Source organism: Leptosomus discolor, chromosome 1 (assembly GCF_034619465.1).
Source record: "Leptosomus discolor isolate bLepDis1 chromosome 1, bLepDis1.hap2, whole genome shotgun sequence".
Lineage (NCBI taxonomy): Eukaryota > Metazoa > Chordata > Aves > Leptosomiformes > Leptosomidae > Leptosomus > Leptosomus discolor.
Window position 1 is genome coordinate 121958933 of NC_141391.1, and position 71105 is coordinate 122030037.

The 71105-nt window shown below is 41.2% G+C and overlaps 3 protein-coding genes across 3 annotated transcripts in view; 2 read left to right on the plus strand and 1 right to left on the minus strand.

Moving 5' to 3' along the window:
- Positions 1-2928: 2928 nt before the first annotated feature.
- On the plus strand, positions 2929-47552 carry MYH15 (myosin heavy chain 15). Its single transcript, XM_086463528.1, has 42 exons — positions 2929-3019; positions 4080-4183; positions 4694-4837; positions 6554-6710; positions 8146-8173; positions 9047-9140; positions 10540-10560; positions 11192-11284; positions 12611-12674; positions 12769-12867; positions 14882-14985; positions 15396-15534; positions 16115-16233; positions 16892-17041; positions 18017-18187; positions 19257-19436; positions 20731-20863; positions 22676-22743; positions 24168-24255; positions 24486-24603; positions 24895-25018; positions 25721-25857; positions 26231-26486; positions 26935-27177; positions 27783-27959; positions 28488-28633; positions 29233-29323; positions 30321-30710; positions 31692-31818; positions 32666-32784; positions 33271-33467; positions 34497-34846; positions 35423-35547; positions 37808-37923; positions 39651-39843; positions 40542-40745; positions 41756-41881; positions 43294-43464; positions 43967-44071; positions 45183-45278; positions 45790-45927; positions 47535-47552. Exons 1-42 carry the CDS (start codon positions 2929-2931, stop codon positions 47550-47552), a joined length of 5814 nt encoding a protein of 1937 aa, XP_086319654.1.
- A 1293-nt stretch (positions 47553-48845) lies between these two features.
- Positions 48846-56778, minus strand: HHLA2 (HHLA2 member of B7 family). The gene is made up of 6 exons (XM_086463540.1): positions 56715-56778; positions 55818-56138; positions 55087-55347; positions 52989-53279; positions 50286-50371; positions 48846-48964 (listed from the first exon to the last, which is right to left on the minus strand). Exons 1-6 carry the CDS (start codon positions 56776-56778, stop codon positions 48938-48940), a joined length of 1050 nt encoding a protein of 349 aa, XP_086319666.1. The 3' UTR covers positions 48846-48937.
- A 4269-nt stretch (positions 56779-61047) lies between these two features.
- Positions 61048-71105, plus strand: part of IFT57 (intraflagellar transport 57) — a 19794-nt gene continuing 9736 nt past the window's right edge. Inside the window, exons 1-5 of the mRNA XM_086463553.1 lie at positions 61048-61253; positions 63603-63765; positions 65180-65298; positions 66261-66351; positions 70627-70695. Of these exons, the coding sequence (XP_086319679.1) occupies positions 61048-61253; positions 63603-63765; positions 65180-65298; positions 66261-66351; positions 70627-70695 (648 nt within the window). The remainder of the gene's footprint in view (positions 61254-63602; positions 63766-65179; positions 65299-66260; positions 66352-70626; positions 70696-71105) is intronic.

Consider the following 71105-nt stretch of genomic DNA (forward strand, 5'->3'; position numbering starts at 1 on the left):
GTGACACTTTCTGTGTGCTCTCCAGGGTGAGTACCAACCTCTCTCACTTCTAAATGTGGGTAACCAGCTGTGTTTTAACACCGTGCCGTGGTTTTGCTGTGACTAAGGTTTTCATGTGGCTTAAGGTTTTAGTAGTAACATCACTAAACGTGTAGCCTATGTTAGTCATCCTAGGATGCTGCCTGACTGCTAGGATGGCATATTCATGTTTCTTCTCTAGCATCAGTGCACGCATTTAGCCAGCTAGAATAACCGCTTAGGAAAGTGTCAGGTCCCTTGCAATTATGCGTCTGAGCGAACTGATTAGCCAGTATCTGCAAGTCATATTTCCTCTCTATCATCTGCCAAAGGTGATAGCTTATGCAGTTTGCAGTTTGAAGCAGCTCATTGGTCCAAGGAGTTCTTTAATCCAACCTGAGTTACAACCCTTGGAGAATTACTGGGTTCCCTTTCAAAGACAGGAAGCCTGCTGTCGTTGCCATTGCAGACGAGCTTTTAACACTACAGAAGCTCTTCCAACAGCCCCAGCACAGAAGGACAAGGTCGCTCCTTTCCAAGTTTGAATGTACCACCGAATTGTCAGTGGTCCCAGGCATGCCACTTAACTTTGTGTTGTAACAATATTGGCTTTCTACACGATGTGGTGTTTTCAAGGATCTTCCAAAGTTCATATATAAGGGCCAGCTCTTTTTGTTCTTAGCTAGAACAGATTGAAAGGAAAGTGAATGTCTTTAGCTCTGCCTTGTCTATCCTGACTATACTGCCTTTTAAAAATAAACCTATGACCACAAACCAAACAACATTTTGAGTTTCTCATATCTGGCAGTGGATTCGCCTCACTGAGTCATCTGCATCTGCAAGGTGTGTGCTGTCTGGGCTCTGACCTCTGTTGTAACTCCAAGCACATCAGACTGCTGAAGAAAAAGGGATTCTCTCCCAGCTGCTGTAGTGCTTCTTTACACCATAACATGTTTGCCATAATAATTGGCCCTGAATATATGGGGGCAGGGGGGCAAAATAATAATGTGATAGCTGAGTAACTGTCCCTAAGCGGTTTGCAAATGGAGCTAGGTTGCGCAGAAGTGGCTTAGAGTACTTCAGTGTATATTAGGACTTGTGAGAACCTGTCCTGAGTCCTAGAGATTAACACTTGAGCGGCTCCTCTGGCATTTGCACGTTTAATGTGAAATGACACTTACATGCTCTAACACTGTTCTGTTCAGCTGTATGAACTGATGTAATTTCATTGCTCCACCAAAGCTAAGACACTGCCCATGGGAGAGAGACTTTGCCATGCTAGTTTTGAGTGGTGTCTCCAGCTGGGAATTTTGGTCAGCTCAGATGATGTTAAAATAATTGGCGATAGTTGTGCTGATGTAGGCCCCTAATCTTTAAAAAGGAAGAAAGTTTTTGCTCTACAGCAACAAGACAGAAGGTCTCAAGCCTGTACTGCAGCAGCGGGAGAGGGCTGAATGTAAAATGTTTGGCAGCTGTGCTGTCTTAGGGCTTTACATTCTCCAGGAGGAATGTGTTGGAAAAAAAATCTGCCTTGGTTGATGAAAAGTTTTTATCCCTACCAAGATTTTGTTAGAAAGAAATCGAATTAAATTTTGAAAGACTAGTGTCTGTCTTGATAAGTCTCTTGAAAATTTGTACAGCTGTTCTGGACATTGCACAGTAGATAACATAAGGGAAGAGGTAACATCTGAGGGTCACTTATACAGCTTTGAATAGTATTCAAATGGCATCTTGACTTTAAAGGAAAAAAATCTGAAATTCAAAAATTGTATATGTGCATACACCTTTTAGCAGTGGAACTTTTAGATATTCTCTGGACAGCACACATACGTGTGTGTGTCTAAGTATATTTGTGTGTATTAAAAAAAAAGACATATCTGTACATTCACTTTAGAGAGTACACAACAACCAAATTAATTATTTGGCAGTACAAACCCAGCAAACCAGTCTCACTTATACCCATGTCCCTAGCCCTCTTTCATGATAAAAGGCTCCTAGAGACCATGTCCTTATCATTTGAGAAAACAAGTGCAGGTATTAAGATGGACTAACAAGCTCAAATCAGCCTAAAAACCGATGAAGCCCTTGCACCAATACTGCAGATACACTTGCCCTCTGCTGTAGCTTGCTGCAGGGCGATACCCAAGCTGGTGAATTCAGAGGTACCAGCAATCGAAGCTGCGTTAGTCCTGGGTTTTCTAATATGCTAATTTATGCGATCAGAGGAGTGTGCTGCAGGTAGCAGAGCTGTTTCCAGCTCCAGTGCTGGCTTTCTCCAGCACGAGCGTGGGCACACATCCCTGGAGCCACAGCAAGGGCGTAACGCACACACATGCAGCAGTTCTCTGTTTGCAGCAGAGAAGTGTTGCTCTATGATTCCCAGAAAACGCCTGCCTGAGACGATGCTTGAAGTGGCATGGCTCCAGGGAGACGTGCTGGAGATCATATTCTGCTCCAGGCGAATTTGAAAGGGGCCAGAACAGGCCCGCCCCCCCCCCCCCCCCCAAGTGCTTTTTTAAATCATAGCTTCAAGTGGTCCGTTTTATCTCCTGCTCTTAAGCACCATTGAGCCACAAAGAAGAGATTAAATTCTCCTGTTGAGATAACTGTGACTCATGTGAAGGTTTTGAACCACACCAGATCTGGTTGGCTTTAAATGAGCTGAGCAGGAAAAGGTTTACCTAAGGGTGCTGTATAGCCCCAAATCTGCGTTAGGTATTTATGTCTCAAATTAACCACCACTTTGATCAGCTACCTGCCACATTGTGCTGAGTGTTTTGTATTGCCTCAGATCGTCCATGAAATAGTTTGGGTTTGTTTTTGTTTTTTGTTTTTTCCTCCCAACCTTTCTTTGGTAGACCAGGTCCCTTTCTTTCTCTTTGAGCTGTGCCACCTTGAATCCTTGCCAAGATGATGGACATGTCGGAATTCGGGGAGGCTGCTCCCTTCCTCCGAAAGAGCGAGAAGGAGCTGATGATGGCACAAACAGTCGCCTTCGATGGTGAGTTGCAGTACCCTTTATGCTGCCAGTGGCCAGTTAAGAGGGATAAGGGTTATATCCAAGTGTAATTGTGGGAATGCAGAGCAAAGCAGGATGCAAAGGCTCTGTTGTCGCTGCAGCTGCTGCTGTTTGAGGTGGCTGATTCAACCAAGTTCTGGTTTCTTTATTCTTCAAAGTTATTAAAAACCCCAAGGTAGTACTAAATATAAATAGTCTATCAATTTATGGTAAGTAAGTAATTAACTAGATTTAGAAGCAAGGCATATCCATTTGAAAGAAAAACACCACACATTTGCATACCTGTAATGAAAGAGATTCTGTGGCCTAACTAGATGTCCCCTTATGTTGTACCCGTCCATTTGTTTGATTTGCAGGCTGTATGACAATCTGATGTTAGCTTTTAGTTTACCATAATTTGTTTTTCATTAAATGGATTTATGTGAGCCTTCCGGTGTAGTAGTAAGTATAAATACACCTATAACCACAGCATTTTGCCATTCAGAATAGTTGCTGTAACTAAAGACCTAAAGTCTAGTGCAGATACTCCAAACTCTAAAAAGCCACATGCATAACTTAATGTGACTTATTAATATTCCTGTTTTCCAAGACAAACTTCAAAGAATATGCAGGAATCAGGTTAAATCTGATAGCTGGCAGGCAAATAATGTGGGCTGAATTCCTCAGATCGCAATTTTCTTGTGACTTTTTAGCAAACGCCTTAATTTGGGCTTGGATCTCAGTTCCTCCATCTGCACACTGGTGATAATGATTATGGATTTCCCATAGAGGCTGAGGATTAGCCAGCATTTGTGAAATATTTTGACACCTTGTGTTAGAAGGATCTAGAGGAAGCCAAGTGGTGGTTTCAAAGGGGAGACAACATTTGGGAGCTCTATGCCTTCTGCTTTGGCAGGCTGCTCCCCAGCACTGCTGACCTGCTGTGGTCCCAGAGGTTTTGTGTTGCTTGTGCAGAAACGGTAACCCAGCCATCTTGCTTAGCTAGGCGTGGTGTTACTGTTTGGCACAAGGCTGTGAATCCTCAGTCTTCTTACTTTCACAGGGAAGAAGAAATGCTGGGTTCCCGATGAAAAGAAAGCTTATGTTGAAGCTGAAATTACAGAAACCAGCGGTGGCAAAGTGACCGTGGAGACAACAGATGGAAGGGTACAAAACTGATTTTGTCTAACGTGTAACTAACAAGGCCAGAGCAGCAAGCTCCAGAAATCATCTGTCCTGGTTTAAGCTCAGCCACCTGTTTCATGAAATGAGCTGAGAATAGGAAGCCCCAGGAACTGATGCGATATCAGAATGACACGTGAAAAACTACCAAGGGAAGAACAGCAATGTGGTGGTGGGAAAGCGAGTGGGTGGTCTGTGAGCAGAGGTATGCAACCAGCCAGTTCTGGTTTGGCGCCCAGAGGTAAAAGCCCAGGCTGTAGCTAAATCTCACGGCTCCTTTCACAGCCGTACCACCGCACTCCTTACTTTTATCATCTCGACCTTCCCCCATTCTTGTAATAGCTCTGAAAACAAACAGTATTACGTACACAGGCTGGGTTTGAGCTGAAGAACGTCCCTCTGTAGGGGGAAAAAAATAGGTTCTCCTATAAGGTGTGTGAAGCAACAGAAAATCCCAGTGTTTTCCAGTGTTGCTGTACTTATTTGTCTTTGCAGACCATGACTATAAAAGAAGACGATGTGCAGTCAATGAACCCTCCCAAATTTGACATGATAGAGGACATGGCTATGCTGACCCATCTGAATGAGGCGTCCGTGTTGTACAATCTGAGAAAGCGCTACAGCAACTGGATGATCTATGTAAGGGTCATTACAAGGGTGTATTTAGAAATCTGCATTTCAAGTGCACATTTCATGTTTGAACATGCTGTGTTCTTCATATCCAGTTTACAAATTTGATAAGTCACAAAACTGAGGGCCTTGCTCATCTTTTCAGGAAAGAAGTTGCTTGGAGCTGGCTTGTGTCTGAATATAAGCAGACAAAACTGAATGAATAAGATGCTCTCCAGTGCTTTGGTTTTGCTTGTTTGCCTACGAGAGGGATGTCATGGGACATATTTTTAGCAGTCAAGGCGCTGGGGAGACCTAGTTTATTTTTTCTCTCCTAATATTAATCCATGTCAATACTAGCCATGGAGATTTCCTTGTTATGAAACAATGCCTCTAGCTTAGAGCACACGCATAACTTCTTTTAAGTATGAGCCTTTCTATCTTTAGTTCAGTAATTTTATTCCCTTCATTTTCAGTGCTGACATCTGTCTTGTTTCGCTCTGGCCTTTTCTCTTGCTCTGTATCTTCCCCATGACACCATTAACATAATTTCTGTCAGCACCAGAACAACTCTCAGCAGCATGTAATTTTATGAGGCCAAACTTTTGTTCTCAGTTTGCTTCATTCGATTGTGTCTGAAATCAGTCAGGGGTATCTATAGATTTTCTATTCAATCCCTGTTCTGGTTTTTGTGTTCATCAGAGGAGCGAATCCAACTTTTTCCCAGTTTTAAATTCTGATTATTAAACATTTTCTGCATTTCTCTAATAACCCCTGTATGGACTTGTATGGCCTAAAGCATAGCTTTGCCTGCAGATGAGTATAGGCAGAAAATTAAACCAATTTACTGGTTGGGGTTTTTCTTTTCCTTGTAGAAACTAGGCCTGAGGACCCAATCCAAGGCTATTCTAGAGTAGGTCCTAATGCTATTTCTAGAGGAAGGCACCTGGATTTCACCTGAAACTTTTAGAATGTAATTGAGTTCATTAATCTATGTGCACATAGTGCTTGTACTCATATAATAACTGGGTTTCCTTGAAGATTTTTTACTTCAACCTGGACTAAGTACCTGGAAAGTTACCAGCTAACACCAATTCCCTGGGGTTACAACTGAAGGCTCATTCTTCCTCAGAACGATCAGGTCCCAGCTAACTGATGTAGGTAGCCCGAAGACTGACTATAAAGAGAGATTTTTACCAATTGTGTTTCTCCAAAAACTGAAAAAAATCTTCACAGCTTTGGGGAATTACACTGTGAAGCTGTTTTCTCTTTGAACACCCACCAGAAATTGCTCCAAGGTTCTCACATCAAATTAATAATGGGAGACTGTTTTTCCTCCTAAGAACGGAGTTTGAACAGGGAAGTTGTAACTTTTCTTCCCTTCATAATGACTGTTTTCAAGAGGAAACAACTCTCATGGGGTAGCAAGGCAGAAAATCAGATGTGGGTCTATTTGCTGCTCCTTTGTTTTGCTGAAGGGGCTGTTTCTGTTTCTGATTGTCATCTTGAAAATACTTTTCCTCTTTGGAAAACTGCTTAATATCTGTAATTTTGACATTGATGGCCAACAGCAAGTCACTTAGCAGACCAGTAGCTTTAGAAATTCAGATCAAAGGCTGAAATTCAAGTCAGAATTTAAACTCAAATCAGAAGCTTGCTACACCAGGTCCTTCTTGGTTAAAGACTTCTTTTTTTTCCTTATTCCTTGAGCAGTTTTTTTCACTCTTGTTTTGTGTTCCTTTCTAGACCTATTCCGGTTTATTCTGTGTGACTATAAATCCCTACAAGTGGTTGCCTGTCTACAAGTCAGAGGTTGTTGCTGCATACAAAGGCAAGAGGCGCTCGGAGGCTCCTCCCCACATCTTCTCTATCGCTGATAACGCATACCACGACATGCTGCGTAGTAAGTGGCAGTGTTTGCTTTCAGATTTGTTTTTGATCTATTTAGCTGATGTGATTGCTGCTGGATGGAAGTTGCGAGAGCTTTTGCGGTCTGCAACAAATGTGCAAATACTCTACAACCAACAAGGTCTTGGCAGTATGCGTCAAATTTTATTTTTTTTTTTTTTTTAACTCCCCTGACTGTCCCTGTGGTACTTCTGGTAACAGTAAGATCTGTATAAGGATTATCTGTAAGGTGTACAAATTTACCTGTCTGAACTGGGTGAATCCATTAGTTTGAATGCGGCTGCACCCCAAAAGTCTGTAAGTATTTTCTCAACCTCAAAAATAAACTTACTGACAGTTTATGCTCAGTATTCTAATGCTTGTAAGATGTATGCACTCAAAGGTTAGTGGAGGCCAGCTACCTAGGGTGCACATCGCTTGCACAAACCTGCCATGGGTCAGTGTTGCACTGACTGCCACGGGTCAGGGCGCCGACCCTGCGGCAAAGAGCTCCAGATTTTCCTGCGAAATTTTCTTGCCCTAACCCTCAAGTTACTGGAAAAAAAGAAAAAAAAAGTTTATCAGCAGAGGGCAGCAGTGATGTGCTCACACCAGGTCCTGCGAAGCAGCAGGGCAAATCCCGAAGAGACTTGGTGGGAACACATCCTGCTGTCACCTCGTTTTAATAAAATGGAAAGTGACACAGCTGTGAGGGGACAGAAGGCACTGGGCAGAGGTGATGTGTGTGTGTGTGGCTGCAAAGAGATGCACTTTAATCATATAAGGGTGAAATATGGCCAGGCTAGCTGCTACATAGCCTGTCATGATGACTGGAATAAAAAAAGAAAAGAGGAATTTAGGCTCAGTGGCTTGGGGAAGCTGCTATGATTCAGCATTTGCTGAACTCGGTTAATAATATATTAAGGTTGCAAAGGGTTCTAAGAAATGCGTATTTATGATCAAGCCATTAACAGCAGGGACACTATGGAATTTCATTCCAGTAGCATGGCCACCTGAAGAAGAGTACATATGCATAGTAAGGAATAGCCTGTGAACAAACAGAAAAATTATTTGGGTTGGTCTGGTATTGCAGGAGCAGAAGGGTCAGATGTGAGCAAAGACATACTCAGGAGTAAGGAAAGAAACATTTTGATGACAGGAAATTACTTTATTAGTTTCCCAGACACAGGAGGAACATGCATGACTGACAGGTCTTTAATACCAACTTGAACAAAACACGAGAGGAGGATTCGGCGCAGGGCTAGAACTTGCACTGCTGGAGGTCGGACTAGGTGATGCTAGTTTTTATCTTTCTATCTCCGCTTCATGTGATTCTCTCCTGTCCTGTCAGGACTGATTCTGGAATAGTTGGTACTCATTTGCAATTATAATAAGCAATTTGTACAGCATACTAAGTTCATCTCTTTCCCCCCCCCCCCCCCCCTCCACAGATCGGGAGAATCAGTCTATGCTGATCACGTAAGTGCTTCTTTTTTGACTGATTTGAGACTGTGGCTGTGAAAAACTTGGAAGAAAAAAATCCTACTGAAATACAAGTTGACCCTTGAAAGCTCGGCTAAGTTGCCTGGAACTTGATCTAAGCCAAGTAACTGGCAGTTTGGCCATCTGATGGCTGCATTGAGCCTCACGGGAAAGGAGTAGCTAAGGGTTTGATGGAAGCTCATTTCTGATCCCCATCTGGTGTTCATTCCAAGTAAGCATGAAAACAATTCAGCAGGCAGTTAAAGCAGCTTCTTCCAGGGTTAGCCTTGCTGTGGCTGCCCTCCTCGGGCATGGAATACTCTTTCTTTTCAATATGGTTGCTCTTGCAGCAAATTATATTTAAGAAAGTTGTGTAGACACATCTGAAGGGAGGGAAATGACCAAGATGGAAAAGAAGCACACCATTTACTGGCAAGCATAAAAGATGGAGAGTTGGGTGTGTCTCTACATAGTTCACATGTGCTCCTGGATAATGCCAGCCAATTACTGCAACTTTCCTGTACGTTTTCTAACTCAATTGCTGCATATAAGTATACCTCAGATCCTTAGTCTGGAAGCTTGTAATAAAGCTTCATGCCCTCAAAGGAAGCTCAGTGTAGCATAGGTTTGTACTAGATTTCTGAGCCCAGTCGCGTGAAGAATTAGTTGTTGCTATCGTAGGCATTCACCTCTTCATTCAGTCAATTTAATGTGATTTCCACTGAAAAGGCCAAACAACAGGCTGCGGAAATCAGAGTCAGTGATTCTGAGAACAGCCTGTGTGTGGGGAGGAACTGGCAGGACAGGAGGGTGGAAGGATGGGTTACAGCACTTTGAGCAACGCCTGTGTTATCTTCCTGCTTCCTTTAGTGGAGAATCTGGTGCTGGCAAGACTGTCAACACGAAACGTGTCATCCAGTACTTTGCCACAGTGGCAGCCCTGGGTGAACCCGGTAAAAAGAATGTAAGTCTGCTGGTGGCTGTTTCATTTCAGACTCCCAAGGTATTTCTGTTGTGTACAACTAACCTCACAAGTCTGCATCCCAAACACTAGACCATGTGCTAGACCTCAACAGGCACAGTTAAGAAAAGAAGCTGTTGGGAAATGTTACTGATGCTTCTACATGATATTACTGAGAGCATGCTGTTCTGAAGGTAGAAAGGCAATGCTCGCTTGAACTTGTCACACTCTAGACAGAGCAGCAAAACCGCTCCTGGTTCTGAACAGCTGCTTGTTGCTGCTGCTTTTTTCTAGGAGTTTTAGTTTTCGTGTATGTAAAATATGTTTCTGATTGTGTTAAAGCTGGTCAAAAGATGGGGAGACTGTGAAGATTAAGAAATTCGATTTTTTTACATGGAAAATAGTCTTCAAAAGGACTAGGATTATAATTTCTCATAAAAACATCTGTTTTGTTGAAAGCTTTTTTATACACAAAAAAAGGAATATTTTGACAAAAGATTTTTTTTTTTTCAATCAGCTTTTCTGTATTTCTCTTTGGATAAGTGCTATTCTGCGTATAAGTGCTCTCTAAGGTTACAGTGAATACTGTATTCATGTTGCTTTCTATCTTGTGTTGCTATGAGCTTCTTCACTATGAGCTTCATTGCACATGAAGGCTTAATGCTTTTTTGTGGTCAATGAACGGATTCCTATGAACTGTATTTATAAGGCCAAAATTTCAGCCAGGCTTGGATTCTGTATGCATAACTCGTATCTACCAAAACCTAACATACATTCATTTGAGGCCTGCAATATTCTTTTAACTGATTGAGTGGTCCAGAGCCAGCTTTCTGCGTGCAATGAGGTTGGTGCTAATAATGGTGTCTGAAACCTGGTGTGCTCCTGGAACAATTGTGCAAATAAGAGTTATTGCAGCTGGAAAGTATTCCATGTAATTTATCAGCTCAGGTCACATTTTATTTTCGTTATCATCACCACTTTTTATTCAAATAATCCAAGAGTTCAAGTGCAGCATGATCTAATTGTCTAAAACTTATCTGTTTGCATTTACATTCTTTTATTCTCATCACCTGGCACCAGATTCTTTTCTCTTTCTAGTTAGTTAGCCTTTTGGTTCATTGTGGAACATATCCAGAGCAAAACCAGGTAGATGTTTGGAGCAGGGGTTAAAACAACAAGCTGGGTAGGAATAGTACTTGGCTATTTATGACATATGGTCAATGCAAAGTAAGAGTTGCATGTGCATTTTGAAGTAAGATTTCAAAAATTCCTACTGGTGTGTTGGTGCCCACTAGACATCTAACCTTGCTAATCTTTATCTTTTGTGATCTCCTTCATGTTAATACTCACATTCTTTCTCTCCCCCCCCCCTCCCCCATCCATTGTGTTCCTCTTTTGGCAGCAACCAGCTACCAAAACTGGGGTAAGTAATCATCTTTGCTGTTTTATCTTTTCTACATCAAAATGGTACTGGGCTCTGTCAGTCCGTGTCATGAACTTCAGCATTTCACTTTGCGTGGGTCCCCTGTGAAGGACCCCTGGAGCCCAGGTAGTTAAAGTAGTTTGCTTTAGCAAACCGAAGCTTGTGCAAGTGACAGTTAATGCTTTCCTCATCTCCAAAACCCCAAAATATTACAAGCTCTGAGTGCTTTCAGATCTAATGCACTTTAATCTCCTACACACATTCACTTGGATGTCCCTACATGCTTCACAGTACATGGAAAGATACTGTGATTTCTTTCATATGCAGATGGCATAAAATATCGAATCTACAAAGCAAAACAGTTGATTTCTTTCATATGCAGACGGCATAAAATATTAAATCTACAAAGCAAAACAGTAGAGAGTAGCAGAATATTTGAGGCCTTTTAAGCACTCATAATTGATTGATGATCTTGCTGTTATGCCATTCACACTGTGCCACCCCTAGGGTGGAGCTAAATCACTTTGCAACGGAGGCTTCTCTCTATAAGTGAATGCATGGCTGAGTTATAGTTGACAGCTGAGTTTGTGGCTTGTGGATTTCTCAATAGTATTTCAACCTTGATTTCTAGGGAACCTTGGAGGATCAAATCATTCAAGCAAACCCAGCCCTAGAAGCTTTTGGAAATGCCAAAACCCTGAGAAATGACAACTCCTCACGTTTTGTAAGTCAGTTACATAACATAATTACATCATCTTTGACAATGGCCAACTAATAACATCTCTGTAATAATCCCTTCATAATTTGCTTCTCATTTTGTCCACTAAAATGGTTGGATTTCCACACAATGGAAGAATAACAGAGTAGGACCTAACCAGGAAAAAATACTGGAAGGATTAAAGATAAAAAGAAACAAAGAAAGATCCACCCTGAATAATTGTTTAAACTGTACATGATCAGGAGATAAGCAAAGCCTAGCTTTATCAAGCCCTTTGAACAGCAATGGCAGATCTTCCCCAGGACTGCTTCTGCTGCATAGCTTTATTTTCCTACCATGTTTTCCACTAGCCTAAGTCAGTCCCTCTCCCTATAATAATAGCTCTACTATGTCACTAAGTGTCAGAAATACACCACAGCCCCTGCTCCCTCCCACATCTCCCTCTCTGCAGATCCACACATGCAGCAGTACTAGTACCTTTGACCCATACCATCTACCTTTTTGGCTGAGTAAGTGTCCTCTGTTTGTCCCTCAGTGCTGAGGTGACCTTGGGCCTCTCCTCATTTCCATTAGGCTTGCAGGAGAGCAACCTCCTCGGGAGCTCTGCCTCTGCTGCATCTGGTTGACATTGGCTCAGAGGTCCAAAAGGAGTGTCATGAGGATGACAGCCTGAGTTTGTAGCCCATGCTTCCCTATCAAAGCCAGTTAAAAATTAAATTGGAAGGGGTGGAGAGGGTCAGCAGTTGTAACGTCTGTGGAAAGAGGCACAGTTGTATAAGGACTTTGTCAGCTGGAATGGAAATTAATTACTTTTAAATGTTGATGTACTTGAATATGATAAATTAAACGAAAACTGCTCAATTTTTATAAAATTTGGGGAGATGAATGTGCAAATTTAATGGGCAAAGCAGCGTAAAGTCACAGCACCCTTCTGACGGAAGTAGTTGCATGTTAAGTTAGAACTGCAAATGAGGAGGAATCAAAAAAAGAGCCTGGGTGTCTCATGCCCAGGCTTATTGCTCTGAGCCCTGCATTACAGTAAACCTGCATCATGAAACTGGAAGCTACATGCATTCCTGTATCTTAGCCTGGCAGATAAGTACACTTTCATCCTTTTCCCACAAGCTGATTACATAGATGTATGTAAAGATTTAGGCTTGGGAAATTATAATATCATTGTTTGCTATTTCTCATTGAAAATCTGCCTGTGCAAAGTCAAGGAGTTAGCATAAACTGATTCTTTGGGCCAAATGATTCCCTTCAAGCAGCATCCTTTGTTTCCCTCTGTGTATACTATGTGCACTAATTAGAATATTCTTCTGTGTGAATTAGGGTAAATTTATTCGAATCCATTTTGGAACCACAGGCAAGCTGTCATCTGCTGATATTGAGATTTGTAAGCAGCAAACTCTCTCTTTTTTAAAAAAATACAATTGCTCATCTGAAAGCCTGGAGAGCCTTTCTTACCGAATTTTTCTTTGTGCAACTAGATTTATTAGAGAAATCCCGAGTGATTTTCCAGCAACCGGGTGAAAGAGACTATCACATCTTCTACCAAATCCTGTCAGGAAAGAAACCAGAGTTACTAGGTAAGCATTATGTGAATCTGCAGCTTTTAAGAACCAGCCTTTTGCTGAATAGACAGTGGCTGAGGAGGGGGCAGGGGGCAAACCTGTGTTCAGAAAGGCCCTTACACTTCCACTTCAGAAAACTGAACTTCCAGTACCAAATATACTCTTTTAAAGATGCTGGTCCAATGGCAGCAACAGAGGCAATTTTTCTGTGATATACTGATGCAGACACCCTACAAAGTGAAGTGATATTACAGATTAGACTAAGGGAATAAGACTCAGACAGGATTTCTAAAACACAGCGTTATAAAGGCAAAAAATGTCACTCTGAATTTGTATAATCCAAGGTCTAGAAACATCTGGAAAATGCTATGCCTCCAAAAGCATTTGTGGTGATAAGAATTTAATTATTCAGATTTTCACATATGAGGAGATTTGCTTACAGGTCTACGAAGAAAAGCTAGTTCCCTCTTTCTGCCTCAAGTGCCAAAACTGGCATCCTAGCATGTTCTGTAGCAAGGGAGAATGTGCAAAGCTGCCTGCCACTGATTGTGAGACAATTACTCCTTTCAAGTTTTCCCTGGCTGAATGCAGTCCCATATACCTGCTGGGGAAGAACAGACAGCAGATGAGGTCTCTCTGCTCATGTCTCCTAATGCTTTGAATAAAACCTTCACTAGTTATTTAAGTGATGTGGTTTGCTGACTTTAATTTGTGCTCTGAAGAAACATACTTTATAAAATACATTTAAGAGTCACTTTATTGCTGCACTAAACTGCTACTAAGCCATAGAGATCATAATCTATTTGGAAGTCTTATTATCCTGACAGTGCATGGTCAAGTCCCTAACCCTCTTAGCTTTTATTAGGCCCTCTTTGGCCTAATTAATGACAATTACGGGAAAGATGTCAAGGAAGCATTGCACTGAAATTCCTATGTGAATCCCCGTGCCAGGAAAATACGCTCTTTCTCATAAACTGTCTGTCTGTATACCCTAAAACAGCACACACCTTTCTGCTCTTTAAGAGGCTGAAACCAATGGGGACTTTTGTTTTGTAGACAAGAAATGTGTGCATTTGTATATAAACACATACATATCTAAGTATAGGTAAGTACAAATATAGATAAGCATATACAAATATATAAATGGAGATAAATGAATACCGAACATAGTGACTATGCAGCAATGTAACATAGACTTATAGAGAATATGACATTATATATGTATATATTGATAGACATATGAACATTTACATGCACACATATTTAGACATGTAGGTATGTGTGTGTGTATACAAAAGATTGAAATCTAGACCAAACTTTGGTCTGATGAATGCAGGTGAAACTTTCTGATGATTTAGGGAAGCAGGACTCTCCCTGTAGTTTTGGAGCCAGCTAGCTTTCTAGAAAACAACTCTACATTTGGGGGTTTTGATATGAAGGAAAAAAAAAGAGGACAGAGAGAACGAGCCATACTCAGACTTTTGCTCATCAAGAGCCAAGTGTTTTCTGCAAAGAGTCCCAGGAGTCTCTATTTTATGAATCTGTTACAAAAGAGGGGGACCATCCCTGTTATCCCTGTATTTAATCATACTAAAATCTTTTTCTCCTCTGTATTTAGATGGGATTTTTACCCCTACAGGCATGCAAGGCAGAAAGTAGGGCTGTACAGAAGATTATGAACTCAGTACACCACAAAACATACTTAATAGATGTGTATGTAGCATTCCCACATTCTTTTTATTCATGCTTTCTCTAAATCTTGGTCTTTAGACTGGAACAGTAGAAAGAGTAGGCTGCTGCCCTGCAGTTATTAAAAACAAAACAAAACAAAACACACACACAAAAAAAACCCACCAAAACACCCCCCCACACCCCCCCACAAACCCCAGAAAACCAAAAATCCACAAAAAAAGAACTTATACACAGTTGTGCAGAGACAAATACATGCCAGGGTTGATCTTTTGATCTCCATTTTTGGGGGGGATATCCTGAAAGGAGGGAAGTTTTGACCTTGACAGTTCTTTTACAGATATGCTACTGGTATCTACCAACCCATATGACTACCACTTTTGCTCACAAGGAGTAGTTACAGTGGACAACTTGGATGATGGAGAAGAATTGATGGCAACGGACGTAAGCCTGTATTGATTTGACTTTGTGCTGCATATATTAGGTGCATGTGGGGAGGAAAAGTGCTGGCAGGAGCCTAACTTCTGTCACTGATACTATCGGGCTAAAGTGCATTCATACTACAAAGCATGAGGCTTGATAAACTATTATACTTTTGAATCTGGCCTTGCTCCATGTAATGCCCATGGCAACAATGTTCTTATAATTTTGATATATAAAATGTTTGATAAAGGGAGCTGCTCTCCTGCTCCCCAGCCACTGCTGGATCTTCAGGGTGTTCCAGTAGCTGCTTTGTGAGATAACACCCCTTGGTAGGTTAATAACATCTGCCATGCAAAGGCAGATGCAAGGCTGCAAAATGCTATTGCTTTTGAATAGGGAAGTGACAAAATATCTGCATTTCCTTTTCACAGCAAGCCATGGACATCTTGGGATTTGTGCCAGATGAGAAGAGCGGTTCCTACAAGCTCACAGGTGCCATCATGCACTTTGGGAACATGAAATTCAAACAAAGACCCAGAGAAGAGCAGGCAGAGGCTGATGGCACTGAAAGTAAGAACATTTAAAATTACTCTGTACTTCAAAAGCCTGTCACATATCATGCACTGTGTTGAGAAAGAAGCAGCCTGTTTGCTTCGATCTTGCACAATGTAGCTCCTGCTCAGCCAAGAGTGCTGTGCTTTATTTGCAATGGATTGTTCAGTGGTGGGTAACATAACTTAGTAGAAGGTGAATAGACACAGTCATAGCGACCCAATGAAATTCCATTTTTGTAACTATTTGAACAAAACAGTTGTAAAAAGTTGTTGCCTTAGCGTTCTCTTTCACATCTCCAGGTCTTGCTTCTTTAGTTCCTCTTGCACCTGAAACTCTCTATAACTGGTGTGGAGATATATTCCTTTCCCTATACCTGAAGAGTTTCTCAAGTGTGATTCTTACAGCAATTGGGGTCTAAGGTAGCACTCTACCACAAGGGAGAGTACAAGCACACCTAACACAAATCATTAAAAGAGCAAGGTCTTTATCCAGTTTCTCGTTGGAAAAGTGGGTGCACTTAATATTTTTTTTCTTGGCTAAGCATGTTTTCATGTAGAAGTTCAAAGCCAGTTGCAACCTTGTTTCTCTTGATCAGGTGCTGACAAAGCTGCCTACCTAATGGGAATCAACTCCTCCGATTTGATTAAGGGTTTATTGCACCCTAGAGTGAAAGTTGGCAATGAGTATGTGACCAAAGGTCAAAGTGTTGAACAGGTAAGGAGAAGCTTTCCAGGTATTTGCATCCCTGTCTGGCAAGCCTTGAGGATTTATCTGTAACATCAGAGCATGACAGACAGCTACTAGAAATATTAACATATACCTCTAGTACCTGTTCTCATTTTACATCCCCAAACCTGGGGGAATAGACAGTGAAAGTGTGGGAAACTGGTGAAGTGGCTGGCATTGCCTTTGATAGGACTGGTTTTCTGATGTGTTAGTAGCAGCTACTCAAGGAACCAGGTGCAGTAAAACCACGTGGGGATTGATATCTAATTCTGGATGAGAATAGTTACCTAGAAGAGTTGAGCCATGGATTATTTATTCACTCATCACTCATTCATTATTCATGTAATTTTAAGCTATGTGTGACCTCAATCAGCTAAAGGCAATATCCACTTAAAGGTATCTCTTTATTTAGGAGACAAAAGTCCTTGGGTTAGCACTGCTGCAGCTGTAGCAGTATTGCAGAAGATGCTGCAGCATTTTGGTTACAATGAAAATTGTTAAGAGAGATGCCTTGGTGATTACAAGAACCACTGTGAAATTTCATTTAAACCATATGTAGGGATTGAAATAGGGTACTGCACATAAATCCTTTTGTTCCATAGTGAATTCTATTCCATACTGTGGTATTTTGAAACATGTATTTTAGGTTTTGTATGCTGTTGGAGCCTTATCTAAAGCAGTGTACGATCGAATGTTCAAATGGCTGGTGGTCCGTATCAATAAGACCTTGGACACTAAGCTGCCAAGACAGTTCTTCATTGGAGTCCTGGATATTGCTGGGTTTGAAATCTTTGATGTGAGTATTAATGCGTGAGGACTTGGTGGAAGGACATAAAAGATACCAAGCAATAGCTCTTGGGTGGGTATTTCTAAATGAACAGAAGGCAAAGTGCTGAGAAAGCTGTAAAGCAAATAGCATATATGATTCTACAAGGTTTTTCCATGAATAGATGTAGAAAACACTCAGAATTTAGCACAGCTGGACATGCTGATAGTTTGTGGGGAGGAAGAGGGTGGCAAACTTCAGCAAAAACAACATCTCGTATGCTTCAGGCTGTGTTTTAGGAGAATGTATTGTTCCCACTCTTTCTCTTTGAGACAAAGCATCTTTTACAGGGTATGATATACCTTCGTCTTTGTATCTCAATATAAGAAAGAAATTCTTTACAGTGAGAACATTCACTGGAACAACTTCCCCAGGGATTTGGTAGAATCTCCATCACTGGAGGTTTTCGAGATGCAATTGGACAAGGTGTTAGACAATGTCATCTAGGCTCCCTCTCCCACGAAAAGTTGGACCAGATGATCTTTCGAGGTCCTTTCCAACCTGGGCTGTTCTGTGATTCTACCATCACTGTAAACAAGCGTATGTGAGAAAAGAACATCACAACTTCTGTTGAACCCGTGCCTGAAGATAAGTGCTTAATGCTGTTGCTGCTATGTGTTGCTCTCCATATGCAGCAGAGCAAAAAGCACATTGGCTCTGCTTTACAGAACTGGTGTGGCATGCTGCTGAAGGAAAAGCATATGCACGCTGAGAGACCTGAACAAATCTGGGCATCCTCATGCTCCAGAGGATAGCACATGAGGCAGCCAGCAGCCTGCTACTCAACTCCCCCCTCCTTTGCCTTCGGTGTTGTGCTCAGTAGTTTCTCAACGAGTTACCGTTTAGAAGGTTTTAGATGTAAACAGTTTCCTTCTTGCTGTTCTACCAAGCCCTTAATATAGTTAACTGTGGTGCAAATGCTTCTTTTTTTATATCCTTCTGCAGTTTAACAGTTTTGAGCAACTCTGCATCAATTACACTAATGAGAAACTGCAACAGTTTTTCAATCATCACATGTTTGTCCTGGAGCAAGAAGAGTATAAAAAGGAAGGCATTGAATGGGTATTCATCGATTTTGGCATGGACCTGCAAGCCTGCATTGATCTAATTGAGAAGGTATGCACAGGAGTGTTAAGTTGTATTTACTGAACTGGTTTTATTCATGATGCTCCCTTGGAGATGTCCTCAAGTCCCAGTGAATAGAGTAGGATAAACAGCAGGATAAGTTTCTTGCCTTTCTACATGCAACACAGAGTCAAAGAAAAATCAGTATTTGTGGCTACTTGGCTTGCCCTCTGTAAAGTTGCCTTACAGAGCCAACAGTAACCACAAGCTCTCACTGTTAATTTGTATGGCTATATAATCTTCCTTGGTTTGTACTTTTGTCTTTCTCTGGCCCTACTGTTCTTCTATTCGCTTTGTTCCACATACACTTAACATCAAATTAACTTGTCAGCTTTTCAGGCCAAATGCTATCTTTCTTTCACATGCCCTGTACCTCTCCCCATGAGGCTCCTGTTTCTTACGTTACCTGTTGATGTGCGAAGTCCTCTATGCTCCTCCTAGTCTGGAACTATTGCTTCCCTCTCACTGCTTCCCAAGCGTGGGATACACTTTTCCTTTTCTCCTCTCTGTGAGTATAATGTGGTCCTGGTGGGGACAGCTGTACCTTGCTGTACCTCTCTTTCTGCCATCTCTTATGGCATGGCATCTAACCCTGCCGATCTGTAAGGAATAATTAAATTTTGAGTCTTGCATTAGCAGGACATTTGGAACAGCTGGAGTAGAAAGACTGATTATAAGTGCTCTTGTACTTGATCACGTTCTTCTCCAGGGGGAGGATATCTGCACATGATCCTCATCCCTCAAACAATCTGTCCAGTGCTAGGTAGTTAGTTCGTCTTTCCCTGAGACATGAATACTAAAATGCTAGTTGATCCAATTGCCTTGAAAGGTAAATCAAACACTTTCTGGAAGTCATCATAAAGCCTCGTAAGGCAGAAGTGATATACTGAATACTAAAATATGGTGTTACTATTTTAACAGAGTAGTCAAAGGCTTCCTCCTCAGGATGAGAAGAAATTTTACAGGCTTAAAATTCCAGCAGATCAAACTTAAAGGTTGCATAGCTACTGAAAGCAGTCAGCCTAAGCATTTTCCAACAAAGATGTTTTTAAATCCACAGCCATTGGGAATCCTGTCTATTCTTGAAGAGGAATGTATGTTCCCGAAAGCTACAGATATGACATTCAAAGCCAAACTCTATGACAATCATCTTGGCAAGTCACCTAACTTACAGAAGCCCCGGCCTGATAAGAAAAGGAAATATGAAGCTCACTTTGAACTTCTTCATTATGCCGGTGCAGTAAGTTCCTCTGCTGGCGGGCAGACTTTGTATTAGAAGTCTTCCAGGGGCATTTGGCCCATAGCACACAACAAGGGAGGGTGGGAAGGATGAAGAGGGGAAGAAAGGAGCAGTGAGGTGCAAAAGCAGATGTCTAGTCTCTGTGCAAGTATTGTAACACAGTAAGACATCACCAGACTCCAGGACATCTGGTCCTTGTATACACAAATAATACAAAACAAACTGAGGAAGGCTAATAGTGCTTTTGCTGAAAATATGCCTTGCCTTGCCCTTATCACTTTTCCTATAATCGGATTCAGACTAGTGATTAAACAACAGCAGCATCAAACTTTCCATCTTGGTTCCCTGTACAATTAAACTGAGTAATTTCTGCCCAACTTCAGGAATGTTTAAAAAAAAAAAAACCAACTGAGATCACCTTTTACTCCTATTAGGACCATGTGTCAAAGTAGCCAAGGGAAATGTGGTTAATTCTGATGTGAAGGTTTAGTTAACAGGTCTGATGATGATGGGGTGAATGGGTATATAATCCAGTACTATGGTACCTGAGCCAAAACTTGCCCAGTTTCACAGCTTTATTTTCAGAGCAGATGGGCAGAAAGAATTTGAGAGGGACACTTTTTATCAAACTAGATTTGATATGAAGATATGAAGCCTCAGTACAGCAGAGCTGGAACCTACCTTGTGCTGTTAATTTCAAATTATAGTTGAACATTAAGCTAATTCTGTGTTTATTAAGAGAAATTATGCCCATCTGGCTCTTTATCTGTAGTTGCTAATGTATTCAGCAAAGAAAATTATAATTTCTATCACCTCACGGTACTAATAATGGAACACATTTTCCCACTAAACAAAGCTGTGACAAAGTCCAGGAGTTAGATTTTTAATCATTAAACTTCTACAAGAAAATGTTGATTATTCCAGTGTAGCATGCTGTTGTGAAGTGAAATTATTATTTGTGCATTTTATAGTTCAGCACTTATTAGTAGGGTTCCCGGGACACTGGTGACACATGGTATCTCTGCAGCCAACCGCATGGAGTCCATGAGAAAATGTAGGGACCAGGTAGTTTGGAAAGGGTGTGTGGTATTCAGGTAATTACTAGGAAGAGAGGTTTGGAGATTAGGAAGCAGAGAATTGGAGGTGAAGTGATGAACAACGGCATGGCTGGTACTGCTGTGAGAACAGCAGTTCACAAAAGGTCATTGGCTTCAAGCCAAACCATAAAGAAGTACTGGCTGCTCCGAAGGGGAATATTTGCAACCTCTGGTTTGTTTTCAATGCCTTGTTGTAGGTTCCCTACAACATCATTGGGTGGCTTGAGAAGAACAAAGACCCGCTTAATGAAACTGTAGTAGGTATTTTCCAAAAATCGTCCAACAAACTCCTGGCAAGCTTGTTTGAAAGCTACGTTGGCGCTGACAGTGGTAAGCAGAATCAGCTCACATGGGTTTTCTTTCATTTCTGGGATGTGTGCTTGGGAATGAATTTAAGAAACAAAACGATTCTCTCAACTGCAATTTACTCAATGCTAAATGAGGCAGTGACTAATTATTCAGATGCACACAGCATCTGTAGGAGTTTGCTAGTTATACCAAGGAAGCCATTAACTCAGCGAGTTTGAATGCGTAATACCTCTGAGCAACTTTTGCAAGGAAATCTGATTGTTGTGAACACTTCAGTGGGAGCTTGAGTATGCAAGTGTTCAGATACGCAGATAAGTGTTGCACAAAAAATTTTGTACATAAACGTTTATGAACAAGAACAGCTCTTGTTTCCCACACTGTAGTCCCCCTTGCTAGCCACCCTGAATTAGTTACGAAATACAAAGTTTAAAAGAGTGTTTTGGAATATTTTGTAGGATTAGTGGCAAGTAGACACTGAAGGTACCTGAACACCATTCCACGTTGGCCAAAGTTGATTTTGACAATGCATCTTCCTTTGTGGTTGCTGTTGGGTTTTTTTGTTTGACAAGACTAATGTATGTCTGAGAACATATTGTATGCATTACACAGAACTGTTTTATTTGTGAGAAGACAAGTAGCAAGCATCCAGAAAATTGATCTTGAGTAAGTAAGACTGGCATTCATTACAAAGATGTAGCTCTTACATCCTGAAGTTTCAATCACTTACAGCCTATTTATTAGTAACCTCATTTGTATAGATGTCGTCATGAATCATAAGAGATTTTCTGAGGAAGCAAGCAGGCTGCAGATTCATAATGTGAATAAGAGACAGATCTGAATGTAAATAACAAAAATCCTGCCACTAGCAAATTCTTGCAAGTTACTAACTGCCTATTTGCCTATGGATATTCCTGCCTGTCAGAATACTACCATGCTTTTCCTCAGTGTCAGGAGAAAAGAACAGCCTGTCCAGATTAGCCTCTTCCAGTCTCGGCAGTGTCACTTTCAAAAGGGGGAAAGGTTGTGGATAATTGCATCAAGCACATCACGCTCTTCACTTCTCCTTTTATGTTTACTGTTGTTGACAGGTGACAGAACGCCAGACCTCCTGGGAATGATCTAATGGTACAGTGTTTAGAAAGCTGCAGCAATTGCTGTACATTTTGAGTCATGTTTGGCTCTTGTGAAACTTTGTAAAGGTCATGTCAGAAGTTAGCCTTCCTCTGGAGGATCTGAGTGATTTTGACTCTGAAGCTTGAAGCAAAATTGACGGGATGCAAAGCTACTATATCTAAAATTACAAACATTCATTTCCCTCTACTCTAGACAAATGTTACTTGCAGAAGTTCAGTGTCTGCATAGCAGATATGTGAGAGTCAGTGTCTATAAAGCACAACGTACAGTATAAATTTTCCACACATTATTTTTCTTTAGCTTTTTCTTTTCTACACTGCCTCACCTTGTAGGCTTTTTAATGAATTACAAACAACTCTATTTTCTTCAAAGTTCTTCTTCTGCTTTATTCATATTTATGGACTTTCTGCATAACAAGTGATGCTGTGTAGATCTGAAATGCAAATGCAATCCAGAAGCTTACAGTGGTCTTTGACAAAAATCCTAAGTATGGACAGAGAGATGCAAACTTGTGATACATCACACTTGATCTTCAGAATGTTTTGTACAACATTTGAGCAGTCAGAGCCATCAAGACATTAGCTATGCCTTTCATTCAAAGGGAGTTGCACTGTTGGAACAGTTTGTCTATCTCCCATGCCCTGCCTGCAGCCCTTACTGAGATACAGATTGTGACTTTTATTTTATTTTTTTTCTTAGCTGACCAGGGCGGAGAAAAGAAACGCAAGAAAGGTGCTTCTTTTCAAACGGTGTCCTCATTGCACAAGGTTTGTTTACCTCTCCCCGTCTGACAGTTTGAGTCAAGACAACATATCGAAGAAGAATATTAAGGATTGTAGTAGACAAAAAAAAATTAAATCCAACATTGGAATTTGATTCAGGGCCTGGGTTATTGACTTTGGCTAAGTGAATACGCTGTTATTAAAACCACATGTGTGAGGGACCGCTCCATTTTATCTTCTTTGAGCCTTCAGGAGATTAAGTGGTTTTTATTCTATTTGAGAAAGTATCACAATATGTTGTAAACAACCTTTATCATTTATCTTGTGGCTTATAGCTTCATGCATGTCTTTGGAACAGGAACTGATTACAAGTAATTTGCTAGTCCCTATCTGATTACCATTTGTAATTGTATCCTAGGGTTAGAGGAGTCATGGAACACAAAAGTTGTTGAATGGAATGGCATATAGCCTCTTTTTTTCTGAGTAAGTCCCTTCTACTGGGGACCGGCATGCGTGCTCCTGGTGGAACCTGTCACTAGGATTATGCCTGGGGAAAAAATGGGGCCTGTAATTTACCGTTAGTACCATTTCTTATGGGTGACATTGAGGAAGCTATAACGTAGATAAACCTCAGGTAGGGAAGGAGGTAGTTACCTCACACTAGTCATGTCATTTTATCTTGTTTGGAGGCACTCCTCTTGAAGGGAATCATGGGAAACCAAGACCTGTATCTCACTAGCTGGAGAAGTGTAAAGATAGCTCAAGGATCACTCAGTAATTTAACGATCCACAAATAGAAGCCCACTTTCCAGCACAGAAGGAGCTGCCAAGTACCCAGCTCAGGTTGTCTCAGTTATCTCTTGACTGGTGGATGAGAAATGTGCTGATAACATTATATTCCACCTCTAATGGGCTCTATTTTCTGCTTACTAGACAAAACACTTTTCACAGAGCTTGGTGATCACTGGTAAGCACTGAACGGTTGGCTTCTTCCAAGCTAGCTTTTTGTCTGCCTGGGAGATGTCTGATTAAGATCAATAAAGGGAAAATGTTTGGCAAGTAGGACAAAACCCTAGCTTTTATGAGGAACAGATGAGAAAGATGAACTATCCCCACTGAGTGGGGAAGTGACTAGGCAAAAATGCAGTTGGCTTTATGGAACGGTTTGTAGGATGATACTGCATCTTGCTTGCTGTTCTTGTTGCTGACGTTTCTGGGATTGTAAGTAAAACACGTGTCTTTCTAAGACTTTGCTAAAGCTGATATGGATTCCTATAATAAAGTTAATTCATATTTTGGTTTATTTGAACACATTTCTTTGTAATAATTTTGATAAGCTTGTGATTTTGTTGGAGACTATTTAGAGAGATGACCTTAATAAACTTAACAACCAACAAACCAAACAAATAAGTGATTGAAATTCCACTAAACCTCTGAAGCTGATTGTGGTTTTAATATGTCTGTTCTAGGAAAATTTAAATAAGCTGATGACTAACCTAAGATCTACAGCCCCTCACTTTGTACGATGCATTATCCCAAATGAATCAAAAACTCCAGGTATGGAACACAGTCTTAAAATTTTAGTATATTTTACCCACATCATCCCAATACCTACTTCCAAGTCACCAGATTGTACTTAAATACTGCCTGTATTGTTCACCTTATCCAATGGTGTTGATCTTTCAGGAGATGACACCTCACATTTTCCAATTCCCTCAGTGAAATGAAGATTAAGTGCCATGGAAAAGCTTCATTTAATTTAGTCTTTTTTTTTTTTCCCCCTGTAGGTGAAATGGATGCTTTCCTTGTCTTGCATCAGCTCCGCTGTAATGGTGTCCTGGAAGGCATCCGCATTTGCCGTAAGGGTTTCCCAAACAGGGTGCTTTATGCTGACTTTAAACAAAGGTAATGCAGAGCTGTATTGTCTTCTGTTGTAACCCATCAGTCACAATAAGCAAAGCATGTCTTCTCATTTTTATTTGAGATATTTTATTCCATTCAAGTTTATTTTCCATTCAGTTTGCCTGAACGTGTAAGGCAGAATTCTGCTCTCGTTTGTGTCTGTGTAGATGCAAAGTACGAAATTACCCTAGTGATTTTTTTTTTTTTTTTTTTTTAAGTTTTGTGAGAAGAGGGAGAGGGGGAAAAAAGCAGAATCTAGGCCAGTTTTACTCATTGCTCATCTGTTATTAACAGGTACCGCATTCTGAATCCAGGCGCGATCCCAGAGGATAAGTTTGTGGATAGCAGAAAAGCTGCTGAAAAACTGCTGGCATCTTTAGATGTTGACCATAACCAATACCGTTTCGGACACACCAAGGTAACCAGAAAAGACCATCACTGCTTATGTAAAGAGAAAAGTGATGGTTCTAATACCTGGTCTGCAGAATAGGGCATTATTCAATTTTTCATGTTGGCGATTAATGAAGAGTTAATAATACAAGGAACCACCATTTATAGCAGCAAAGTGATATTAATTTTTAAGTTGTGCTAGAGGAATTTTATTTCTCTGGCTCAAGCTCCCACAAAGCTTTTATTACAGCAACACTACAAGTGGACACAGCAGCAGCTATGTTCCATGCCCCCCAGTAAAACAATAGTTTATTTAATATAATATAGGTACATTTAAACATAGATGGACCACAAGATCAGCTGCAGCTTTTGAAATGAGGCCACGTGCAATTATGACATGATCCCATTAGCAGGTATCTCTGGGAGTTGGGAATTGTGATTCAGCTGACCTGCTTTGAACACTGCCACAACTGAAACATACTGGGGCAACAAAAATGTGGCAATAAAATACTTTGGCCTATTCAAAACTGCAGAGATGATACCTGATTCTAAAACAGCTTGGGAACTGTACAGTGTAGTCCCTGATATAAGTAGTATTTCGCCGTCTATACTCTTTTACTTCACAATGTGCCAATAAAAATACCATTCTTATGAACGATTTCAATATAGTCTGTGTAACTCTGGAATAAAATAATTTGTTCTGGTGAAATGACATCTGTGCACGTACCAGGTGTTCTTCAAGGCTGGTCTTTTGGGCCATCTAGAAGAAATGAGGGATGAGAGACTTGCGAAAATCTTAACAATGATCCAGGCAAGAGCACGTGGCAGACTGATGCGGATTGAGTTTCAGAAGATAGTGGAGCGCAGGTATGAAGGCAGGCCCTTAAATCTTAGTGGATAATAGTCATTACTATTTAATTATACGTTGAATAGAGCCATTATTACAGTCCCTAAGGCTATAGCTAACCCTAAATTTAATGTTTAAAGTGCATGTATCACAAAAATCATAGCAACTGTTTATTAGTTGCCTCCAGCTCTGGTAAAAATCAGATTTGGAAATTTTTCATGTCCCTGAAAATCAAATGATATGGAGGAAGTTTCTTGTATATCTCGGTTCTAATACAAGTTCCTAACATTATTGACACAAAACCTTAAAACCAACTGAGAATGAAAAAAAATTCTCACTTTCTCAGTTCAGGCTAAGGTTTAGGGAATTTTGTTTGTTTTCTTCTTAAACCAGGGATGCCCTTCTTGTAATTCAGTGGAACATCCGTGCTTTTATGGCTGTGAAGAACTGGCCCTGGATGAAGCTTTTCTTTAAGATCAAACCTCTTCTGAAATCTGCAGAAACTGAAAAGGAGATGGCCAATATGAAGGAAGAGTTCTTGAAACTGAAGGAGGCCCTGGAAAAATCTGAAGCCAGGAGAAAGGAACTGGAAGAAAAGCAAGTCTCTTTAGTTCAGGAAAAAAATGATTTGCTTCTCCAGCTCCAAGCTGTAAGTAGACACATATATTCATGTATTCATTAGATGTTCTTTGAAACTCAAAGGCTTACAGACTGAGTGTTAGTGCATTTCAATTAAAATAAGCTGTTGGTCTTGTCAGAATCTTGCCAAAAATTAGAGCAGATAGATAAAAATTCTCAAGTTCTAGTATCTAACCAGCTGCATTAGCAATGCAAATCTTAACAGGTTCTGCCCAAGGCTATGTTCGTGGCAGCTGGATATGGAGGTAGTCTTATATGTGACTAGTCATGCTCACCACTGTCACTCATCCTGCTAATCACTTGTTGGTCTTGTCTTCTGAAATCAGGAGTAAGAAATTTTCCTTATGCTGCCCTATAGCATTGGATCAGGCTCTCTGACCACTTACGGGATAGGGGACAAGTGAGGGAGAAAAAAAGACCAGGCAGTCATTGCTGTCCTCTTCCTTGTGCCACACCAGGAGCAAGACACTCTGGCAGATGCTGAGGAACGATGTGATTTGTTGATTAAATCCAAGATTCAGCTGGAGGCCAAAGTCAAAGAACTGACAGAGCGGGTTGAGGACGAGGAAGAGATGAATTCTGAGCTGACTTCTAAGAAGAGAAAATTGGAAGATGAGTGCTCTGAGCTCAAGAAGGATATTGATGATCTTGAAATAACACTTGCAAAAGTAGAGAAAGAGAAGCATGCTACTGAAAACAAGGTACCTTTAGAACTTCACCATGTATTCAGAAGAGATTGGGCATGGATTAAGTTTATGATAAGAGCTACTGGTCTTTTGATGGTTTTACACTGTCTGTTACACACGCCACACCGAAGGATCAGTATATACAGGTGTTTGACCTTATGAGGTAAAAAGTGTTAACTCTGAGTCTGTTTCACTTTTTCTGAAGTGAGTTATGCTGCAATTCAGCTAAAGAATGGTGTAGTTTGGGCATAAAAATAAACAATTTTCTGCTGTAAACATTAGTTCTTCCAGCTCTTCTTCTTAGAGCCTGTAAATGTAAAGCTCATCTCCTACTTATCCCAGAGAGAATCAGAAGCTGGAGTCTACCACAATTAAAGTGACACTGAAAAGAATACAGTATGTTTGAAAGGCTGTACTAAACCCACACCAAGAACTGGCACATATTGGCTCGCTTGATGGCAATTTCACTCAAAAAGCCCCCACAAGGGGCTAGGGGGTGAGAGATGCCTTTCTTTCCATTGTCTTCCTGCATACAAGTTCAGTACAGTCAGTCATTTGAGCCAGGCTGTGACAATCCCTTGCTTCAAAGTCTTACAAATACATCTTCTTGTCTCACACAGGTCAAAAATCTGACAGAAGAAATGGCGACTCTTGATGAGAATATCAGCAAACTTACCAAGGAGAAAAAGTCCTTGCAGGAAGCTCATCAGCAAGTTCTGGATGACCTACAAGCAGAGGAGGACAAGGTCAACACGCTGAGCAAAGCCAAAGTGAAACTGGAACAGCAAGTGGATGATGTAAGCTGGTTCTGCCTTCATGTTTCCCCAGGCTTGTTCGTCCACCACTTACAGTTTTCATGAGTCTGAAATGTTGCAAAGCTTTGAAATGTGTCCCTGTCCTTTTAGAAATGTTCAAGGATTTAGCAACGCAGTTCTTGTACTGTCTTTACTAAAAGGTATAATAACAGGAACCCTATAAAAATGTAGCTGTGTAGTTCAGCCTTTGAAAGGAGTGCGGTAACGAGGAAAAACGTACTCAGTTTGCTTTTGCAGTGTAACTGGCATGAAGTCAAACAGAACTTTGCTACTAAGAGAACTGTAATGCTTGCACAAATCTAAAGCATGGACTAACCCTTATGTTGTATTTCTTTAGTCCATATGCCCACTGGCTGCTAGAAAACAAAAAATGTAAAATAGGATGCTTGTACTTAAGTACTTCTGCTTCACAACTTGCTAGAGCTCAGCACAAAACTGGGCTCAGCAGATATGTGACTGTTGTAAACCATCTGTGTTTAATATATTTAATAAGAAATGTTGTTCCTAAAGCTTGAGGGCTCACTTGAACAAGAGAAGAAAGTGAGGATGGATCTAGAAAGGGCAAAACGCAAACTGGAAGGGGATTTGAAGCTGACCCAAGAGAGTGTCATGGACTTGGAGAACGATAAGCTGCAGATAGAAGAAAAGCTAAAAAAGTAAGAGACTGATTCTATTGTACAAAATAAAGCAGCACAGTTACCACTGTCATTTCAGACCCTTCAGGTGTGTCATCCTGCTCTGATGGTGGCTAAAACGAAACTCCATGAAGAGAGAGTGTGTAGTTAAGCAGGGAGGGAAAAGTCACTCTTACTTGTGCACGGTATACCTGAAACATTAGGATTCATTACACTTTCCAGCATTTAAAAAAAAAAAAAAAAAAAAGTTATTTGTTTTCCATTACTTAAGGAAGAAAGCTGAAGGAAGACTCTAAAAAGTTGTTCATCCTAAGTAGCTATGACAGTATTGTTGAAAGACCTGATTCTGTTAAATATATTTTTGCATTGAGTCTGAAAATAACATTGCTTTTGTATGACACAATGAACCAGAAATATAATTGCACAAATGGAGGCAGAGTCTTGACTTGGAAACCACTGCTCAGAGGAAGATGCGTTTTCATGCCAATCGCAATACATGAGGATTGCTTTCATTTTTAGATATGTTAGAAGTTTTATTGAACAATTATTTAAAAATTGCAAATGCCCAACCTGAAGTTACAGGCAGAATTGTCACAGTAGGATTCTCCTTTTTGTGGCAGGAAAGAGTTTGAAATGAGCCAGCTGAACTCCAAGATAGAAGATGAACAAGCGATAGTGATGCAGCTGCAGAAGAAGATCAAGGAGCTTCAGGTCAGCTTGCTTCTTTCTCATGTATCTTAGGATGAGTTTCTCTTTGCACTTTACTGAAGGGCTTTGCAGAAACTTTTCATGGCTAGCTGCAGCTCAGCTTCAAGACCCAAAGTGGTGCAACTCTGTAGCTTCCCAGGCTGATCCCTTTTCCCCTCAGGATGCTCACTCTGTAGTGGTTCCTTCCCTGCAGCAGGACATATGACCACAGAATGCTAGTGGTTTCAGGCAAGGCAGAAAGGCTCTGGTGTTTTGTTTTAAGCAAGTAATATTATTGCAAACCATGGAACTGAGGGTGGATGCTGGGGAGGAGTTCAGCAGTAATAAGCATGAATTTGAAATTTAGGGGATGGGATCAAATGCATAGGAAATTTTCAACAGAAATGAAAAGGCCAAAGAAATTCAGCACAGTCCAAATAAAATGTCTTGACCCAAAATATCAGCTCTGCTTTTTTTTAAATAAAAAATATTTGCATAACTTGGACGTGAAATGTACAATGGTCAAAACAACTGTTTCATTAAAAAAGAGCATTCCCAATGAATATTCATTATTCATGCAATTCTACACACTGCTGTATTTGAAATCCTGTCTTAACACTCCTAGAGAAAGTTACTTCAGTCATAGAGCTCTTAAAATGGGAACAAAGAGTCACCTTTAATGAGAATTTATTGCTGCCGCTCCTACTATCAAGTAACTTCTCTCATGTACTTCAGCTGAATGTCAAGTACATGAGTAAAAGGTAAATGCACTTGACCTAAATGTCTTGAACTAGAGCTTGTAATGCAATCTACTGTGAGAAAGATGTGACTTCTTATCATCCTTACTCTAGTTCGAGATCTGGTTTACTGACACAAACAGGCAATTCCTCTAATTGCTGCACTTCCACCTGGTTGTAGCGTGTGGGCTGGCAGAGGGTTTAACAATTTGTAAGATGCTTTTTGGTTTTCTGATGGGAATCATCATGAAAGTGACCCAAAGGTGCTCGTATCTCTTTGGTAGGCTCGTATAGAAGAATTAGAAGAGGAGTTGGAAGCAGAAAGAGCTGCCCGAGCCAAGGTGGAAAAGCAGAGGTCAGATTTGGCCCGAGAGCTGGAGGAATTAAGTGAGCGACTTGAGGAGGCTGGGGGAGCCACAGCTGCCCAGCTGGAGATGAACAAGAAACGTGAGGCAGAGTTCCTGAAGCTGCGGCGGGACCTTGAGGAGGCCACACTGCACTACGAAGCCACAGCCGCCACCCTGAGGAAGAAGCATGCAGACAGTGTGGCTGAGATGGGGGAGCAACTGGACAACCTTCAGCGAGTCAAGCAGAAACTGGAAAAGGAGAAAAGCGAGCTGAAGATGGAAGTGGATGATCTGTCATCCAACATGGAGCAGATGGTCAAGGGAAAAGTAAGGGTCCTGAGGCTTCCCAGACCTCCAGAGGTCATGTAGCTAAGGCTGGTCTGAAGGTTTCCCAAGACACATGGTAGGGCTGGAGTGTTTTAGAAGGCAGTGTCTTGCAATCTGAGGGTGCTTACATCTACAGTGTGCCCCCTTCTCCAGCTGGTGGTATAACCATTCTTACCTGGAGATGGGACAGCAATTAAGATGGCCTGTCTAAAACACATAGTGCATCCCCAGTTCCAGCCATATTGTTTATCCATATATCTCGGAGCACGAAACTGTGCCGCTTAAATTATGCTCCCCTAGGCTGGTGATGACTGGGGTGATGCCATCTAAGGCAGGGTATCTCCCATGTTAAGCAGAGTCCTCTCAGATCCTGCCCTTGGTTCGTAGTTTTGACTCATGTTCGCAAGGAGTGCGAAGCAAAGGCTTGCATGACCGCGTTGTGTATTTTTACTTCCTATGGCTGGATTGCAGATTTTTTTTCCTGGAGTAGATAGTCTTGGTAGCTTTCAGAGCACTCTAAAGAGCTCATTCAGTGCAAGCAAAGAAAAGAAATTTCAGTAATCTGAGAGTTAGAAAGCTGTCATCAAACTCAATTTATGATAAATGGCAATTAAAGCAGAATCAGTAGAGCAATTTTCATTGGAGGTGATTTTCCCATCTAGCAATTATGAGGAGGCTATGCCTGAACTTCATAGGCATGTGATTGCTTTTGAAGTCCTTGCAGTCTTTTTACACCGGCACTTCCATTCAGAACAGTTTGGGGAAAACAAATGGGGAAGGTGGTCTGCTGGGTAGTTCCTTCACTTGGGACTGTAGACACAGGGCTGCTCTACCCACTCTACTGCTGTGGTATTTGTGTCTTTGCTGTCTGACATTTCTCTGAATGAGAAACAAAATTAAGCGTACATTTGGAAGGCTACAGCTTCCAAATGGCTGCCTGGAGGCTACAGCTTGCTTTGTCTCTTCTCGTCATTCCGTTAGGCAAATGCAGAGAAACTTTGTCGCACTTATGAAGACCACCTGAACGAGTCAAAAACAAAACTGGAGGAAATGACTCGCCTCATGAACGACCTCACTACTCAGAAGACAAAACTCCAGAGTGAGAATGGTACGTGCACGTTCAGCCCAGATAGTGTTTCCCAGTAACTTAACAGGTGTGTCTCAGCACTGCATTTGTGAGATGTATCGTGCAAAGGTATCTACTCTGAAGATGGCTGGATTAAGATTGTTGAATGGAGCAGTAGCTTTGTGACTTTTGACATTCCAGTCTTGAAGACACTCACGTCTGACAAAAATACCACATATCCTCCAAGTGCTTGCTACCTTTAGAGCCAGAGTAGTACTATTTAATTTCTCCATCCTCATCAGATACCACTGTTGTGTGTATTTTCAAAGCTGTATTTTTCATTTCCTGTATGTTTTCATGTTAGTTCTCTGTACTCCTATAAGAATACAGTTTCCACCCCGCAGTGACACCCTTCTTGTCATAAACTAAGTTTTCCTTATGTACCCCTCCACTCTGTATGCTGGTCATTGTGAGGTTCTCAGGGTGCTTTGCAGCCCTCTGAAAAGAAGTCTGTGGAAAAGCAATGTAAAGTAGTGACAAAAATTATAAACAAAACCAGCTACAACTGCACATGAAAGTAAGCACCAGTCTAGTCGCATCCATGAGCTGAACTAAAGTTAATGAATCGAGGTATTTGCAGTACAAATAAAATAATATTTAAAAAAAAAAACCAAACTACAAACAAACAAAACCCTAAGGAAAACTATCCTGGTGAAGTGTCTGATGGTTACAACTTTGGAAGAAGCTTCACAAAACATCAGCCACAACCACTGGTAGTTCTTTTCCTCAGCAGAATTGGGCAGGTGGGACTTTAATTTTGGCTGGGACTTTGTAATTTCATCAACTAACTTTTTTTTTTTTTTTTTTTTTTTTTTTTTTTTTGTGGCAGGTGAATTTCTAAGACAACTTGAAGAGAAGGAGTCACTGATAAGTCAGCTGTCCCGGGGGAAAACATCATTTACACAACAGATTGAAGAACTCAGGAGACAGCTAGAAGAGGAAACCAAGGTAATGTGTCTGTGACTGTGTCCCATTCATTGAAATGGAATGAGAAAAACTGTTTGTGTTCATTTGTAGCCTGGATAAAAGCTGAAATGAGACATAGGAGTGAGAACACTTCTTGGTAACTGTACTGATATAAGTTTCTGCCTTTGACTGAGGCAAGTCACAAGGGAAGGGTTTGGGAAAACAATCAGCATCCATAATTGTTACATAAAACCTACCCAGTAGGATAGCCAAAACCTCAGGTCTTGCATCTTAAAAGTTTGGATGCTTCTCCAAAGGTGTTAAACTATCTTCAGTCTTTGTAGCTTCCTCAGCATGTCACCAGCTAGGGATGACTTCAGAGACTTCTTACCTCACTTTACCTGGACTGTCAAGGCCAGAGGCAAAAAGAAAAAAAAGGCTTAAGCCTATATTTGAATTTCTAGAGGTGGTTCGTTTGGGTTTTGCTGTAGGTAACCCTGCAATGCTGTGACCTTTCTATCCCTGCAGTCCAAAAATGCCCTGGCTCACGCCCTGCAAGCAGCCAGGCATGACTGTGATCTCTTGCGGGAGCAGTACGAGGAGGAGCAAGAAGCCAAGGCAGAGTTGCAGCGGGCTCTCTCCAAGGGAAATGCAGAAGTGGCACAGTGGAGAACAAAGTATGAGACTGATGCCATTCAGAGAACTGAGGAGCTGGAAGATGCCAAGTAAGTGGTCTACATGGGCTTCATTGTGCCCTTGGCTGGCAGGACCGTGGTCCCTGGGACTTGTTATAGTGTGAAGGAAATAGGGCAACATGGTTGGAAAAATCCCCCTGACTTACTGCTGTCGTTGGTGGCTGTCCTTCTTCTGTTCTTTTCATTGCTTAAGCAGGTCCATGTTTCTGTTGAGCCCTTGTCCATGGGGTAGTGGATGTGGATACTGGGCTTTATTTAAGAACTAACAAGATTGGATTACCCTACTTAGTTATCTCGCACACTTACTTGCTTTGCCCCAGCCCAGTGCTATGTTCCCTCGGTCTTGACTGCCCTTCCCAGCAGGGAGATGATGGCTGCCCTGGGAAGGTAGGGCAGAAAGTCACATTGGCTCATGCCGTGCAGGCATTCCCAAGTCTCAGGTGTTATTGGGCAAGGTCTCTGAGCATCTCCAGCATCTGCCTCCCTGTATCTCTGATTTGCAGGATCTTCCCACACTTCCAGTATATTTTCTCCATGTAGCATCTTCATGTTCTTCTTTCTGGGCCCTCCTTTCTTTCCAGGACCTCTTCTTGCCAGGGATCTCAGCCTCTGTTTTCCAGTCTAAATAGTCTATGACCAAAAGCCCAAGGCATGATCAGCCTCCTAACTCGTGGTTCTGTCTCATATATCTTAATTGGAGGAACATGACACTTTCATTGAGACCAGGTCTTACGAAAATTTGCATCAGGCCATACCGGTTACAGCTAGCAAGTAGCAAGATGTTGCTTGAGATTTTGAGAGTTCAAAAGTTCAAATATTCTCACACATGCAGAAAATCATTTGCCACACATCAGCATTCAAAATTTAAGCTGTTTTTTTGCCTGTCATAGTCCCTTCTCTCTAGAGGCTTGATTTTCCTCCTCTATTCCCCTTGCCCCCCCCCCCCCCAGTTTTCCCTTTCAGAACTGATTTATTGAGCTACTGCTATAGTGTCAGTGTTTCTGGATAACATGGCAATGGTAGCACTTGGTCATTTCACTGTCTTTTCCCACCCGGTAGGAAGAAGCTTGCCGCTCGCTTGCAGGAAGCTGAGGAAGCAATTGAGGCAGCCAATGCCAAGTGCTCTTCTCTGGAAAAGACAAAACACAGGCTGCAGAACGAGCTGGAAGACATGACAATTGACCTGGAGAAGGCCAACTCGGCAGCTGCCTCCCTGGACAAGAAGCAGCGTGGGTTTGACAAGATCATCAATGACTGGAAGCAGAAGTACGAAGAGTCACAGGCTGAGCTGGAGGCTTCCCAGAAGGAGGCCCGTGGCCTCAGCACTGAGCTCTTCAAGCTGAAGAATGCCTACGAGGAGACACTGGACCATCTGGAGACATTGAAAAGAGAAAACAAGAACCTCCAAGGTAGGCTTCATTCAGGCCCCACAACCAGTGCAAGAGCCACACCAGTGGACAGCTAGAGGGATGCAGGTGTCCCGTGGGAGTTGCAGGGAAAGGTTTTTATCTCATCTTTGAGGCTAGCTTTCCGATGTGTTTGGAGACACTGATTGATGCTGGCAATGAAGGTTTTGAACACAGAAATTGGTATGGCCAGAGAAGAACAGACTTCCCTTTGCCCACTGTTAACGAAGCTCACTGGTAGAGGTGCCAGTCTCAGGGGAGGAACACGAAAGATGACAGGAGGTGCAGCGGATGAAGCCTACACGGCTCCCAAAGCAGAGCACAGTGTTGCTAGCCTGCAGATCACAGATACAAAAACTAAACCACTATAATCACTTCAAAAAGCATTTACAAGAAAGTCTGTGCCTTCAAGTTGGTCAGGTAAAAAAAGTGGCTGTAATTGAAAGTAAGGCAGCACTTGCATACAGGTGAGCCCTTGAGGTAACAGTTTGAGGCACGGGTCCTGTATTCACACTCCATGAATTGCAGTATGTTTGGGATGCTCTGATTGTTAAATCCATCCGTCCTTTTTTGTTTCAGAGGAGATTTCTGATCTGACCAATCAGATTAGTGAAGGAAACAAGAGCCTCCATGAAATAGAAAAAACCAAGAAACAGATTGAACAAGAGAAGTCAGAAGTTCAGCTGGCTCTGGAAGAAGCAGAGGTAAGGAGAGAAAGCTCAAAGGAAGAGGAAAAGGTGCCTTTATCATGATTCATCAGGCAATGTGTTGATTGTTAGCAAGTGCAACCTCTTTGCACCTAGCTCCTCCGGCCTTGCTAGCCATTGCTTTCAAGAGTGACTGGTGACTTTTGGAGATGTTGGCTCTAAGATCATCAGTGGAGGCCCTTTCAAAGGAGACACCTTATAGGTTTTGGTATTTTACTGTTGGGGTTTTCTTTCCCCTTTCAGGAAGCTCAGAAATCTTCTGCCTACCTCCTGAAAATCCAGCGCTTGCTCACTTTGCCATAGAATATTTCAGTCTTTCAGGAAACAGGAACTGCTGAGAATTGTAGTCTTATAATATTTTAAGAGATATTTCTAGCATCTAGTTTCCATCAGCAAATTCATAGTTTTCTGTTTCTGAAAATAAGAAAACAGACTTCCTGACGACTTTAAATTTTATAAGGTCTTAGATATTGTCAGATACTGCAGCCTCCTTAAAAAAAATGGTAGCAGTCTCAGAAACAAACTGAAAACAGGCCATTTAGAAAATCTTTGACTTCTAATAGGAGTTTTGTAAAGACATTTAGCATCACTGCATTAATTTCTACAGTGACAACTATGCACATACCAAAGACACATGCCTCATCCCAGTTTCCAAGAACAAACCAACAATACGGAGCAAGTCAACTGGAAATCCTGGTTATTCATTTAAAGGGTTTTTTGAAAGTTTTGCAAAGCTAAGAAGGGCTGTAGGTGTTGCTGGCTAGAAGCAATACAGTGCATAGCAAGGTTTTTTAGAAAAGGCTGCATTTGTTTTGAGTTGTACTCTAAATAATATCTGCCAAAATTAACATCGCCAGTGACAGGAATCTGTTAATACCTTAAATGTTGTGCGACCTCTTTTGTCTGTTACAGGATGCTTTATACTTTGCAGGGATTTCACAGCCAAACAAACAGGTGTCATGATCAGAGCAGAGGAAAGGGCATGCCTTTCTTCCACAGCTCTGAGATGTAGAGAGTGATTATATGCTCTGTCAATAAACTTCTCTTGTTAGAAAGAATACATCAGTTCTTGAGGGATCTAAGGGGCACACTTTACTTTCCTGGACTGTGTGGAATGGCTTCCTAAAGCTCAGTGATATTAGGAACTAACAAAAGTAAAGTGGTGATGTATCTTATTTTAATTGTGAAAGAAATGTTCTAATGAAGATTTTCTCCCTTCCTTGTGAATTTCGGTCTCTGGCAGTCACCACTGGTGACACAGTACTTCTGTGTGCTGTTCCCATTAATACGTTGTGGCTCCTTGGCATGAAGTGTGCGTTCAACTGACCTGTAGCTGCTGCACGATAGCTGGAGATTAGCAAGGAATTCGTACATCTTTGTCCTCAGAAGCGCCATTCTGTTTCCATCATCTCTCAAGGGCAGCATAGCTAAGCCTGTGCAATTCTACCCTTCAGAGAGCAATTCCAAAATATGTGATGTTCAGTTTTGTGCTTTTCTTCCCTGTTTGATATGAGCAGCAAGGAGACAGAATGTCATCGAGCCTGGTTTATGCAAAACCTGGAGTCAGAGGCCCTGTTATTTCACTATGGGCTGTTGTCAGCTTAGTTCTTGACTTCCATATATGAGAGAAATATAAGAATAAAGACACAAGAACAAACCTCCCTTGTTTCACAGGCTTGTCTTCATGTTAATTGGAAAGAGCGGACAGAGTATTTTTGCATTGTGTCATATAGAGCTGATGTCTGTTATTTCTTTCCTTGAAGTCTTATTTCCTAATAAGAATGTATAATTGGAGGCTTTCAACACTTCCTGATTTGAAGAGATCTTTGTGAGCTGGGGGATGTGTGGACCCCTCTATCCTCCTACAATGATCTTGTTTTCACTGTTGCCTATCGCTTATAAGCCCATGACTTTCTGCAGGGTGTCTGTACAGGGGTGCAGAGCAGGGAACGTCTGTTGATATCAAAACCACACAGGCAAGGCCTAAGGTTTTGGGGTTTTTTTTGTGAGCCATGGACTGTTTGACAATTTGTCCTCTGAGGAGCTTGCTGCTCAGTTTTCCAACTGCCAAGTTGCATTAGAAGGCAAATAAATGCATGGTTTTGCCATGTAAGCTGCTCGTGTCCTTGCCTAGAGAGAGGCAGGGAGGAAACTGCTATTTGGAATGAGAAGAAAAGTGTGAAGGAATCATCTTTGTGGAGCCGTTTGTGATTTTAGATAAAATAGCAACTCCTGGCTTTGGTGCTTTCTATTTCAGGGAGCTTTGGAGCATGAAGAAAGTAAGACCCTTCGTTTTCAGCTTGAACTTTCTCAGCTTAAAGCAGAGTTTGAAAGGAAACTGACAGAAAAGGAGGAAGAAATGGAAAATATAAGGTACTGTGCAACCATAACACAATTGACTGGCACAACCAAAGTTGCAGCAGACCAAGGGCCACTAAGTCTGTATGTTTACAGTACGGAGAGAGCTGGCTTCTCCTAATACTTTAGGATGGCTGCCTCCCAAGGGGAACCACAGGCAAAATCAGCTGTACTGCCTCAGTGGTGCTCAACCCTATGTTATCTGAAGGCAATCTTTGCCTCTGCATTTAGTTAATTTATGCAGTTATAGCTACACTGATTGCGAGAGGATGAGAGGAGCTTGCCGTTATGGGTACACCTTTTGAGTAAGCAGTGAGAACTGCAGAGGTACAGAGAGTATAAATATAAAAGAAGAGGAGCTTGCAGGTGAAAGGGATAAACAGAAAAAATGGAAAGCAATTAGACGACAGAAAGATGATGTCTTTTGTCTCTCCTCTCAGCATTAACTCTAGTCTGAAGAGTTACATGCTTAAAATGATGCTACGCTGAGGCAGATTTTCAGCAATGTGTATGCAATCCTTCAGGAAACTCTGGCCTTGAATTAGTCAGTATTGCAACACTATTAATCTAAGATTAGATTATGTCTAATAATCTATGTCATTGTTTGTTGGTAGGCTAAAGGGTAAGGAAGGGGAAGTCCAAGGCCCACTTTGGCCAGTGTAGGTACAAGGACTGATATGTTAATTGTTTCAGAAACAAATAATGTTTCCACCCTTTCAGATACTATCTTCTGATGTCCCGCAGATGTCTGGATTACAGAGATCTTAGGATAAGCTATCCCAGTCAATGCTTTATGCCACAGCTTCGTTATGAGTGTTTTGCTGCTAAGTTGTCCCTGGGAGTCTAGGGCACAGTTCAGTATCTTGCTGGACCAATAAGGCCCTCAAGGTTTTCCTTGTTGACACAGTGATTTCCCAGAACTCCTACACTTTCAGCAAAACTTGGTCAGCAGCAAGATAAATATTTCCCTGTATGAGTCATATTCTGTGCTTTGAGTTACGTTCTAGTTGCAAGAGAGCAAAACTTTCATCACAGGACTTGACTGTTACAGAGTCAAGAAAATTAACCACCCATCCGTGCATCTGTTTTGCAATCTTTAAATTGACACTAAGCTGCCTTTCACAGGGGACCAGGCTTAGGCTGGGCTTAATCTCTTTGAACTTTAGATGTCCATAACACAGATTTCTATTCCTGAATTATTCATCATATAATTAAGCATAAGAACTGTGTTTCAATGTCTACTTTAAGACACTACAAATTGTAGCTTACACATGATATCTACTATAAAGAGCACCTAGAGTAATTAGCTTAGAATGTAGCTGCCTACCTTCAGTTTGATTAATCCCCTCCAGTAATGCCTTCATAAAAAGGCTGAGATGTAAAACATTCCACTAACTACTTAGCACTGACTGCTAAGATTGAAGTGCTGCTTCTTAGGTTCAAACCTGTACTTGCTTGAGTTTACAAGAGATCCAAGAGAAGTCCATGCTCTGACATAGCCAAAGGAAATGCAGAAAGTTGCTATAGGTGCTTACAGATCAGGAGTTAGCTGAGGGTGTGAAGCACACCAGCCAGTTAGATGGCAGTAAGGCATTAGAAACCCGTGCTATGTATGTCATTCAGAAATATACTTCTGTTTCTGGAAATGAGACACTTCCAGAAAGTGAACTACCATTGCATATAGTTCTACATTCCTATGCAGAGAGGAAAACGACTCCACCCATCTTTCCTGTCTTTTTCAGGAGAAATCAGCAACGTGCCATAGATTCACTGCAGTCCACCCTTGACTCTGAAGCCCGGAGCAGAAATGAGGCTATCCGGCTCAAGAAGAAGATGGAAGGGGACCTTAATGAAATGGAAATCCAGCTCAGCCATGCCAATAGGCATGCTGCAGAAGCAACAAAGTCAGCACGTGTCTTGCAGACACAAATAAAGGTACTCCGAGAGCTGCCGGTCCCAAGCATCCAACGGTAGGTGTGGGCTAGGTTTCATTAGCACAGAGCAAAACAGCAGTGGTGACAAGTGATGAGGAGAGAAGCTGCTCCCAAGGATGTGCAGGAAAAGCCCTCAGTGTAAGAGAATACTGAAATAAGGATTTCTTCCAAGAGCTGCATACAAGCTGGATGAGATCCAGTCATAAAACCCTTGCTGGCTGCAGCCTCCTGCAGGGGTAGAAAGCTACAGCATGAGGACCGGAAAATCTATGATTTTCTTGAGAGCTTGCAAGTCCTTTAAAAGAGGACAGCGAGTCAATTGGCTGGAGTACAGGGAGTGTGTGTATATTCAGCGTTGTTGTTTGCTTCAACATTTGTAGTAGCTTAAAAAAAAAAAAAGTGCTTTCCTAAGACACCTCTTAAGTCATCTCCTCGCCCACACCTAAGCAGCTAGTTCTGCCTCAGACTGAATGGTGCGCTGTCACAGATTTGAACACACAGGTTTTTTCCCGCGTTGCACCACACACCACAAAAGCTATTCAGCTTACAGCGTGGAGGAAGCCTTTCTCCAATAAAGAAGTACTGAAATTTTTGAGGCGAGCCCAATGCAACTGCTGCAAACTGGGCTCCACTTATGTAAGAACAGCGGCTTGAAATAGAGTTGCACTGGTGAAAAAACAAACATCTGTTTTGTTATAGGAGCTTCAGGTGCAGCTGGATGACTCTGGACATGTGAATGAAGATCTGAAGGAGCAGCTGGCAGTCTCTGACAGGAGGAACAACCTTCTCCAGTCAGAGCTGGATGAGCTGAGGGCTTTGCTGGACCAGACTGAACGGGCAAGGAAGCTGGCAGAGCATGAACTCCTGGAAGCCACTGAACGTGTGAACCTGCTTCACACTCAGGTTGGCTTTTTCTGTGCTCTCTTCCTCACTGGGTTAAACTGAGCCTTGTCTATTAAGCACTGACACTGTTTGTCCATGGCTGTCAAGTCAGACACATGTTGCCCTCCAAGTGAGAAAATGAGGAGAGGAAGTAAGTCACTCCATAGACAGGCCACCTCACTCCCTTCAGGTTAGCTGGAATTGATTCAGCCAACTGCTTTAAACAGTTTCCAGAAAAGTGATGATGGAAGATAAGAGTAAATTTTATTTCTTTCCTTCTTCTGTGCTGTAAAACCATTTTCATGCTTTAGTTAAGCCATGGCATGCCTTTGGAGAAGTGACACAGATAATGTTTTTGTGCAGGGTGTTGTTACTCAGCAATGAAAACTGCAGAGGCTGGGTTCTAACAATAGGTGTATTGTGCAAGGCAGGAAACTACCTCGCAGCAAAGCGCCCTCTGCCAAGTCACCGCAGAGATCATTGAGACAGGCCTTTAGAATTTGTCACAAGGGACACTGCAGTTTTTACAGGGTCAGGGAGGGGCATGTCCTGACTCACCACCATTTTTGCCACCAAACCAAAGCTTCTCTTCACCAAACAATGGTCAGACAGAAATGAAAATGTGCTACAGGCTGGCCATGTTCTGCAGTGTTTCCTCCAGCTCATTGATGACATGGGGCTTCTGTTTTAATCACCTCATTGACTAACTGATTATGGTTCATTGGTTTTCCAAGATGAACTGCCATTCTCATTCTTCTATTTCAGCCTCTGGCTTATTATTTTATCTGAAGCAAAAGCTGAACATTTACAGCTTTGAGAGTACTTTTGGTATTTCCTCAGTCTGAAGCTAAGCTACACAGCAAAGGCCAGCCCTTATCATGTACCTGTGTTTCCCTTCCCAAATACTGCTGCAATCCAGAGGACGCAAAAATCAGTAAGCATTGGTGTGCTATGGTATTTAGAGGAGTTATGTCTCTAATTATCACTTTTCCTCCTTTTCCACTGTTCCTTTGGGGAAAATTTAATAAAAGAACACAAGCCTGATCAATCAGAAGAAGAAGCTGGAGGGTGACATTACCCAGATGCAGAATGAAGTAGAGGAATCAATCCAGGAGTGCCGTAACGCAGAGGAAAAAGCCAAGAAAGCAATCACAGATGTAAGCAGGCTGGTTCTTTGCTCACTTCTTCTCGCTATCACAATGCCTTAGCACAACCAAGAAAGTATTTCCGAGGTCACCATTTCTGTGCTTGTTACAAAGTGCATACATCCAAAGCACTCCACAGTAATGTGGAGGTAACTGATGAAAGTACAAAATAAAGCAGGCTATACATAAAAAGAGAGGAAGAACTTTTCCCCTAATGTTTAGGTTTTGGGTTTGGTTGTTTTGTTGTTTGTTTTTTTTCCCCAAGAATGCAGTTTCCACTGATCCTCAAAGTCTAAGGTCATGTCACCTTTGAATCAGGTAAATCACACACCTGGATAGGCTAAACCAGTTCAGACTGAATTAGCACTAACTGGTCTCCTGGTGTACATAGAATCTGGCGTGAGAAACAAAAATACTGAATCCCAAACAAGATAACTTAGAACTAGGTATTATTGGAAAAACATGAGGCTTAAGGTCCCAGGAGGAGAGACGGAGTGCGTTCTTCTTCCAGGGAAGACGTAATTTGGGCAGGTGTAGTTTCATTTTCCACAGACCTGGAGAAATCCGTGTCTTCAGCTAATGTATCGCATCATACCAACAGATGAAATGAAAGCTAAAACTGGAGGTTTCTGTGAGTTACATATCTGGAGTGCCTGGACAAAATTATTCCTATACCATGGCCTTTACTGCTTCTCAGCTGACAGCACTGTTACTGCTTGCCAGAGTGAAGATGCTGATTGCCCTTGATTTAGCTCCAGCCTGGATTGCAATGACTGCTGTCTTCACATGACTGCTCAGTGATGGGTACAAAATCTGTAAATGGTTCTTGGTGGCAGGCATAAACATCAAAGCAGGAATGAGCTAATTGGCACCATCGTTACTTGTCCTACAGAACAGCCAGGGACTGTGTAAGATGTTGAAACTGGGCTTCCTGTGTGAGCACTGACTGCAGAAACTGCTCTGCTGTTATAGCCACTCCGGCAGCTCTTATCTATGGCTGTGCAGGGAAATTTGTCAGTTGTTTTAATCTAAAACCCTTTCAAGAGCTCCAAACACCAAGATTAGATTTTGAGTAAGTTCTAGGTTAAAAAATCTGTAGCGAATGGCACAGGCTTACTTGCAGGCATTATAAATGAGAACATTATATAGCACAGGTACTAAAAGAAGTTTTAAAAAAAAAAAAAGTGGGGGGGAAATCTTAAATCACAGCATTAGAATGTAGAGGAAAAAAGGGCCTCCAAGGCTATTCTTTCTGTGTGTTTTCTCTGTCCAGGCAAGATATACACACACAAGATATTCTCTGGAGCTTTGGATACAGTGAGTGATCCAAGTAGTGGATAATCCAAGACTGATCTCCCATCATTTCTTCTGAGACACAATTCAATAGCATAAGAGAGCTGCTGTAAAATGTAATTGTTTTTCAGGCAGCAATGATGGCTGAGGAGCTTAAAAAGGAGCAGGATACCAGTGCTCACTTGGAAAGAATGAAGAAGAACATGGAACAAACAATTAAAGACCTCCAGAAGCGACTGGATGAAGCAGAACAAATAGCCCTGAAAGGTGGCAAGAAGCAGATCCAGAAACTGGAATCCAGGGTAAGTTTGTGACACCATTTCAGATGGCTGTCTCCTGCTTACAGACCTGGGACCAGGCAGGTGCCCTAGAGCTGCCTGGTAAGTTCAGAGAGGCCAGTAAGGGATACCATGAACGCTTTCCTCTGTTTCACAAAAAGCAGGTTTTGGAGGTATGCTTCCCCTTCATCACCCAGCTACAATGAGCTGTTGTAGCACAGCAGATGAGCAAGGCTTGATTAAAAAATAATAATAATTAAAAAAAAGCCCAACATCTGAAACCAGGAAAAGCCTCTCCAATGCCTTCTTCAGTTAAATTTTTTTGGCCTTTGCATATGTCTGCACCTTTTCTGGCGCAGTTTAAACACACTTATGAAAAGTCAGAAAGCAAAGGTGACATTTTGATCTGTTCCTGAAATTTGGCTCTACGGAGATGCTGAGGAAAGAGCATTTCTTGAACTGTGAACCAAATTATTTGCTGCTTTATATACACGGCATAATGTCAAGGTTTTTTCCCTTTTTGCAGGTTCGTGAGCTGGAGAATGAACTCGAGACTGAACTCCGTCGCAACTCAGATGCCCAAAAAGGAGCCCGCAAGTTTGAGAGGCGCATAAAAGAGCTGACTTACCAGGTATGCTGAGGACTGTAGTAACCACTAGGTCCCTGGAAAGAAATGTGTTCTCCCAGCGTCATAAGTTGCCTCAGTGTTTCAGTGAAGGATGAAGGATGGCATTACCCCGAGCTTTCTGATTGTAGGAAGCTTTAGGGATAGGAGGAACATCTCCCTGGGGCTACCATCATCTTGCCTGACTCATTGTGACTAACATTAGAATGCCTCTGTTGCTGGGATTTGAACAGTTTTATCACAGTATTAATATGGAGCAGAGAAGAAAGAGCTCAGCTGTGTCTCTGCTGTGCTGATGTTGTGAAAAAGAGCCAGAAGGATTCAGTCGACTCTAAGGTATCTTGGTGCAGGGTTGCCCCATCCCAGCGCTCTGTCCCTTATTGCTGAGCAGCAAGGTCTAGTTGTGAGCCTCCTGCAGGTTTGCTAACAGCTGCTGTTGCTGCTTGCCTTTTGAAAAAGGTCTTATGCACAGAACACTGATCCTTTTGCTTTCGACAGCATTCTTAAGAAGATAATCCCATCCATCTGGTTTAGGAGATTATTTAGCCTCCTACCTGTTGTTTTACTCTGACTTTTGTATGCAGAGGTTGTTTTCTTAGAATACAGTGCTCCAGCAGAGGCAGACAGAATTAGCTGGTCCTTCTGCTTAGGGACTGTAACAGCTTAAACCTGGCTCCTTTTACTAGAAATGCCTCCAAACAAGATTTTTAAATATGGAAATTATATATACATTTTAGGCCCACTCATAGATCTGCTTCACTAAATAATGACACACTCTATAATGACAAGTGTTCTTCTCATCCCTGAGTGTGTTTACATGTATACTTCTGAAAGTGTGTGCACATATATATGCATGTGTAAATATCTATATATTTACATACATATGTAAATGGGGAGGGTGTTCTCTTCTAGTCCCCAGCCTCCAGGCTTATGCTCATCTTCCATCAACCTATAGAAATTTTTCTCATCTATACACAGGGTGATCACAATATGGCTTGTTTGCCCTTTGAACCATATGCTTCTAAAATTATATATATGGCAGCCATACCTATTTCTTTGTGGGAGATGCTTTAGGCCTTTTTACATTGTCAACCCAATTAATGGTGTTTTGATGCAGTCAGAAGAAGATAAGAAGAATCTGGCCAGGATGCAGGATCTGATTGACAAGCTACAACTAAAAGTGAAGAGCTACAAGCACCAAGCAGAGGAAGCTGTAAGTAGCCATTTGGGCCCTTTTACCTTTGAGAAATTTATTGTCCTAAACATACAATCTTTAAACCATAGTAGCTTTTAGTACAATTATACATTTTGTGTGTATTAATATTTGCATTTATATTATTATAAACTCTATATGTATAAATATATTTATAATAGATATATAATAAAATAAAATATGTAGCATCTGTGTTGATTATGTTTAAGAAAAGGTATTCAATTTTAACTTAAGATTGCAGTATAATTTGCGAGAGAAGGGGGGAAGGGAAGGAATAGGAAAGACCTTTCCTCTTAGTCCCTCTGGAGGCATGTGGAGAACCTCCCAGTTCACTTTGCATGGAGAGTGCCACTGGAAACATCAACTCTGTAAAACAACAATCTCCATTCTCCAGGAGCTGAGCACACAGCTGTTACCTAGTCATACTGAGCACTTTCCATCCTGCCTGAAATGGAAAGCTTTGTTTCACACATACATGAGGAAATCAGCTGTACTGTTTTTCTCTCACCAGGAAGCTCAAGCCAATCTGTACCTTTCAAAGTACAGAAAACAGCAACATGATCTGGATGATGCTGAAGAAAGGGCTGAAATAGCTGAATCTCAAGTTAATAAGCTGAGGAGCAAGTCAAGAGATATTGGCATGAAAAAGGTACGGCTATACCCTATGGGGTAAATGTGACTGTTTAATACACTGTAGTGTATAGTGCTATCTATGCAGGAAGATCTCTTACATCTCTTAAAGTAGCATGGACTAGAGTAAATTCTTATTTACTACATGTTTTTTCAATCTACCCTTTATTTTTACGTTAAGGTAAGCCTTTAGGACAGCAATCTGATGTGTAGGCAAAATGAATTCTCTGTCCTCCTCATGTTTTCATTTAATGTCTGTGCTCAGCAGCCAGAAGTCTCCAGAACTGGTGATTTTTTTTTTTTTTTTTTTTTTTTGCATGGGATATTAAACAGCTCTATCTTTTTCTCCCTCTGATGATGCAGATTTCTATGTATGCAATACAGCCTGGGGATTACTGCACTAGCAGATTGTCAGATGCTTTAACATTTCTCTTTCAATTAAATTCTATTGATTTGAAGAACTGATGAAAAGAAAACATTAGTTACTAGTCACTTAGGCGCTGGGAAGTCATTAGTAATTAGAAATGTATTTGTGGTGTTTTGCACTTGAGTAGAATGGTGGTAGAATAATATCAATGAAACTAAAAGGTGCCTAAGAACTTGGTCTGGAACTGAAAGCTAACCTTTGCTTATCTATGCTTGCCTTGTGGCAAGCAGGGCAAGTAAGAGTGGGGTTGTTACTTGTAGGAATGCTAAAAAGAGGAGCTGGGTCATCGCTTTATCTATTTCATTTGCAAGTGAAACATAAACCACAATGCTTAATATCAAATAAGCTTTATGGGGGTGACAGCTCCTAAGTCAAGAAAAAGGAAAAAAAAATTCTTTCTGTATAATTTTGATTTTTTTATCACACTTGATCCCATCACGTTCCTTCTCTCTTCTGCATCCACCATTCTGTGGGAGGAAACACTCAAATTTCTGCTTTTATATTGGACTAATAAAGTCACCTTTGACTGATATACATGACTGTAGCTCCACCGTCTAGAGCAGAGCTACATTAAAACTGCATGAAGATCTGGTCTCTCACACATTTACATGTGATGGAAGCAGTACTGTAATTGAAGCTCAAAATAAGTTTTGCCACTTTTATGAGTAAAACATTTCCACATATTTTTCTTTAAATTATTCCAGCCCTACAAAAAACAGAGAACTCATGTAAGTTCACAAAGCCACGGCATTACACAGACACTGAAATGGGTAAACCATGACAGCAATTTGGTTTTTTAAATACTGTTAAGAGTTCTGTTTATTCCCTGTATCTTACTAGTACCCTCTTTCTCTCTCAAATATGCAAAAGTTATAGACAAGTAGACGGCTGTCTTTATTAGTCAGATGCTAGTTTACCAACACCAGTTCCAGCTCTGGCTTATAGCAGAGTGTAGAAGTCCTCTGCTATCAAAGGGATACGTACTCTAGCATGAGGACAAGAAATCTGTATCGTTAGCTGAAGTAAGATGGCAACGGTTGGCTAAATAGGTGCTAGTCTGTTTCAGATACAAACTAGTAATTCCAGGGAGCAGAAACATTAGTGAAGGGAAGCTTTTGTCATTTACTTGTGAACTTACTCTAAATCCACCTCAACACTTCAATTTTTAACAGTTGTGTACTATTTCAATTGCATTTCAGGTTCATGAAGAGGAATAAGTACAGTCCCAGCTGACAGATATGAGAACATGCTTGATATAATCAGGCACAACTGAAAGCAGATGTAGAAAAAAATAAGCGCTTACAGAAATAAACATCAAGTGAAAATTCAAAGAGACTGTATAGTGTATTCCATTTATTTCAGTGTTTCTATTTTGCCAAGCCTCAGGGATCAATAAAAGATTACATCTTGCCAACAGCCCACTTCATTATGTTAGAACAAATCCTAATTGTCAGATCTCTGACAAAATCAAAACTAAGGACAAATCCAGTCGTGCTTCACAGCCTTATGTATTCCATGTGCAGATTGTTAAAGATTGAACCAGTGCAGGGATATAACCTAACTCCCATCTGTCCTGCCAGTCACAGTCTGTGTGAGGAGAGCAGAAAGTAAACTTTTTCATATGAACGGTAAGTTTAGAAAGCTTCCACTACTATCAGCCAAAGGACTTCTGTTTGCCAGCCGCAGCAGATATATAGGAGATGCTGCAGAGGGACATGTCCCATCAGGACTGCCTGTGGCTCAGAAATAGGGTGATATCTTAGATCTTTTCCACTTTTAAACAGGGAAGCTGTCTTTGCTCGAATTTAAAATACTAAATGTCTACGTTTAGCCCATATCCGAGGCTAAACTACAGCAGCCACTCTATCACCCAACAACCCCTCACCAGCCCCAAGGGGGAATCAGGAAAAGGCGAGCAGACCCGTGGGTTAAGTGGAGACAGCTGTAATGAAACAGCACCACTGCCAACCAGGGAATGCAGAGTTAGAGTCAGCCAAACGAATATGCAGCCGTCACAACTGACATGAGAGCAGTCCTCAGGAGCGGGGAGAAGCCAGAGGGGGAGCAGGAAGAACCCCACAGGAGCTCCCTCTCCCCAGCAAACCTTCCCCCTTTACAACGGCCATGACTCTATGGGATGGGCTACACCTGTAGCTCGCTCAGCTCAGCTCAGCTGCCCTGGCTGACTCAAAACTGCTAACGGGCTGCCCAGCATGGCTGGGCTGTGATTTTTGTCCCAGACAAACAAGGACACTAAATGAAGTGCAAAACAATAACCCCTCTCTTTCCCTCATACTGAAAAAAAAAAAAATCTCTCAAAGTTGAATCTTGTTCTGTGGAAACTTTTTCATTGTGCCTTTAGGATATCCAAGTTCCAATTTTTCATGCTGACACCTCACATACAAGTGTCAATTGTCTGTTTTTTTTTTTTTTTTCCCTGTCAGTTCAGTTGTTTGTTACTGTTGCTCAGATAACAACATTTCCATTTGGCTCTTACTGTAATTCAAGAAGGAAGGTGAAGGAATTCTTTCTTCTTTTCAGCTGCAATCTCAGTAGCATCTCTCTGCGCAGAGAGGGATTTTCTTCCGGTATGTCAAGGTGCTTATATGATTCCTTCTCTTCTGCGTTTCTAGTCAAAACAAAAATGTTTGTAAGAACTACCAATGTGTAAAATTAATCCTCTAGTGGGAACAGAACAAGACACACTCCCTATAAATATAAGTCAGTATTTTTCATTTTAACATTAGCTGAGTAAAATAAACATCCACATAACAGTGCATAAATATTACTGCTTCTTCAATGTAGTCCTCCATGCACATAACCAGAGCTGAGATAACCTGTAGATCATTCCACTTCCTCTTGGATTATGATATGTTAAAGGTCTCAACAGGTCCCAACATAAATGAATCTTGCTTAAATTCTTTAAATTAAACAGCTGCATCTCGAAGGTATGTTACTATCTCTAAAGCATGTTAGGATTAAAATTGACCAATAACAAGCATGCAAGTGAATCTCTAAGTGAGAGGAAAATGAAAAAAAGAATGAGATTCAATCATTTTAGAGTTGTCTTTCTGGTGTGTTCTTGTTGAACTTAATGGTAACCGTCACAAAACATCTCCTGAAGCTTACCACATTCAGGCTGTGACAAAATCTTAAGGCCCAGGGAGTTTGAAGGTATATCTCTCCATGGATAGAGCTGTACTGTCAGACACAAAAAGATGTACCCCAAGGACTAAGAGCTAAAGTTCGTTTTTTAAGGATACTCACTACAAATGCAGAGGAAGGAGACAGAATATTCTAAGACAAACAGCCTATTACAAACACATGAGAATAAAATGCATCCACTTGAAGATGCTGTACTCCAGTAAATAGGAGAGATGTGTAGAGAGATGAGATCAGGGACCATATGGGTATAACAGTCTCCTAAATAAAGCAACTAGTATAACTTTTCACACTGAAGCCTTGGTGAGCTTTGACGTTGTATATAATTGAAATAGTAATTTGGGCTCTAAAGAAGACTAGGTATGGGCATTGTTTGATGGACTTCATGTTTTGGTTTGGGCTGGCTTTTTGGGGGGTTTTCTTGGTCTTAAACACAAGTCAGAGAAAATCAACCTTTTTTTTTTTAAAAAAGCAAGTATTTGTGAAGGGTAATCAAGTTTTTCACTTTTTCATAGAGCACAGGAGAACATCTGGTCAAGGGAAGGGCATGTTAACATTGTTACAAACAAAATACTACTGCATAGACGTACCAAAGAAGGCCTTCTGGACATAGAGAATATCAAGAATGAGGACAATTTATTTACGCTGACACCTGTCATCCTATATTTTCTGTCTTTTTTGTACGCTTTAACCCATGAAAATCAAATCTATGTTTTGGTTAAACATTCAAGGTCTAGATTTAAGCCTAATAGTACCTTTAAAAAGAATCCCGTAATGGTTGTACGTACCTTGAACCAGATGCAGAAACCTAGTACTGCTACCCCCACTGCAGTAATCACTCCTGCCACAATTTTCACAGTGTCACCTGAATTCTCTTTAAAAATACAAATTACAAAAAGTTTAACAGAAGTGCTTTATATCACAAATTAATGCTTGCTATTGTTCAACAAGTATATCAAGGCTACAATTTTTTCTCTTATTTATAATCTAAGAGCTATGATTTAGGGACAATGTCTCAGTTTCTTTTTAATGTTACTAATACAACAATGTTCACATTACTTGACCTGTAATATAAGACTTTAAAGTGATACTTTAATGACTTAAGTGTGAATAGCTGAAAGCAGATTATTTTACTTAATTGTGCTGATACAAAATTCCATGTGTGTTCATGTAATATGATTTGACAACTTCTTAATACAAATCCCATTTAAAAACAATTAACTGCCCAGTATGGGAAACACTGCCTCCAGGTACAGTGCTCGGTGCCATTCACAGTACTGCTGATTTCCAGTAGAACAACTCAGTAAGCGTTGTCCAGCCTGGAGTATTGATTTCATGATTTCTGTTGTGAAACCTTTGCAATTTTCACCTAAAACGCTTCCTGACATCATGACGCAACCGTGCAATCCAGGTGGGCACACAAAGCAGCAGGTCCTGAGGTGGGCAGTAACAACGGATTCCACAGGAGATAGGAGCCCGTCTAGCAGAAGCCTCTGCACGGCACCAAGCGCCTTGTTACTCCAACCAATTTCAACAACGTGAGAACACTCAGACCCCAAGGACTCATTTCTTTAAGTACAGTTCTTCTACTTCAGGCTTCCTTTCCACTGCTGCGGAATCCAAAGGATTTGAAAAATACTACATTCCTCTGGAAACTTCCTATGGATGTCTGGCAAACAGTTTAAAAATGAGAACTGCCGAACCAGAGCGTTTAACCTAGCTATTGCCTTTAGCTTGATTCTGTCCCCAGAGGTATGCAGATGTATGTTTATATCTTGTCAGCTCTTTCGGTAGAGCATCTTTAAGCTGCAACCTTTCTTTACACAGGAGGCGGCCTCTGAAATGGCTGTAACTTCGTCTCACTTTTCGCCTTAAAAGTCCCCTTTTCAGTGGCACCTGGAAATCTTTCTGATGGTTGAGCAGCTGCTGTGCTATGACCACTATCCAACATACTGATCTAGCTCATTCCCTTATGCCCTACTGCCTCTATCTGATTTCAGATCATGCTGCCACAAAGATGCTTACCACCCTCTGGTAAGTGTCTTCCCTGTTCTGTATACCCTATTTCTCGTCCATGAGTAGGAAAACTCTGTAAGCGACACAGTATTTAGCCACTAAAGAGGAAACCTGTATCATCTATGGCTATTGTAAGATCCATCCGCAGAGAGTAGCTAGAGAAAGGCATTAGTAGAGGATGATCCAGACCATACCTGGACTGAATAGGTGTGCACGTCTGTCTCCAGTGAATGCACGGGCAGACTGATGGACTTGTGCATGTAAGTTAGGAGCATCAGTTAAGTGTGTAACTCCTTGGAGGTGTTCAATGCTCTCCACTTCACAGGCACAGTATTAGGTTTACAGATCATGCTGGAATTTGAGCTGCAAGGAAGTGTATTTGTCTGACTGACTTAACTGTTTTCTTTAATCTAACTCCCCTCCTTCAGGTTGCATATAGCCACTGACATTTAAAACACACACAATATCAAGATTCCAGACTGAAACTAAACTACCATGGGGGAGGTGGGAGAAAGGAAGACAAAAATACGCAATTATTATCACTTATTCTAGCCCCTTTTGTTCTATGTTGCCTCTGATTTTCACGTCCTACTGGCTTGTTTCAAGTTCCTTCTTAAAAATACCAAATGTTGTATTAGTTCAGCCCGATATTAATTCTCAGTCTTTCAGGTGATTGTGTTTAATTGCATAAAATACCCATGTGCTACTGCTTGAACAGCGTTTTTTTCCCCCCTCTCTTTGGACTGAGATTTAAGAAGGCTACATCCCAAACAGCATACTGGTTTTGAACAAATCTGTAATTTGTTTGCACAATAGCTTTAGACAGCTGGAGTAAATTTTTTTAACCTTCAGTAAGAGTTTTCAACAGAAAAGTTAATCAGTAAGTCTCCTTGAAACTGGAGACAATGAAATAACTGTAACTAAGACTTCACAGCTGGAAATTTAGTACAGTTCATAAAAATGCAAGCATGCATATAAACATATATATCCCCAGGTCTAAAAAAGGCCTGCTGTGTAGAATTAAAGTTTTGAAAATAACAACTGTGTGTTCTCCTCAACAAGGTTTCTTCTGTAGGCAAATTTATACCACACCTTTGGGTTTCCCTTCATCTCCCTTCTACCTTTAAAGATCGTATTTGCTATTAGTGAAGCATTTAGGACATGATTCTGAGAGTTCCCTGTGCCCTTGGCTCTGACAGGAGTCAGTGGCAACTGAGGGCGGCCACTGATTTTGAGATCTTTGCCACAGGAAGCTGCTGATTGAAAAAAAGAAACATCAAGTCTTTAAATAAACATGTTAGGTATGGGGTTTTTTCCCTGGGACAACAATAATAAATACAATATCTCTTCTATCCACATGTACTAGCTGTACAATACGATTTTTCTTAATATTTTACAGATTTCTGATGGACTCTTTGGCTCTGGATTCCCCTCACTGGTCCCCATCCTCTGAAGCAGAAAGAGCGGCAACTTACCAACTTGCAAAGTTCTCACAGTAAGTTTTGTGTAGTGAGGTGTTGAAATATTGCACAGATACTCTCCACTGTCACTTGCAGTAAGATCATGCAACATCAGGGAAAAGTCAGTTTGGTTAATCTGGACTCGAGGCTGGTAAGAGTGAGATGTACCATTGAAGGTGGCCAGGACTGTAATCACTGCATTTCTGTTTAATTTCCAGACAACGCTGAAACCATCAGTGTTTGTAGTGTTACTGCTGTATTCACAAGGAATTGCAGTGCTACTTCCTTCCATGTTAGTCAGTGGGTCTGAAACAGATAATTGAAGAATGATCTGGAATTTTTTTGGAAAATACTGTGAAGGCTTTTTAGACAATTTCTGATTTTTTTCTGAAGTCTGTGGACAAATATAAAACCATATTTCACTATTTTGATGTCATATTCGAACACCACAGTATGCCTCCAGAAGCATCTGAAGATTTTAAAAGCTAATCTGTCTTACATTAAAAAAAAAAAAAAAAAAAAAATAGCTAATTGGTATTAGCTATACTTATGAAATTTTTTTTTTTCCCATTTGCCTATTTCTCCTCTAATTGGGGGGCTCACTAATAAAAGTGATTCAGCCTAGTCTAAGTTACTGTGTAAAGTAGCATGAAATTCCACATGTTGGGAGCACAGAGAAAATGCAACTAATCAGATACCTGCACATTTAAAGCAAAAGGGTGAAACTGTTACGGTGTAATTTAATTAAAAGAATAAAAAGATTGTATTTAGTTAGAAATAACTTTCAGCTATGGTGGACTTCAGTACTTTACCTGTCTGTGTGGAACACTTACAATTAATGAATAGCTTTAAAAAAAAGGAAGGGGAAGGAAAGAGCTGGTAAGTGGAACTACTAGCTAATGTATAAAATACTAATGTAAGACAAATTACTACCATACCAACTATCAATTGACAGCAGGGATTTACTGCAAAGGAAGGAAAACCAGAAGAGGTCGTGGTGGCTGGCAGTCTGCTGGAGAGGAAACTAGTACGTTACTTTGACATGGTATAACCACGCTTGGTTTCTATGTGTGGGGATGAATGAACATATGTAAGGAAAAGGAAAGGAGTGTATTTTCAAAATGTTCCAGTGAGAGGACAGACAGATGGAGGGAGATTCAAACAAACATGTAATGAAATGTACCTTTTTCTCTTGTGGATCGGAAGGATAGATTAACAAAGCTATAGACACTTACAGTGCACTTGCTAACTACTATGATGCCATACTTGAAACCTTCCATATTGTAAGCTACGGTATGTAAATTAGAAGCTGCACTCCTGTTCTGAAGCATATGCAGTAGATTAGGAACAGAGAGTGTCTGGGTACACTTTAGAGGGAACTCCGAGTGATGGAAGCAGCCATGCACATCTGATGTGTGCATTGCTCTTGATCCAATTAAAAAATATTCCCTAAGAAAAAGGAGACATTGAAAAGAACCAGTTATTTACCTGAACTGAACTTCCAGTGAAATTGAGGAGGACAAGTTGAAATTTCATAGCCCTGTTTTTCCTTAACTAACAGAATGAGCTGCTGTTTGCTCAAATGCAAATGCTGCTCCCCACTCCCGTGCACCCCCAGCACTCATCTCGAGCACTTAAGAATGCACTTTAAGAGAAGTACAATGAAAGGATCAAACGGTACTGATAAAAATCTGGCAAAAGATGGGAAATGGACGGAGAGAGGAGCATGCACACCTACAGCAGCAGGCAAACTTTCACCTCCCTTATATAACCCACAGGTTCACTAAGGTTTCCATGTATTTTGTCTGAGTTCATTCTTTTCTTGGTAGAGTGTAAAGTTCGATTATTAGGCACCTCTTGAAATGTGAAACTGATGTGGAAGAAATGTTCAGAGTAAAGCTCACAGAAGTGTGAGCTACTGCCTCTCACCTCTACTGGTTGGACATACGCTGCCCTGTAATTGTAACGGATGAGTTTCAAAGAGGAAGGCGCATCCTTTTGCACCATCCCATATCCGTGTTTCCCCACTGCAGAAATACAGTATTTAATTTGGCTCTGAAACCAGCTGTGACATTCAGTAACGATGCAGGAGGAGACTTCCATTTGTTCCTACCTTGCATCTTCCATTCAGCAGCCCATTCTTCATGAGGGAGATGAATATGACAGCAGTATGGATCAGCTGTGTTTATAATGTTCTGGTCACTTCTAAAAGAATAGAGTTCTCCATCCCTGGTTTCCTCCCGATCTGTTTCTTGGATGAATGTATTGCCTTGTACCCAAAATATACGTGGTGCTGGATAAGTGAGAAAGGCATAGCACTTCAGCATCCTTTCTGTGTCTGTCTTTTGGTATTCCAGTGCATAATAAGAGGAAACTGTAGATTAAAAAAAAAAAAAAATAAAAAAATCAATCCTACTACTTTCAAAATGCTTTTTAACCTGAAGTGATTGATCTTTTGAAATAACATTGGGGAGAATAAACAGAACTGAGAACAAAATTTAATTTGTGTTTGATTTCAGAAGAAAGCATAGCACTACTTACTGTCAATGCCAGGGTTTGTACTGTTCTGAGAAGCAACATCATGTTTTAAAAATTCAAGTATACAACCTAATTACCCCTTAGAAATCACGGTGCAGTAGGTTATGAGAACAAGCGCTGCACTGTAATTTTTCATCTCATGTTACAATGTTCAACAGAGAAAATTAATTGCTTGATAACACCACCAGGCCCAAAAGGTGTTGGGTTGGAGGATTTTGATTCCATGTAAGAAATAACACGAGAAACTCTGTTGGTGTAATCCTATTTCCGCTGGCGCAATCCAAGCACTTTTGACATCTTACTGACCTCTCACCCGCAGCGTGACTTCCACTTCTGTTGTAGTTTGCTGTGTTCCCACATAGCAATTATAAGAGCCCTCATCAGTCAAGGTCAGGTTACTAAGTTTCAAGGAGGCGTTTCCACTAGGAATGCTCTCATAGAAAAGGTGTGTTCTGTGTCTGTAATCCGGATCTTGTCTTTCCAGCTGATCGCTCCTGTAGTAGTAGCTGTGCACATTTTTGTCCCCTTTCTTCCAGTAAATTACTTCATCATGCCCAGGTGGGAAAGGACAAGGGAGGATGCAATCCTTGGAAAACAGCCCTGTTACTGTTTTCTGTTCTGTAAAACCTAAATCCCGTAAGTACAAAAGAATAAGTTAAATCTAGTCTACAAGCGTATTTCTGCCCCTCCTTGTCCTTGACAAAAAAAAACTCTCTGGCAGGCAGCACAGTCCTACCAAGTGTGCCAACGGCTCCTAAGTCTGGTAGTGAGTATCCAGCTGGAGCTTCCTTCTCAGAAATTTGGATGCCCACTCCAACTTATCTGGCAGGGCAATCCAGATGACTTTTCCTCAGTCTTCTGAGTACTATGTCAATGAATGTACTTCAAATAATTTTCAGTAAGACCTGACAACTACTGCCTGCTGAGCAGTCATGCGACGCACTCCACCAGCCGAGCCGTGGGGCAGATCTGTTGGCAGATAACAGTTTGGGTGCTCAAGGTGCTCGATGGCCATGGCCATCCACATAGTCATCTTTCAAACAGTCATCTTTTGCTTCAGGAGTGTTTTACATTACAACAGTAAAGAAATTGATTCTTTACCATTAACAAACAGTGTTTGAATTACTTAATTCCCCCCAATTAAAAAATTAGTAATAATTGTTGTCTTTATTATTTTTCATAAAAAATACAGCTAAAACCTACCCCAAAGCGTAGCACCTCTGTGAAATAAATAGATAATAAGAAATGGTATTTTCTGTCCTTTCATGTCTCCTTTGGTTCATAGTAGAGGCATGTCAAACTGACAACATAAAAGAGGGGAGAAAAAACAGTTTAAATGCAGGTAAAAGACATACACTAATTATATATATATTGATAGAACAAGGGGAAATGGCCTTAAGCTGCACCAGGAGAGGTTCAGGCTGGATATTAGGAAGAATTTCTTTACTGAAAGGGTTGTCAGGCATTGGAACAGCCTGCCCAGGGAGGCAGTGCCGTCACCATCCCTGGAAGTGTATAAGAGACAGGTAGATGTTGTACTTAGGGACGTGGTTTGGTGGTGTTGGTAGAGCTGGGACAAAGGTTGGGCTTGATGATCTTGAAGGTCACTTCCAACCAAAACTGTTCTACGATTCTATATAACATCCTTTGCTTATTAAGCTTATTAAGGACTGTAGGTCTTTGTATCATGTTTTATCTTTGCAACAGTCTTGGCCCAGATTTTTGGCCTTAAGGTCATTATGTAACACTATACATTTCATAATGGTTGAGGCCCTCTCATTACCATATAATCCCTTGTAGACTGATACTTGCTATTTATGTTTAATAAAGTGTTTACCCTCAGTGTTCTTACAGGGCTAGGGAACATTAATCTTCATCATTCATGAAGAGGACACCAAGGAAAAATGGTCAAGCACAATTTCCAAATGGATGTAAGATGTCCCTTGTCAACTTTTTTTTTTCTACTTCCTAAAGTGTATTTCTGATTACTGCAACATTTTACTTTCTGGGGTGGGAAATTTGCCTCCATTTGCAAATATTTCAGATATAAAGAAGTTTTTACACTTTACTTTTCACCAGATCAAAAGGACATCACAGCTGAACTTCCAAAAATGTGTATGGAAGTAGTCTAACGTAGGAATACAAAGAAGGAGGAAGTTGTCCCATCACGTCTACTTGTTTGTCACTTAAATAACAATGAACTGGAAGCTCTCGTGCACAACAAAAAAAGAATAATCTTACTGTAACTGATAGACCACACTCTTCCTCCACCCAGGCACGCTACTTTAAAATACAGTGTACCACAGTGGGAAAATTATCTCATGAAACAAATAGCTTGAAAAGAGTTTAAAGAGCTTCCCCTAGTCCTCTTCTTCTCCCCAAAGGACATTCCTGACTTACACAGAGCACAGGTTTAGCCAGGCTTGCTAGCCAGTTCTTTTAATACTAATGAATAATTTTGACTGATGTGTGTAACTGTATTTGTGGTGGGTGTGAATCTTACATCCCAAGGATTTTTGCCTGTTATTTCTTTTGTAAAGCTAGTGTGGTTATTTTATGTATTCTCAGCTTTCTATTAGGGGGAAAAAACCCACCAAACCAACAGAGGGGCACCAGAATATTAAACCTGAGTCAGAGGTGATGCAAGAGTAAAACACTCATGATATATAATTTTGTTCCATGTTAGCAGCAATTGCCAGTAGCTACCTTCTTTTCTCCTTGCATTGGCAAGTGGTGTACATTATGTTTTATTTGATTTTTTTGCTCATTTGCTCAGGTGTCCATCACTTCCAACTTGATTGATGCAATATACTGTGATGTTTGAATTTCAGAAACTGCAATTAATGATAAATTTCCTAAATTTCGTGGTCTGCCATGTTTAATAGACAGTCACGTTTAAATAGCAGCAACGCTCTGAGAGTAACATGGTTCTAACAGTACCTCTGTGGCGCCTTTGGGGGCTGCACCAAGGAGGGAAGCTGAGACAGCACAGGCTGCCTCACATCTTTTAGCTGTACTGAAATACAGAACTGCAACTAGTTAGCCAAATTTTTCATGTTCAACACAAATCTTGGCTTTGGATGTTCCCATTGTAATGTGTTAAGGAAAATGTTTGATGGTCTGTAGAAAAACCTGAGGAGCCTACACTCTGGCCAGTCTTTTCAGCAGGTCTGGGGTCTTAGAGGCATCAAGTATGTGTATGCTGATAGCTAAAGAGTCAGACTGCGAAGTACTGAAGAAACCATGTTTTTTAGGTTTGTTACAGACCTAAATGGCATAACCAGGAAATCATACCCTAAGGCATTGTAGTGAAATATCAGTATGAAATTATTTATACATAGAGCATACAACTAGAATTAAGACCACTGTAGTCATGTCAGTTACTGATGCTCTAGTTTTCAGGAGACTTATTTCATACAGACCCACCACAGGCTCAATCGGGCAGCAGGTCAGTCAGGGTTTCTGAGAGCAAGGCAAGGCAAGGCACTGAAATGCATCTTCCAATACATACTGAGCAGTGGTAGGGGCAATATTGCACTTCCTCTGGCCACTGTAGGAAATGAACATCAAAAGGCACATGCTTCCTTTTTCTTCTGTTAGTCAGTGACCAAATCGCTGTGCTACATCCTGCACCATCTTTGAACTCTGCTTTCAGCATGAGCCCTGATCAGAGTGCTCCCCTAGCACACAGGCATCGGGCTCAATCTGCTCAGTGAAATTTTCTCTGTGACGCACTTTGAGAGCAGCCATGCATGTTGTAATATTCTCCTACCCCGTCAAACAAAAGTTATTTATTCCTTAGTAAAAAGGTTTCTGATTAACTCCTCAAGGTAACAACAGCAGCACATTTCAAGCATGCACAAACTTACACGGACTGGAAATGCCCGAGGATTTCGAATTTTACCAACAAGCAAACAAGAAAAAACAATGTCTAAAGTTCTAAAAATCCCATGTTAATCATATAGTGCTAAAATCTCGTAACAGCCACTATGATACTAGCTTTCCAGAATTTCCCCACTGAATCTTCAGGAGGCATTTTCTGTAGTAGAAAAGAGAATTAATTCTTCACCTCCCCAAAACGAAACCCTTATGACTGAAATTCCATCTCCACACTTCAATTGTTGAGAAATACTCCCCAAGGTACCCACATTCTAAACATCCAAAATTGTCTTAGGAAGTACACCAAAAGTGCTGTCTTTCACCACAATGTACACGTATCGTATTCCCCACCTCCCCCACCCCACGCACTTATAACACTATAGAGGTGTTATAAGAACATCAGGGGGGTTTTTACCTCTTCCGATTTCACAAGTAGCCAAAAAATTCAGAGTCCTGCTCTTTCAGATGTTTCTTGCAGGCAGGGTTTTTATATATATATATAAAAATAAAACAAATATACAGCTCTCCCGAAGCCATGGAACTTTGCCTCTTCCTTGCTCCAGCCAGAGGCACGCCCACACAAAGTGTTTAACATGGAAGTTCATTCCTGTCCCAGAAAGCAGTTGTTTCTCTAGGGAACGCACGCGGTGAGTGTAGTGAAAGTGAAACCAATTCTATACTTGGGAAGCTGCCACACCTTTTGCGTTCACTTCTCCCTCTCTGGGCTTAAAAAGCTTTTTCTCGTAACGATTAACTTTCGCCTGGCTTTGTTGAACAAACTCTTTAATGATAACTAACTCCTGCAAGCTGAGCAACTGACTAACAGAAGAAATTATGGTCAGAAATGTGATTTCCATGGCAGTGGTGACACGGATAGTGTTCACGAGCGCACGGGCACTGCAGCTGCAGTAGACACCAGCAGTTCTCTAAGGCAGAGCACAGGAACCTGAGGCAGGGAGCGAGGTAGATTCTGTATGGGCACAGGACAAAAAGAAAGTGAAATACAAATTATCACGACTTTTCTTAGCCAGTAATTTGATACAAGAGCAGTAGGTGCCCTGGGCTGTCCGCAGGGTTAGGTAATTATTTTCTAACAATATTTCATTAGTGCTTCATTTTCTCTGGACGATTCAAGCTTCATGGGCACTATTTGGTTTCCAGTAGAGGAAAGCGATAGAACTACTCAAGTATCTCAGGGAAGAGGGCTGACAAAAAAACCGCGAAACACAACAAACAAAACGCAGAAAGAGGTGAAAGGAAGGGGTGTCTGCCCTCCTGGGAGAACCGGCTTTCTGCCCTCCACACGCCAGGCCCCGAACCGTGCGGCTTAAAACCTGCTACGAGCAGGGTGAAAGGAGACACTCCTGCCCGAGCACCTCCAGCCCCCAGAGTAAACTAAGGGCGCCATCTTCCCTGCCCCCCCGCCGGGCCTTCCCCTCTCCGTTTCGTAAGGAGAGCAGGGGTGAGATGGTCCCTGTCGCTGTCACGCCGCTGTGAAACGGTGATTGGATGTTAACACGGGCATGCCTCGTCGCCATTGGCTTCTCGCACCCCGGGAGCGTGTGATTGGAGCAGGAGGTGGGGTTCGAGGCAGAGGCAGGCGGGGATTGGTAGGGTTTGTTGCCTTGGTTACGAGCAGCGGCGGCGGGGCTCCAAGATGGCAGAGGAGGCCGCGGGTGGCGGCGGGGTTCGGCGCGGGGCGGCGATGGGGGAGCGGGACGAGGAGGGGGTGGCAGCTGGGGAGCGGGGCCCGGGCGCGGCCTATCACGTGTTCGTGCTGATGGAGGACTTGCTGGACAAGCTGAAGCTGCTGAGCTACGAGGAGGAGGCGCTGCGGCGCCACAACATGCGGCCGCTCTCCAGGTGCTCCTTGCCCGCTCCGCCGGGCGGCTGGCGGCGGCGGCGGCGGCAGGGCCCGGAGGCGCGGAAGGCCCCGGGGAGGGTGGCGGCAGCGGCTGGAGGGCGTTCTCGTGGCTGCTGGCGGGAGGCCGGCCGGGGCCGGGGGCTCGAGCCAGGAAGCTCCAGGCGTGGGGGGGCCGGAGCAGCCGGGTCTGGAGCGGGCGGCGTCGGGTGGGTGCCGGGGTGTGGGCGTCTGGGTGCGAACCCCCGGAGCGAGCAGGGAGAAATCCCAGCGGGCGGTTATGGGGACTAGAGAAGGAAGGCTGGCTTTCGGGTGACGAGATGCCTGGGTCAAGTAAAAACTAGTCAACTCACAGCTTCACGTCTGACTGAAGCTTAAAAAACGAGAGGTGCCCCTAAAGGCTGAGGTGTGATAAGGAAATAGTCACTTGACCTTCCCTGCCCCTGGTACATGAGTTTCAATATTTGCACGCTGGTGTATCTGTGCCAAAAATAATTCTGCCCTATGTATTCAGGGTAAGTGTATGTAAGTGGGGGGTGTGTATTTGTAAGGGGGATTGGACCTGTTGCTTTTAAGTCTGGTTTTTCATCTCTAATACGTACTTGTTTCATATGTAACAAACTTTTTTTTTTAATTATGGTGGGAGACAGGGAACCTGGGAAACGGGACTGATGTGCTCCCAACATCCCCCTTCCCAAATAACTTTCAAATCCATCTGTCAGTTTCAACCAGGCTCCACAGCAGCAAGTCACACAGTTAAGCTTTCTATAAACAACAGTTTGGTAGGGGGGGAAAAAAAGTAGTTCAAATGATTCACTTCTTGGGACAGAGGGCTGAGGATGAGTGCAGTGGCTCTGAGCTGGTTTTAGCTTATATCCATATATATATTTGGAGCAATTAAGCAAACCTTTGTCCACCTTAGCAAGCAGCCGTGACTGTAAAGAGAAGCGTTTGATTCCGAGTATGCAGTGTGGACATGACTTATATGGGGGACTACCTGTGGTCTGACTTTACGGACTGAATCCTTGTTAAGACCACATCTTTCAATTTAGTGTGATCCAAAATAGATCCAATTTGTGTACCTTATTCTCTAAAGCACCCCAAAGCACAGTAGGCAAGGGTAGGTGGAAGGATCGCTTCAAAAACATGCTCCCGATCTAAGCTTGTGCACTGATTGAGGTACACCAGCCTCTTGCCACTCTTGAGGAATATGGGAAGGGGAAGAGGTTGAGGAACATTGCAGCAAGAGGAACTGGATGTATTGCTGTTGTCAGATGTTAAGAAGGGAACAGGAGGTGAGGTTACTGTGCTGTAATGGCATGGATGAGGACAACATGTAGAAAGAGGACACATTTCTTTGGGCAATGAGGCTTAAGTAAATTAGTTCCCTGCCCTTTGAGGAATTCATTCAAGTTTTCATGTGCTCACTTGATGCGGAATTTGTTTGTTTATAAAGGGGCATAATCATATACCGAAATACAGATACCTTCGTGCTATTTGGCCAAACTCCCTTTAATGGAGAGCAATACACACTTCTAAAGCATTTTTCAGTGTGTTCTAAAGTAGATAAAAGATGAGACAAATCCACCCTGGCTTCTACTATCATGGGTATAAAGCTTTAGCAATGGATCATTTTATTTTTGTTTTTGAAGTGGGCTGTTTGCTGTGTGATGTTGACAGTAGTTATCAATCACTTTTGCTAATCTATTCAGAAGATGTTTTTCAAATTTGGATTGTCTTGCACTGTAAATCACTTGCCCTGTGAAAAATGTCTGAGATTTATCAAAATCTTAGCTCATTTATGGCTTATGAGTTATTGGTGATTGCAGATCTTTGACTTTGATTCTTTTGAGCTTTTAAGTATTTTACGCTATGCAAGGAACATTTTGAATGAATCCATTGCATAGGCTCTTAATTAGTCAGTGGTGGTATTTTATGAAGTGATGGGGTGAATTCTGCATCCCAAAAATTAAATGGGAACAGAATTGAGCGCGTCATGATTTGAGACTGCTCACATAAATAAAGAGGAGTAACTTGGTTTTATGCGGAAATGTTCATTTGGTGGTGTTTAACTGAAGCTGTATAACCCTGCTGGCAGGAGAGAGGAGTACCCAGTTTCCATTTGAGTCCTTGATTAATAGCTTACTCAAAGCAGGAAACAGATGAGCTGCATGTAGAAAACTTGGTCTGCTGTGGTTATCTGTGAAACTAGCCATCCTGAATTTAGTTCAGATGGATGACTCGTTGAGAAAGTCAGTTAAAGAAACTACTTTCTAGCCTCTGCTGGCCTATAACGCTGTAAGAGCTTCAGGAGCTCAAAATATTCACTGTTTTTTCCCCTTTTTACACAGGCACTACTTTGCACTGCCCACTAATCCTGGTGAGCAGTTCTTTATGTTTTTCATGCTTGCCGCTTGGCTGATCACTAAAGCAGGACATCCCTTCGAGCAGCCACAAGAATATGATGACCCCAATGCAGTAATATCAAATGTGCTCTCAGAATTGCGATCATTTGTAAGTGTTGAACATGCTGTTTTTCCAAGTGTATTTCAAGCACGTGCATCACCTTCAGAAATGACAGTAACGATACACTTCCTCTCCTGTCTGATTATGTTTCCAAGGACTGGACAGACTTTTCCTGTCTATAAGTTTGTACTGTGTTAATTAGGTAATTGGAAGTTACACGGTCTGTACCTACTTGACTGTTTTTTGGCACTGCAAAAATGGTCTTACAATATTATATATCATTCCAATTCGTTTTGTTCCACAATCTGTAAAATGGATTAAATTTGGTTTACTTCTTGTAGTGCCACATACATTGCTCATTTGTAGTAGTATAATTTACTAAGCTGTCGTCTGGAAGGTTTATGCAGTGCTTGGCTCCTGCCAAAATCAATGGTGTAATTGATAGTGAAGGAAGTGGTTTAGAATCACAGAATGTCAGGGGTTGGAAGGGACCTCGAAAGATCATCTAGTCCAACCCCCCTGCCAGAGCAGGACCACTTAGAGTAGGTCACACAGGAACATGTCCAGGCGGGTTTCAAATCTCTTCAGAGAAGGAGACTCCACAGCCTCTCTGGGCAGCCTGTTCCAGTGCTCTGTCACCCTCAGAGTAAAGAAGTTTTTCCTGATGGTAATGTGGAACCTCCCTGTGCTCCAGCTTGCACCCGTTGCCCCTTGTCCTATCCTTGGACATCACCGAGAAGAGCCCGGCTCCGTCCTCCTGACACTTGTCCTTTACGTATTTATAAACATTGATGAGGTCAAAGGATTGTGTTCAATTTTCTTCATTATTGTTGTTAAGGAGTAAAAGGTTGCATAAACTGCCAGGAACTATTGGGATTTTTTTCAATATTAAAAAACCCCCGAAGGTCAGGAGAGTATATCGACTTACAGGAAGTATGATCTTACGGAAGATTATACTGTGGTACAGCTGTGAATGTTGTTAAGAACACTGTTCTCTAAAGGAGTTAAACCATAACAAGCTAAGATATTTATTCTGCAGCACAGTAATAAATAAAAATAAAGGATTTTATAAATAAGATCTGGAACAAACAAGGCAATGTTGAGAAGCTGGTGGTTAAGTCTCAGTAGCTGAGTTTCTCTGTAGCGGTTCTTGCCTTGCCAACATGTCACTTGTGTGCTTGACCATCTAGCTCCCTTGTGGCTTCTGACTCTCCTGCTCCCTACGAATATCCCCTTACCAGGCACTTTAAGCTTTCTACAGTGCATCTGTTCCTTGGGTTCTTCTGTTTTCTCTGCTGTTGCTTGACTGGAGCTGCATAGGGGAAGAATATGAATTAACGTTAGTAATCTTCGTACACAATGTGGACACTTTGGTTTTTGTGTAAAAAATCTTGTTACCTCCCTGAGAGGAAACTCAGATTGATGGGTAGCCATTAGTAAACAGCCTATCTCTTTATTTTAGGGAAGGCCTGTGGATTTTCCTCCCTCAAAATTAAAGGCAGGTTATGGAGAGCAAGTGTGCTATGTTCTTGATTGTTTAGCTGAAGAAGCCTTGAAATACAGTGGCTTTAGCTGGAAAAGGTATAGTACACTTTTAAGCATCCTCCCTTATGCATGTTTTTCCAGCAAACAAATCTTAAGTTGTAATTGCAAAGACAAAACATAGTAATGACTAAAAACATTTTGCTTGATATTTCATGAGATGCAAAATTCAACTAGGCTTGAAGCAGTGGGACCAATTAATTCCTAAGGCAATTTCTTGCAATTTAGTCTATTACCGGCAAGAATGAGTTTGGGCCAATAATAGATTTAGTGAAGTAATATAGATTTGAGTGATGGCCTTTTTTTTTTTTTTTGGTCATTTTCCTATGCATAACTGCTTGTTAATCTGACAGTTGAGTTGAGACATTTAGTGTCCTTTCAGGTCCTATCAATCAATAGCTAAATTCTTGATCTCTGTAATTGGAGGTATGCATGATATGTAATCATGTTACAAGCAGGCTACAGTAACTTTGAGTATTTACTCTGAAGGAAATCTTAGGTGAAATTAAATGACAGATAATTTCAAGTATATGAAAATTTCTTAAAAAGTGTTTTTTATTTCATTCCTTCCCTCTGATGGCTTTTGAAATGGATATAGCGAAGTAATTTCTACCTTGGGAATATTTTACTGTTACTTCTGTTTAGTACACAAATTCCACTGTAGCCTGAAAATAAGTCTGGTTACTTGCACTTGAATTTTAAGAGGTTAGACCAGAAGAGAAAGCAAATCAAAATTTACTCCCCAGATATCTTTGTAGTATGGACATACTTCACTGATTGGCATAATAACTTACTTTTAAGATAGCCCAAGGTAAACAAAGACATTTAAGGCTGAGTGTTAATTTTATTTGTTTAAGTATGTGAGACACTAATCACTGTCTGGTCATATTCCACATCATCCATACTTATCATGAAATGTTCTGTTTGCTTATGAGCAACTTATGGAGGTATATCCAGTTTATTGTGTTTAAAAGCTCTGCTGTTTTTTGAACTAATTTCAGGCCAGCATATCCAATAGAAGAGCTAGAAGAAGAAGAAATAACAGAAGATGATGCAGAATTAACACTTAATAAACTGGAAGAGGATGTTGCGGTAGGTTTACCTGACTGGTTTTGATTATATTAATATTGGTCAACTATGAGGAAATTTTTACTCACTGCTCATTTTGTTTTGGCTTTGTTTAAGAAGTCTTTTCAGTCAGCTGTCAAATTGCCCTTTTCCCCCTGCATCTCCACTCCTGCAGCATCAGCTTTTCTGTAGGGTGTTTTGTTTCCTTTCAGATAAGGTTGTTAACTCTTTGGGACAGAGGCTATGTTCTTATGTGCATTTATAGTTGTCGCGTTAAGAGTAAGGATGTGATGTTTGCCTGTCAGGGTCCTCTCAGGGACTTCCACTGAGGCAGTTCCACAAAGCCACATTGTTAGGGTCAACGTTTGCCCGTCAGAGCTCTGCAAGGGACCTTCACTGAAACAGTTTTGCAAAGTTGCAAATATAGGTGATTTATTAAGGTGACAGATATAACAAGTACGGAATTGCCCTTGAGAAATGCACTTACTGCAATAGTCCTAACACACTACAATAATGCCAGCCAAGTTTTCCCGGGTATTCTTCGCCAGGGGCGAAGGCGCGATTCTTACCAAGAAGGCATCCCTATCTTGGGTGGAGGAAGAGGAGCACAGCCTGTCAACCATCTCTTCTAGATCTTCAGTCTCTTTCTCCCAATTTTTACCCCATATTCTCCTCTTTTTGTTCTCTAATTCTTTGTTTCCCCTCCCATGGGTTACATATAGCATGATTTAGGTGGAGAGTTGAGTGACATAGTCCTATATGTACAGCATGGTCTCTGTAATTCTCATTAACATAAGCAGGGGTGTTAACTAATATTAATTGTCTAGATAGTTAAGCAAAGGTTTTGCTCCAGGGCATCATAGCCTTCAAAGCTGTTGATGTGTCATTAGGGCCACAAAGATGATCAGGGGGCTGGAGCACCTCCCCTATGAGGACAGGCTGAGAGAGTTGGAGTTGTTCAGCCTGGAGAGGAGAAGGCTCCAGGGAGACCTTATTGTGGCCTTCCAGTGCTTAAAGGGGGCATGTAAGAAAGATGGGGGCAATCATTTTAGCAGGGCCTGTTGCGATGGGACAAGGCATAATGGTTTTAAACTAAAGGAGGGTAGATTTAGACTAGATATATAAAGAAGAAGTTTTTTATGACAAGGGTGGTGAAACACTGGAACAGGTTTCCCAGAGAGGTGGTAGAAGCCCCATCCCTGGAAACATTCAAGGTCAGGTTGGACGGGGCTCTGGGCAACCTGATCTGGCTAAAGGTGTCCCTGCAGAGGGGTTGGACTAAGTGACCTCTAATGGTCCCTTCCAACCCAAACTATTCGATGATTCTGTGTTAAATGAAACTTCAATCCCTGTTTACAGAATTGGCTAATATTTGGTTAAAATTTGCCCAGCGCTTAATCAATAGAGTCCTCACTATTGTAACTCGTATTTCACTGCAAACAGGGAACAGTAACACTGGTACTTAGTTGGTCTGAAGATTTGAGAACAGAGTAGACAGAAAAGGACTCTAAACAAAACATTTGTTTAAAACCACCAACAAGGACCTAAGTAAAGGTTGCAGAATTGTTTCTGTAGACAGAGGTCATGGCAGCTCATCGCCATGTATTCCATGAATGGAATGGTGATATCCCATCATCCATTCTGACTGCAGAATAAGTCTTTCTGTGTGCTTTGAAATAACGTTTTACCAACAAGATGGCAATGTTTGAGGATCGACTGTTTTATTTATTCCTGCTTTTTAACTATAATAATTACAGTGAAGTTGTCATGTCTGTGAAACAGCCTATGAAATACACCTGTAAGTTCAAATATGCTTTTAGGACTTACTGATGGATGGATGTTGAACAGAAGTTGTTTTTTCCTGGTTGACTTTCTCAGAAGATTACTTTTATGAGAGTTGGAGTCTTTGTAAACTGGTAGCATAATGTGGTCACAAGACATTGTCATTTTCACAGGACTGGGTTAGTTTCCTCAGAGTAAGTCTTTTTACTGCTGACTTAACAAAGGTTTTTTCTGGAGAAGGAAGTTAGCTGAAGACAATTAAAGTGAAAATTACAAAAAGTTAGTTTCACATATGATTTCTTCAAAAGCTTATGATTCTGTGCAAAAATAAACGTAGATCAAAACCAAAATATTGAAAGCTATGAGCCTGGAAGTGGTCAATTGCTCTGCTAGTAAGTTATTTGTGAAGAAAACAATTTTCTGGAGTGTTAAGGCCCAGCAATACTGGATAGAGAATGCCACAACTGTCCCATTTTTGTGTTCATATTTTTCTGGTGCTTGGGAAAAATTAAAGGTCATAAAAGTTGGGAATAGAGTGCCGGTAATGCTATGTGGTTTTGATTATAGTCCAAATTTATATGCCACAACAATGTACCAGTTGAAGAGTGTTTCTCTTCTTCCTTTTCTCTCTTAAGTATTGCATTATTTTTCTCATTTTTGTTACCCAAGAAAATCCTAAACTTCTATTCTTAAACTTCATACAATATGCAAATATTGTGATCTGGATGTCTGGTTGCATTTTTGCTTTGAGGTCTCCACAGAAAAAGTTTTCAGTAATTCTGAGAAGAATAAGAGGCATTCTGTATTGCATGTTTGACCAGCCTCAGAAATGTAATCTGTTGGCTAAAAGCTTTAAATATGAAAACAGTCTGCTCTTTTCTGTGTCTTGTTAAGGTCTGAGCTGTTTAAGTTGGGAAGTGGGGACGAAACAGTTAACTAAAGCACAGTTGAAACCCTTCAAAGCACCTCTGGATTTGCTCTCAGGTAGTATCTTAGGCCATGATTCTCACAACTAACATGTTCTGTTAGCTCTTCTGAGTTTGTGTGTTAGTAAAACCATTGAGCTAGGTTTGTACCAAGTGGATAATCACTTTTTAGAGCCCCTAATTGTTCTACATGGATTAATTATATATCAATGTATTTTTTTTTTTTACCCCGTTCATTGTTGCTGCCAATATATTGATATGTCCTGGATGTATTAGCCGCATCAATAATTGGATTTAGCAGCATTTCCAGTAGTTAAATGGTCTTGATGAGGTTCATTGATTGTTCTTCTGGTTTTGATTCTTCTGAATAAAATTGATGATGCTGAAAGAGACAAGCCTATGTAAATCATAGGGAACTGAGCAGCCCGTATTAGGTAGCCAACAGTAGCCGGCAAGGCTGGGTGTCCAAGGAAATCTGCACAGTTTGGTTTCTCAGTTCTGATAACTGCTCTTGGTGTTGTTGTGGTGGTGGTGTTATGGTAGTGTTGTAATATGTTCTTCTAAGTGCTGCACAAATATATATAGCCCATTTAGCAAAAGATAGTCCCCATCTAGTCACCATTAATTTCTTGCAAGTATTTGGGGACTAGAGGCCAAACATGCCAGAAGAAAATAAAAAGTGGTCTCTGTTAGTTACAAACTAGGTAAGGTAGAGGAATAAGCTCCCAGGTTCTCACTAACTGAATCTTGAGGGGTTCTACACTAAGACCTGTGTAATTGCAGCTTTTCTGATTTGTCTAGAAAGGAGGTGGATGGTGAAATTTGACTTTGGTGGAAAAGATGGCTAACAGAAGAGCCACAGAAGGACAAGGTGTATAAGGGTGAAGTGTATGAGTGGTGAAATGTCAGGTGAAATTCAGTGTCGATAAATGGAGGGTAATGCATAGAAAAAGCATCTTTGTCTTTACTTATGCAGTGATGGGCTTTGAGCTGATCATGGTGGCTGAGGAATGGAATTTTGAGACTGTAACAGAGAATTTATAAAGTTGTCAGTTCAGTGTGTTGTGTCATGGGCAAGAAAACAAATCAGTTCCCTCAGTTTGAATTGTAGCATACTGCACACTTAAAACGTGGCGTCATTCTGCAACTCCAAATACGTAGTGCAAACAACATCTTGAAAACTATGTTCAGGTCTGGTTGTGGTTTGGGTTTTGGTTTGGTTTTATTTTTAAAGCAAAGCTTTGGGAAACACAAAGGAAATTACAGTTACTATACAACTATTGAGAATGGCCCATTTGATGTGAGAGGGCTTACGTTTTGGGGTTTTTTTTGGTTGGTTGGTTTAGTTTTTAGATGCTCTGGCACCTGGAGGGATATATGCAGTAACTTTCATCTTTCAGCTTGTCCCAGATACTGTGTCTCCTCATAAGATTTTAAGTAAATGCAAGCTCCATTATCATAAACTCTCCATATCTTGTTTTGTTCAGAAATACAGAATTTAATACTCCTTGTCCTGTGCTCCTGCAAAATAAAATTATGGATAAAGATTGTGCAATACTTACTAAAGTCTTACTTTGCAACTTTCTTTAAGGAAGAAGAGTCAGACAATGAAGAAAATTTTATTGACCTGAATGTTCTAAAGGCACAAACGTACAGATCGGTAAGTTGTTACCCATCAGTCCTTTCCTGAGATATTTTTACATCTGTAGCAACAACTTATTTCTGTTGGATTTAAGTCTGAAAATACTTGTATAGTCTAAACTTTAAAAAACATTCCAACTGAAATGAATCAGCTTATTTTAAAAGAAAAATGTGCAGCCAGTTTCTAAACTGATACCAGTGCAAGGTTGCTTGAAACATTTGCAAGAAATTTTTGCAGAGACTTTTAGGGAAACATGGTATTAGTTTCTTTAATATATTTTAATTGCACCCCTCCCCCCAGTTTCTGGAATGTATTATAATTTCTTATTATATACATTTCATTCTTTTCAAATTCAAATATGATGAGAAGATATATATTTTTTAATTCCTAATCTTTATGAATTCAAAGAAAGCCATTAAAGAAATCTG

Bases quoted from the DNA above. Each gene is read 5' to 3' on its own strand.
- MYH15 (XM_086463528.1), top strand. From the start codon at position 2,929: ATGATGGACATGTCGGAATTCGGGGAGGCTGCTCCCTTCCTCCGAAAG. The intron at 25,858-26,230 runs GTATGAAGGCAG...TTCTTAAACCAG, and splicing joins CAGAAGATAGTGGAGCGCAG to GGATGCCCTTCTTGTAATTC. The intron at 31,819-32,665 runs GTACGTGCACGT...TTTTTGTGGCAG, and splicing joins AAAACTCCAGAGTGAGAATG to GTGAATTTCTAAGACAACTT.
- HHLA2 (XM_086463540.1), bottom strand. From the start codon at position 56,778: ATGAAAGGACAGAAAATACCATTTCTTATTATCTATTTATTTCACAGA. The intron at 56,139-56,714 runs GTAGGTTTTAGC...TACGGGATTTAG, and splicing joins CAGAGGTGCTACGCTTTGGG to GTTTTACAGAACAGAAAACA. The intron at 53,280-55,086 runs GTAGGAACAAAT...TATCTGTTTCAG, and splicing joins TGCTGAATGGAAGATGCAAG to ACCCACTGACTAACATGGAA.